Genomic DNA, 68,055 nt, shown 5'->3' on the forward strand with positions numbered 1-68,055 from the left:
TAAAGGAGGTCAGAGGATAGAGGACAGAGTGGATTCTGGGAATGGGAGACAGCCGGACATAGGGTCAGAGATAGGAAATGGTGTCTTCCATGGGGAAGACCACGTAAATCAGGATGGCTAAAATATAGACCCTAGGAGGGAGAACATTGGGTAGTCAGGTCTGAAAGACCGGGAAGAGCATCTTCAGATGCTGAATCTGGTCCTAGAAGCAGTTTTTGAGCAGAAATGGGCCATGCTTGGTTAACCTCAGGCTTCAGGAAAAATATTTTGACAACTGCATGGAGGTCCCTGTGCGAGCTTTTGGTCCTTCGTCTCCACCCTGGCCTCCCTGGCTCCTTTTGAGTCTCAGCTAAATCCCCAGCTTTTGTAAGAAATCTTCCTGATCCCTGTCATAGTGAGACCATTCCCATTTTTTCCTGTATATGTGGCTTGTGCTGTTTAGTTTGTACGTGTCTCTGGGAGCTTCTCGAGAACAGGAACGCTCTGTCACCTTTCCTCGCATTTCCAGGACTTGGGACAGGGCCTGACAGAGCAGAACTGTGAGTTGGGGGCAGTGGGGTAGAGAGGGATTGGCGCAGGAAGAAAGTGCACAGTGACCATCCGATGAGGAGCCTGTGGCAGACCTGAGATAGGCTGGCAGGCACACGAGTGGAAAGTGGAGGAGGAAAATGCCAAGCGCTGGCAGCTGGAGAGGAGGGGAGAGCGGGGCATCCGGGGCCGAGATTGGGAAGAGGGGTGACCCGGGATAGGGGCGTCCTCAACAGAGCGGCAGGAGGAGAGAGCCGTGACTCCCGGCCTGGCTATGAGTTTTGTTTGGGGCGTGTTGACTTGGAAGCGCTTATGAGCCAGCGGGCAACTGGGAATGCACAGCTGAGGGAGGAGAAGTGGGCGTTTGGATCTGGCACTCGTCTGCGGGCAGATGAAAACATAGGAAGCCGAGGAGGGCCCTGAGAGAGAGAATCTGGAGAAAAGGGAGTGGAAGAGAGAGCCTGGAGGCACGTCCGCAGTGAGGGGGGCAGAGCCCCAGCAAAGAGATGGGCACACATGGAGACCCAAGAGACAGCAAGGGAGGCAGTTTATCTGAAGATGAAGAAAGGGGAGGAGGGAGGAGGGATGGGTCATTTGCATTAAATGCCGCATCAAAAGGTCACTTGATTTAATCTTTAAGTGACAGTAGGTGATCTAGGAGAGAGCAGCTGTAGCTGGTGAGGTCTACAGCCATTCCAAGGGATGGGGAAACGAGTGGGAGAACAAGAGAAGGGCCTGGATGCAGACAGTTTGGGGGGAAGTTGACTATAAAAGAAAGGAGAGCTATAGGATGAGAGATGGCTTTAAAGGGGCCAAGTGAAAATGTCTTTCAAGAGTTGTGGAGACCTTGTTATACTGAAGGCTGCTGGGAAAGGGCTAACATGGAAATGGAGGGTGAAAGGGAGCGCCGACTGAAGGGGTCTAACCCCATCAAGCACAGGGATGGAAGCAAAAGTAGGAAAGGCTGTCGGATCATGGGCCATGCAGGCAGAACACTTGCGGGTGCTGGGGAGATCAAGGGTGAGGGCTTCCCCTTTTCCAGGGCCAGCCCACCCCCATGGTCCAAGTTTACCTCTCCTCAGCTCAGAGATCTCAGGGGCTCAGCCGCCCCTCAATCCATTCTGAGGAGCCCCCTCTAAGGACCCAGATCATCGAGCTAAGAGGCATCCTTTGCCCTGAGCCATCTCTCAGGCTCTCTAAGACAGCTTGGGCTCCCTCTTTCTCTGCCTCCCCAGCTCCCTAAGGCTTGATCTGCAGACTGTGACTTCCCTGAGATCAGGGAGACGCAGCATCTGTGCTCAGTCTCAGCTGGAGAAACAGACCCTTGCTGGGTGGCTGCCTCCGTCTGGACCTGGTTCCGAAGCCTCGGCCTCTAGGATGCTGGTGGCAAGTGGGGTCTGGCCCTAGGCGCGCCTCCCGGAGCTTGGTGCTGTCCTTGGTTCTGAAGGCAGGGAAGTCGCACCACAGCCAGCACAGCTCCCACCTCAGTCCCCAAGAAGACATCACTGCGTCCTGACCAGAGGGCACCGCTGCACGCTGCGTTCAAACACCGACTCAGAGGTAGGAGGACTGATTTAATAAATTAAGACATAACATAGGCTGTATGGGGTGGGGGGGCTGCAGTAGGAATTCCGGGGCCTTCCTCATCCCCGGGGAGGGCAGGGCTCAGCCCCTCAGACATTTCCCCATGGCCACATCACATGATTGGATGGCACCTAGAGACCCAGACAGCTGGGTGCCCCGCCCCTCCCCACCAGGCAGCTGGGCACCCTGCCTCTCCCCACCAAGAACCCGGGTACTCGCAGGTCCGGCTCCCGAGTCTTTGGCTCCCGGGGCCCGGGGCCCCCGGGAGAGAGCACCCCAAACCCTGAACCCCAGGAAGCAGGGCTCTTATATCACCCTCATCTCCTGCTCATAGGCCTGGATGGCCCCCACATTCTCATAGAGGATTTCTTCCTGGGCTCTGGAAGTGTCCTCAGCGGCCTGGGACCGCTGCTGAAACCTCAGGAGCGTTTGGTACAGAAAGATGTACTGGCCCTGGGTGTGGGGAGAAGGCTCTCAGGACAGAGGGGACGCTTACCGGAGCCCACCTCCAGCTCGCACCAGCCTGGCTCTGCACCCCCGCCCCCTGCCTGGCCCCAGCCTGACCTCAGTCTGCACCATCAGCGGGCGGCTCCTCCTCATCTTTCTGATGAAGGACTGGACCCCGACGTGCCGGTACTTCTGCAGCTGCCTCAGCAGGACGTCCAGGGCGATGAGGGTCCCCGTGCGCCCCACGCCAGCGCTGGTGGGGACGGAAAACCGGTGACGGGACTTCTCCCGGGATTCCTGGGCATCGGGGGTGGGGGCAGCAAGCCCAGGCTGGGAGAGGGGCTAGCCTGGGGAAGGCACCGAGGGACCAGGTTCTGGGTCAGGGCCAGGGCTGGGGGCTCACCTGCAGTGCACGATGGGAGGCCCTCCCTCCGGGCTCTGCTCCAGCCACTGGCGCAGGAGTGCCTGGAAAGCCAGCAGCGGGTCCGGGGACCGAGGGACGCCGTGGTCTGGCCAGGCTGTGAAGTGGAATTGGCGCACAGACAGGCTTTCTTTCAGGTCCATCTGGAAGAGGGGGCAGGAAGTCAGGGCTGCAAGGGCCCTTCGGTGGTCACTGAGGCTAACTGGGAGGGCCAGAGGGAGCAAGGGCTGGGGGGGCCAAGGCCGCTTGGGTAGGAGGGGGCCAGGGTGAGATGAGAATCTGCCTTCCTGGAGTGCAAACCCACTGCCCTTCCTACGGCCCTGCCCTGGAGGCTGTGAGGAGGTTCTGGGAGAGTCTGGAGTATCGGGGCAATGGGGGGGGGGCAAGCCCAGAGAGGGGGCTAAGCAGGCTGCTGAGAAGGGGGAGAAGTTTGAGGGGGTTGGTTTAGTCTAGAAGGGCCAGTCTGGGATCCCTTGGGAATACCCAAAGCAGCTGGGTGGTGCAGTGGGCAGAGCCCTGGGTCTGGAATTAGGAAGACCTGAGGTCCCTCAGACCTCGGCCACTTCCTGGCTGTGTGACCCTGGGCAAGTCATTTAACCTCTATTTCATTTTCCTCAACTTTAAAGTGGAGATAATAAATGCACTCACTTAACTGGGAGAACCAACTAAGGAAGCACTTAGGACCTGGCACACAGCAGACACTTAATAAATGCTTATGCCCTTCCTCTATCCCAAAGATTTAGAGGGAGAGGGTCGGCAAGCTTCTGGAAGATCCGGCAAGGTCAGCGGAATGGTTCATAAGGGAACCTTCCGTCGGAAACTGGACCCCAGGAAGCGAGTGGTTCGTTTGGGGTGTATCGGGAGTGGCCGCGGGTGGTCACGGAACCCGGAAACTATCAGAAGTCTGGGCCCTGCCGAGGCCATCGGCCCGGAGGTCTGGGGACTAGGAAGTTTTGCGTCCCCTCCAGCGCCCACATTCTGTGGTTCTGTCTCCGGGGGGCCAGAAGGACTCATTTCATGGCTCAGAGGACCTGGGGGTGACAGCTTGGTCTGGCTCTGGCTCCCTGAAAGGTGCTGGAGGTGACGCAGGGAAGCTGAGACTGCTGGGGGGGGGGGCACAGAGTGCAGAGAGGCCCCAGGTCAGGATTCTGGGTGCCCACAAGTCTCCCGGAGGTTGTGCTGGTCAGAGCATTAAATGCTGGGGGACAGGCGGGGGGAGGCAGGACTGGGGTCTCTGGGCCCATACATGAAACAGCTGCAAGTCGCGAATGGTCCAGTGTTCGGCCACGTCTTCCCCTTTCAGGGTGACCTGGAGGCGCCCGTGGTTGCAAGTTTGGGCATCCAGGGGCCAATAGTGTTCACATTTGACCTGGGAGAGAAGATTACCCAGAAGTCAGTATTCTGTGCATCCCAGAGCCAGCCCCGGCTGCACCCAACCCTCATTTACTCATCACTAGCCCAGGGGGGAGCAGTCACCGGGGAGGGGAAACCCCCAAAGCGCATCTAAGGAAGGGCCTGAATTGCAAAAGAGATTTTTTTAAAAAGAAAAAGATCCTATGGGTGCAAAGAGATTTGTAGCCCTTCTCTTCTCAGAGCAAGAAATTGAACATGTGGATGTGCTCAACACTGGGGAATGGCTGAATAAATTGTGGTTTGGGATTGCATAGAATGTTACTGTTCTGTGGGAAATGAGGAGCAGCCAAGTCATTATTAATTTGCAAAATGTACCGTACAACTCTAAGATACCACCACACACCTGCTCGGATCATGATGACAGGAAAACAACGATGATTGTTGGTGATGGGGAAAACTGGGACATTGATGCATTGTTGGTGGAGCTGTGAACGAATCCAACCGTTCTGGAGAGCAATCTGGAATTATTCCCCAAACGTTATTAAACCTCAGCATCCCCTTGATCCAGTGCGAAGCTATTATACTGGATTATATCCCAAAGAGATCATAAAAGAAGGGAAAGGGACCTGTATGTGCACAATGGGTGTTTGTGGCAGCCCTTTTGTAATGGTATAGAAACTGAAACCGAATGGATGTCCGTTGAGAACGCCGAATAAAATTGGTGGTCTATGAATATTATGAATGTCATTGTTCCAAGAAATGACCAACAGGATGATTTCAGAAAGGCCTGGAGAGACTGGTTACACGAACCGGATGCTGAGTGAAACGAGCAGGACCAGACTGTATACTTCTACAATAATATTAGATGATGACCAGTTCTGATGGATCAGTCATCCCTCAGCAACGAGATCAACCAAAATCATTTCCAATGTGAGTACAGTAATGAACTGAACCTAGTTATACCCAGAAAGAACTCGGAGACACTAAAACCATTACATTGAATTCCCCAATCCCTATATTTATGGCAAACCTGCATTTTGTACTTCCTTCAAGCCAATTGGTACAATAATTCAGAGTCTGAATTTTTTCAGGCCAGCAAAATAACGTTTTGGTCATGGTACTTATTTGTAAAATTCGTTATAGTTTTTAATATATTTTAACATCTACTGGTCATCCCTGGACATTTAGAGGGGGTAAGAGGTGAAAAATTGAACAAGAGGTTTGGCAATTGTTAATGCTGTGTTACCCACGATATATCCCAAATAAAAGGTTATTATTAAATAAAAATTAAAAAAAAAAAGGAAAAAGAGATATGACCTATGGAAAATGGAGTTAACAAGTTTCATATAGGAAATGATCTATTTTTCAGACTTCATTAGCACCAGGTTCTTAACCAAGTGAACTAATAAGTTGGAATTTATTTATTTCATAAAACTTTCATTGGGGTCTTTACCATTTTAGGTGTTTCCATATCCTTTTGATCTTCTTTACTTCTGCAGTGAAAAAAGATTAAGATAAGAAGAGGACTCTCCTTTTCAGCTCTTTGCTGTGTTATGAAATTCCTTTGTTTTATTCTTGTTAAAAATAAAAGGGAATATAAAAATCAAAAAAAAAAAAAAAAAAAAAAAGAAATGACCAACAGGATATTTGCAAAGGCTCCTCAGAGAGACGGTATTAATGAACTGATGCTGAGTGAAATGAGCAGGACCAGGGAGATCATTATATACTTCAACAACACACTATATGATGACCAGTTCTGATGGACCTGGCCATCCTCAGCAACGAGATCAACTTTCAAATCATTTCCAATGGAGCAGGTAATTAACTGAACCAGCTACGCCCAGAGAAAGAACTCTGGGAGATGACTAAACCATTAAGCATTGAATCTCAATCCTCTAGTTTATGCCCACTTTGCATTTTGGATTTCTCATGGCTACTCTTGTGGTAAAATACTAGAGTCTGACTTTTTGTGTCAGCAAAGCAACGTTTTTGGTCGCCATGTATATTTATTGTGTGTATCTAATTTATATTTTAATATATTTAACATCTACTGGTCATCCTGCCATCTAGGGAGGGGGTGGGGGAGCAAGAGGTGAAAACATGAACAGAGATTTGGGCAATTAATGTAAAGTTAACCACATATAACCCAAAATAAAAAGGCTATTAAATAAAAATAAAAATTTTAAAGGAAAATGAGGAGTGGATACCAGAAACCCGAAAGTCCTCCATGAGCTCAGTTAAAGGAAATGTGTTGCACAAGGTGCAATGTTCCAGGATGCCCGGCTATGAGTGACTTTGGCTCTCACACTTCTGCAATATTATGGCTGCTAAGTGAATGGCCCTTGGCATATTGGACGAAAGCTCAATAGTGAAGTCAAAGAACCTTCAGAGAGGTCTGAATCCCTGAAGGACGCACACTGTCTCTTTCATGCCCCTTCTCCCCCTTCTCTTTTCCCCAAAGACCCCCAGTTCTGGCTTCTTGAAAGTGAAGGGTTGGAAGAGACGGCCTCTGGTCCCTCCCTGCTCTGAGATTCTGCCACTCTGGGCTCAAAGCTGGGATCCAGATGCTCTCATTGTGTGCCAGGAGACCCTGGGCTCCCTGTGTCACCTGCCACGGCATCAGCCCCAAGAGCCAGCCCCCATCTCACCTGTGGCCACCGGGTGCCCAGGCCGAGCCAGCTGACGTTATTCCTCCTCAGCCTTCAATTTCCGTGAAAGTGTGTACTCAGTGGCAGCATCCAGGCTCCTCCACCACATGCCCGGGTCTGCTACTGGCTTCCCAACAAGGACATTCTCCTTGCTCCAGCTGATCCAGTAGGTGTAGTCTGAGTACTGGGGGCCCTTAGGGACCGCCCACTGCAGGGTGACTGAGCTGTTACTCCGGGCTTTCATGCTCAGGTCTTCGACCTCATTGGGCACTTAATGAGAAGAGAGAAGAAAAGCAGTGGGGAACAGCTTCCCCAGGCTCCACCACAGCTCCAGTCCTCCCTAGGTTGGGTCCCCCCGGACTCGGGCGCCAAAGCAATATTCTCAAAGCCCAAGTGAACCACGTCATGTTCCAGCTCCACACCCCCTGGGCTCCATTACCTTTGGGATCGAAATGCCCCTTCACCTGGCCTTGACCCTGCTCCCACGTTTCCATTATATCATGGCCCTCATTACGGGGTCAACAATTGTCAACAGTCAAACTTATCAAATATTTCATCAGGATTTAATTCTTTATCAAACAAATGTTCATCGCATTAATACGCAAATTTGCTTTCACCTTAATGATGATGAAAGAAGCATGCACTAAAGAATTGCTTTCAAAATAATTTTATGACTTATCAGTAAAATGTTTGGTTTCTGCTTTATGTTCCCATATGTACTGTCTCACATTAAAAATTTCCTAGTAAAAAAAAGCTTATGAGTGGAAAGAGTTTGAGAAGCTCTGCTCTAGAGCAGTGATTTTCCAAGTATTCTCCCAAGGATCCTGGGGGCCTCTTTGAAACAATTTCTTCTGGCGCATCTGGCTGGCCGGCTCTAATTTCCCAAGGATAAACATAAACAACCCATGCAGGAAAACTCTTTGGACAGAACCACAATAATTGTTACTAGACTAAAGGCAATGAGGGCAGTGGTCAGTAGCCTCACACTTTTGAGGATTAATGGGGTCAAAAGAACCTTGAAATAAGTTTCTCTGATAAGAACTTGCTCCTCAAACTGGAGGGAATTGGAATCAAATTTATGTTAAGAGCCCCACTGATACATGGAACAAAACATACGATCTAAAGCTCCAAAGGACTATATGAACTCAGTCGACCTAAGAAAACCACTACTGGTCATGAATACCAAGAAAATTTTACAAAAGGAAAAAGGACCTATATGTACAAAGAGATTTCTAGCCCTTCTCTTCTCATAGCAGGAAATTGGAAATTATGGGGATGCTTAACAATTGGGGAATGGCTGAATAACCTGGGATTGTCATAGAATGTTGTTGTTCTGTGACCCTCTCCAGTAATGACATGAACCAAATCAGTTCCAATAGAGCAGTAATGAACTGGAACCTGAAGCACCCAGTGTAAAAGAATTTGGGAGATGACCAGAACCACATTGAATCTCAACCTCTATTTTTGCCTGTCTGTACTTTGGATTTCCTCTGCTGTAATAATTGTACAATTTCAGAGTCCAATTCTTTTGTACAGCAAAATAATGGTTTGGACATATATGATATATTGTATTTAATTTATACCTCTTAACATATTTCTTAACAACAACCTGTCATCTGGGAGTGGGGGAGGGAGAGGGAAGGAGGGGAAAAAAGTTAAACAAAAGGTTGGCATTGTCACCGTAAAATTACCCATGAGTATAACTTATACATAAAAAGCTATAATAAAAAAATTAATTAAAAAAAGAATGTTATTGTTCTGTGGGAAATGAGGAGCAGGATGTTCTCAGAAAAACCTGAAAGTCCCTCATGAGCTCAAGCAAAGGGAAATGTTCTGTGTACAAAGCAATGTTCCAGGACCAATGAGTGACTTTTGCTATTCTCACACTTGCATTATGAAGCCATGTGTTTGATTAGAATCCACGCTAATTAGTGAAGTCAAAGGAAACTCGTGAAGTCTGAATCCCTGAAGGACGCACATTCTGACCCTTCTTCCCTTCTCTTTTCCCCAAAGCCCCTGAAGCTCCCAGTTTCTCGAAAGTGGAAGGGTTGGAAAAGAGACGGCCTCTTGGTCCCTCCTCTGTTTGAGATTCTTGGCCACTCTGGCCAAAGCTGGGATCCAGATGCTCTCATTGTGTGCCAGGAGACCCTGGGCTCCCTGGGCCACCTGCCACGGCATCAGCCCCAGGAACCAGCCCCCATCTCACCTGTGGCCACTGGAGAGCTCAGGCCGGAGCTGTGTTGACGTTATTCCTCCTCAGCCGTCAGAAACAGCCTCAGTGGCAGCCCAGGCCTCCACCACATGCTCCGTCTGTTGTACTGGCTTCCCCAACAAGGACAGTCTCCTGTCTAGCTGATCCAGTAGGTGTAGTTCGAGCACTGGGGCCTTTAGGACCTCCCAACCGGTAGGGTGACTTTGAGCTGTTACTCTGCTTTCATCCTCAGGCTTCTAATCTCATTGGGCACCCTAATGAGAAGAGAAGAAAGCAGTAAACAGCCCCCAGGCTCCACCATTGTGCCCACAGTCCTCCCCAGGTTGGGTCCCCTGACCTCAAGGCGCCAAAGCAATATTCTCAAAGCCCAAGTGAACCAAGTCATGGTCCAGCTCCACAACCCCCCCCCCAGGGCTCCCCGTTACCTTTGGGATCAGAAATGCCCTTCACCGCCGGCCTTGACTTACCTAATGGTCTAATATGGGTCATGGCCCCACTTGGGGTCAACAATTTGGCAACAGTCAAAATTATCAAATATTTCATCAAGATTCAATTCTTTATATCAAAATAAACAAGCACGTCCATCGCATTAATACGCAAATTTACTTTCAAACTTAAGGATGATGAAAGTATATGGACACTAAAGAATTGTTTTCAAAATAGTTTTCCAAGTATCCTGAGGGTCCTGAAAGTCTAATTCATTATTGGTTCTAATTTCTCACATGATAAACATCTATAAAGAAAACCCACATGCAGGAAAACTCTTTGGACAGAACCAGAATAATTGTTACGAGACCAAAGGTAGTGAGGGCAGGGGTCAGTAGCCTCACACTTTTGAGGACAGACAGGGTGAAAGGAAAGAGAGAATCGAGTGAATGCAGGGCCCATGCAGTGGGGTGTAATGTAAAACTGAGTAAGTTTGGATAAGAAACTGTTCCTCGTAAATTTAGAGGGAATTGAATCACTTATAAAAACTAAGAGCCCCACCACACATGAACAAAAATATGATCCTGAAAGTCTAAAGGGACTGTTTCGAACTCAGTGCTGTTCTTTGACCTAACAAGACCACTACTGGGCGTGAATTGCAAAAGAGATTTTTTAAAAAAGAAAAAGGTCCTATGTACAAAGAGATTTGTAGCCCTTCTCTTCTCAGAGCAAGAAATTGGAAATTATGGGGATGCTCAACATTGGAAAATGGCTGAGTAAAAGCTGGGATTGTCATAGAATCTTATTGTTCTGTGGGAAATGAGGAGCAGGATGCTCTCAGAAAAACCTGAAAGTCCTCCATGGGCTCAAAGGGAAATGTTCTGTGTACAAGGCAATGTTCCAGGATGCCTGGCTCTGAGTGACTTTGCTATTCTCACACTTGCACATTATGGCTACTTGCTAAGTGAATGGCCCTTGGCAGACTGATTAGAACGACAGCTAATTAGTGAAGTCAAAGGAACTCAGGGAGGGCTGAACCCCTGAAGGACGCAAGGCTGGAGCCTTCTCCCCCTTCTCTTTTCCCCAAAGACCCCCGGTTCTGACTTCTTAAAAGCGAAAGGTTGGAAGAGACATCTCTCTGGTCTGTCCCTGCTCTGAGACTCTGCCATTCTGCGCTCAAACCTGAGATCCAGATGCTCTCATTGTGTGCCAGGAGACCCTGGGCTCCCTGTGCCACCTGCCACAGCATCAGCCCCAAGAGCCAGCCCCCATCTCACCTGTGGCCACCGGGCGGCTCAGGCCGGAGATGCTGATGTTATTCCTCTCAGCCTTCACTCTGAAAGTGTACTCAGTGGCAGCATCCAGGCCTTCCACCACATGCTCCGTCTTCGTTGTATTGGCTTCCCCAACAAGGCCATTCTTCTTGCTCCAGCTGATCCAGTAGGTGTAGTCTGAGTACTGGGGGCCCTTAGGGACCCCCCACTGCAGGGTGACTGAGCTGTTACTCCGGGCTTTCATCCTCAGGGCTTCGACCTCATTGGGCACTTAATGAGAAGAGAGAACTAAAAGTGGGTAGGGGAAGGCTTCCCATATCTCCCCACCAAGTACCCAAGAGCAGAGGTGAGATATTGAGTCCCTGGAGTGACCTGGTGGGGAATTTCCCCTGGTGGGGGAAAGGCTACTCCGCAGCAAAGGAGCCTCTGAATTTGAGGTTTCAGACTTCTCCCACTTCCCAGTAGAATCACAAGGACTTGCAACTTTCCTGAAGGCTAAAGATTATCTTGTGAATTTTCTTTTCCTTCTCATATTTTCCCCTTTTGATCTGATTTTCTCGTGCAGAAGATAATTGAATCAATATATTTTTACTATGTTTCACACGCACTGGATTTGTTGCTATCTAAGGCAGGGGGGACAAGGGAGGGACACTTGAAAAACGAGGTTTTACAAGAGTTAATGTTGAAAATTTATCAACACGTATGTTTCAAAAATTAAGCTTTAATAAAATAATAATAACAAAGGAATACCTAGTGAAGCCTAACGAGAAGTAGTGAATGCCAGACCTAGCAAGCTGTCCGGCAATCACTGAGCATTTACTAAGGGCCTGCTCTGGGCCAGACACTACTTTGGGCAGCCTGCTCTGGCCAGCACTACAGCACAGCAAGGAGGGCGAACACCCCTGCCTTCAAGGAGTTTACAATTTGATGGAGGAGACAACACACAAGCAAATATGAACAAAGCAACCTATGTACAGGAAATCGTCAACAGGAGAAAAACTGACAGTAAGAAGGTTGGGGGAAAGTTCTAGTTGTAGCCACAGGATCGGAGTGGTGGGGCCTAGGGAAATGGCCAGGATGGGCTCCAGAGCCCCCCAGAGCCTCTGCTCCTTTCTCCTGCTCCTTCCCCTCTGAAGCTTACAACCCCAAGGTAGGGCAAAAGTCTCACCTGGCTGCATTAAGGTTCTTTCCAGACAGCCTCCACTGACTGTGAACTCATAGAGGGTTCCAGGTTGGAGGTTCCACCGTGTACTGAGTGGGTTGTCGTGCCATTTGTCCCGAGTGAGCTGGCCTCCCAGCCCAGGTGACTATAGCGGGAGAGCTCAATAGGGGGCTCCCAGGTCAGGTGACCGAGACGTTAGTCTGCTTTCACGTGCAAGGCTGGGATGTCAACTGGGCTTGAGTTCATGGAAAAGGAACAGGGTCAGCTAAGGGACACCTCTGCATCCCCCAAAGCCTCACACTCAGCCAGCCTCCCCTCGGCCTCCTCGGGGCCAACGGAAGGCCCTGGGAAGTTGCCCGCCATCACCGCTGCTGGGCGGGACCCCTGCTCCAGCACACCGTGCTACCTGGGGAAGCAATGTCAAGGGTGAGATCAGAGCCTGGTAGGGCAGGGCCATTTCTTCCGCCCTCAAGGACAAAGTTCACCCTGGCTCAGCCGGCCCATTTTCTTGAAGGAGTGGGAGGGAGAAGTTTGGGGGAAACCCTGAGCCAATGCATCAGTGCGATTAATAATATTTGGTCATCGCCGTTGGCCTGGAGGCCAAGAGGGCCCTCAGCCCCAGAGCAAGGCTGCTGCGTAGGGCCCGGGACCTCCAGGACGAAGCAGGCAACTTGCCGGGCCAAAAAAAGAAAAAGGTCCTATGGGTACAAAGAGATTTGTAGCCTTTCTCTTCTCAGAACAGGAAATTGGAAATTATGGGGATGCTCTCAGAAAAACCTGAAAGTCCTCCATGAGCTCAAGCAAAGGGAAATGTTCTGTGTACAAGGCAATGTTCCAGGATGCCCGGCTCTGAGTGACTTTGCTATTCTCACACTTGCACATTATGGCTGCTTCCTAAGTAATAGCCCTTGGCAGACTGATTAGAATGACAGCTAATTAGTGAAGTCAAAGGAAACTGAGAGAGGTCTGAATCCCTGAAGGACGCATGACTGGAGCCTTCTTCCCCTTCTCCCCCTTCTCTTTTCCCCAAAGACCCCCAGTTCTGGCTTCTTGAAAGCAAAGGATTGAAAGAGACGGCTTCTGGTCCCTCCCTGCTCTGAGATTCTGCCACTCTGGGCCCAAAGCTGGGATCCAGATGCTCTCATTGTGTGCCAGGAGACCCTGGGCTCCCTGTGTCACCTGCCACAGCATCAGCCCCAAGGGCCAGCCCCCATCTCACCTGTGGCCACCAGGAAGCTCAGGCCGGAGCTGTTGACATTATTCCTCTCAGGCTTCACTGTGAAATTGTACTCAGTGGCAGCATCGAGGCCTTCAACCACATGCTCCGTCTTTGTTGTATTGGTTTCCCCCACAAGGACATTCTCCTTGCTCCAGCTGATCCAGTAGGTGTAGTCTGAGTACTGGGGGCCCTTAGGGACCTCCCACTGCAGGGTGACTGAGCTGTTACTCTGGGCTTTCATCCTCAGGGCTTCGACCTCATTGGGCACTTAATGAGAAGAGAGAAGAAAAGCAGTGGGGAACAGCTTCCCCAGGCTCCACCACAGCTCCAGTCCCTCCCTAGGTTGGGTCCCCCCCACTCGGGCGCCAAAGCAATATTCTCAAAGCCCAAGTGAACCAAGTCATGGTCCAGCTCCACACCCCCCCCAGGGCTCCCCGTTACCTTTGGGATCAGAAATGCCCTTCACCGCCGGCCTTGACTTACCTTATGGTCTAATATGGGTCATGGCCCCACATGGGGTCAACAATTGTCAACAGTCAAACTTATCAAATATTTCATCAGGATTTAATTCTTTATATCAAAATAAACAAGCACGTCCATCGCATTAATACGCAAATTTGCTTTCACCTTAATGATGATGAAAGTATATGGACACTAAAGAATTGCTTTCAAAATAATTTTTCTTTATGACTTATCAGTAAATGTTTGGTTTCTGCTTTATGTTCCTATATACTGGGTTCACATTAAAAATTTCCTAGTAAAAAAAAAAAGCTTATGAGTGGAAAGAGTTTGAGAAGCTCTGCTCTAGAGCAGTGATTTTCCAAGTATTCTCCCAAGGATCCTGGGGGCCTCTGAAACACTTTAATTCATTATTGGTTCTAATTTCTCATATGATAAACATGTATAAATGTAACCCAGATGCAGGAAAACTCTTTGGACAGAACCACAATAATTGTTACTAGACTAAAGGCAATGAGGGCAGTGGTCAGTAGCCTCACACTTTTGAGGATTAATGGGGTCAAAAGAACCTTGAAATAAGTTTCTCTGATAAGAACTTGCTCCTCAAATTTAGAGGGAATTGAATCAAATTTATAAAAGCTAAGAGCCCTAATTGATACATGAACAAAAGATAAGATCTGTGCCCAAAGGACTAAATGAACTCAGTCCTGTTCTTTGACCACTACTGGGCATGAATTGCAAAAGAGATTTTTTTAAAAAGAAAAAGATCCTATGGGTACAAAGAGATTTGTAGCCCTTCTCTTCTCAGAGCAAGAAATTGGAAATTATGGGGATGCTCAACACTGGGGAATGGCTGAATAAATTGTGGTTTGGGATTGCATAGAATGTTATTGTTCTGTGGGAAATGAGGAGCAGCCAAGTCATTATTAATCAGAGAAATGCAAATTAAGACAACTCTAAGATACCACTACACACCTGTCAGATTGACTAAGATGACAGGAAAAAATAATGATGAATGTTGGAGGGGATGTGGGAAAACTGGGACATTGATGCATTGTTGGTGGAGTTGTGAACGAATCCAACCGTTCTGGAGAGCAATCTGGAATTATTCCCCAAACGTTATTAAACTGTGCATACCCTTTGATCCAGCAGTGTTACTACTGGGCCTATATCCCAAAGAGATCATAAAGAAGGGAAAGGGACCTGTATGTGCACGAATGTTTGTGGCAGCCCTTTTTGTAATGGCCAGAAACTGGAAACAGAGTGGATGCCCATCACGTGGAGAATGGCTGAATAAATTGTGGTCTATGAATATTATGGAATATTACTGTTCTGTAAGAAATGACCAACAGGAGGATTTCAGAAGGGCCTGGACAGACTTACATGAACTGATGCTGAGTGAAATGAGCAGGACCAGGAGATCATTATATACTTCAACAACGACACTGTATGAGGATCAATTCTGATGGACCTGGCCATCCTCAGCAATGAGATGAACCAAATCAGTTCCAATGGAGCAGTAATGAACTGAACCAGCTACGCCCAGAGAAAGAACTCTGGGAGATGACTAAAAACCATTACATTGAATTCCCAATCCCTATATTTATGCCCACCTGCATTTTGGATTTCCTTCATGGGCTAATGGTAAAATATTTCAGCGTCTGATTTTTTTTGTACAGCAAAATAACAGTTTGGTCATGTATACTTATTGTGTATCTAATTTATATTTTAATATATTTAACATCTACTGGTCATCCTGCCATCTGGGGGAGGGGACGGGGGGGTAAGAGGTGAAAAATTGGAACAAGAGGTTTGGCAATTGTTAATGCTGTAAAGTTACCCATGCATATAACCTGTAAATAAAAGGCTATTAAATAAAAATAAAAAAATTTTAAAAAGGAAAATGAGGAGCAGGATGCTCTCAGAAAAACCTGAAAGTCCTCCATGAGCTCAAAGGGAAATGTTCTGTGTACAAGGCAATGTTCCAGGATGCCCGGCTGTGAGTGACTTTGCTATTCTCACACTTGCACAATATGGCTGCTGGCTAAGTGAATGGCCCTTGGCAGATTGACTAGAACGAAAGCTAATTAGTGAAGTCAAAGGAAACTCAGAGAGGTCTGAACCCTGAAAGACGCATGACTGGAGCCTTCTTCCCCTTCTCCCCCTTCTCTTTTCCCCAAAGACCCATGGTTCTGGTTTCTTGAAAGTGAAGGGTTGGAAGAGACGGCCTCTGGTCCCTCCGTGCTCTGAGATTCTGCCACTCTGGGCTCAAAGCTGGGATCCAGATGCTCTCATTGTGTGCCAGGAGACCCTGGGCTCCCTGTGTCACCTGCCACGGCATCAGCCCTAGGAACCAGCCCCCATCTCACCTGTGGCCACCAGGAGGCTCTGGCTAGAGCTGCTGACATTATTCCTCTCAGCCTTCACTATGAAAGTGTACTCAGTGGCAGCTTCCAGGCCTTCCACCACATGCTCCGTCTTCATTGTACTGGCTTCCCCAACAAGGACATTCTCCTTGCTCCAGCTGATCCAGTAGGTGTAGTCTGAGTGGGGGCCCTTAGGGACCCCCCACTGCAGGGTGACTGAGCTGTTACTCCGGGCTTTCATGCTCAGGTCTTCGACCTCATTGGGCACTTAATGAGAAGAGAGAAGAAAAGCAGTGGGGAACAGCTTCCCCAGGCTCCACCACAGCTCCAGTCCCTCCCCAGGCTGGGTCCCCCCCACTCGGGCACCAAAGCAATATTCTCAAAGCCCAAGTGAACCACGTCATGTTCCAGCTCCACAACCCCCCCCCCCGGGGCTCCCCGTTACCTTTGGGATCAGAAATGCCCTTCACCGCCGGCCTTGACTTACCTTATGGTCTAATATGGGTCATGGCCCCACTTGGGGTCAACAATTGTCAACAATAAAAGGTATCAAATATTTCATCAAGATTCAATTCTTTATATCAAAATAAACAAGCACGTCCATCGCATTAATACGCAAATTTACTTTCACCTTAAGGATGATGAAAGTATATGGACACTAAAGAATTGTTTTCAAAATAGTTTTCCAAGTATCCTGAGGGTCCTGAAAGTCTAATTCATTATTGGTTCTAATTTCTCACATGATAAACATCTATAAAGAAAACCCACATGCAGGAAAACTCTTTGGACAGAACCAGAATAATTGTTACGAGACCAAAGGTAGTGAGGGCAGGGGTCAGTAGCCTCACACTTTTGAGGACAGACAGGGTGAAAGGAAAGAGAGAATCGAGTGAATGCAGGGCCCATGCAGTGGGTAACAGTAAATGTAAAAAAATCTTGAGGCAAGTTTCTCTGATAAGAACTTGCTCCTCAAACTTAGAGGGAATTGAATCAAATTTATAAAAATTAAGAGCCCTGACACATGAACAAAAGATACGATCTGTGCCCAAAGGACTAAATGAACTCAGTCCTGTTCTTTCACCTAACAAGACCACTACTGGGCGTGAATTGCAAAAGAGATTTTTTAAAAAAGAAAAAGGTCCTATGGGTACAAAGAGATTTGTAGCCCTTCTCTTCTCAGAACAGGGAATTGGAAATTATGGGGATGCTCTCAGAAAAACCTGAAAGTCCTCCATGAGCTCAAGCAAAGGGAAATGTTCTGTGTACAAGGCAATGTTCCAGGATGCCCGGCTCTGAGTGACTTTGCTATTCTCACACTTGCACATTTCTCAATGCGCGCTTGCTAAGTGAATGGCCCTTGGCAGATTGACTAGAACGAAAGCTAATTAGTGAAGTCAAAGGAAACTGAGAGAGGTCTGAACCCTGAAGGATACATGACTGGAGCCTTCTTCCCCTTCTCCCCCTTCTCTTTTCCCCAAAGACCCCCAGTTGTGGCTTCTTAAAGGTTGGAATGCTCTGGTCCCTCCCTGCTCTGAGATTCTGCCACTCTGGGCTCAAAGCTGGGATCCAGATGCTCTCATTGTGTGCCAGGAGACCCTGGGCTCCCTGGGCCACCCTGCTCTGCTGGCCTTAAGGGCCGCTGTGCCCCCATCTCACCTGTGGCCACCAGGAAATTGTGCCGGAGTTGCTGGACGTTATTCCTCCAGCCTCTCACTGCAAATGTACCTCAGTGGCGCACTCCAGCCCCATGCTCCGCCCTCATTGTGGCCTGGCTTCCCCACAAGTAGCTTGGCCTCCTGCCCAGCTGATCCAGTAGGTGTAGTCTGAGTACTGGGGTCTTGTGGGACCTCCACTGCAGGGCACCTGAGCTGTTGGGCCCAAAGCTTTGCCTCAGGTCTCTAACCTCATTGTGGGCACCACGAGAAGAGAAGAAAAGCAGTGGGGAACAGCTTCCCAGGCTCCACCCAGCTCCAGTCCCTCCCTTTGAAGCTGGGTCCTTGACCTCGGGTGCCAAAGGCTACATTCTCATGAACCACGCCCAAGTGTTCCAGCTCCACACCCCGGGGCTCCCCAATACCTTGGACGAAATGCCCCTTCACCGGCCTGACTACCTATCGTTCTGAGTGCCCCACACATAACGTCAATAGTCAAAACTTATCGTAAATATTTATCTAGATTAAATTTTATATCAACAACAAGCATTCTTTATCGTAATAATATAAATTTGTTTCACCTTACGATATTGAGCATATGTATCACTAAAGACTAAGTTTTGTACACCTTTCTTTAAGGACTTATCACTAAATGTTTGGTTTCTGTTTTATGTTCCTATATACTGGGTTCATACTAAAATTTCAAAAAAAAAAAGTCATGAAAGGAAAGAGTTTATAGCCTGCTCTAGGAAAGATTTCTCCAAGGGCTCTCCGGCGATCCCGGCCTCAAACACCTTTAATTCATTATTGTTCAATTTCTCATGATAAATGTAACCCAGATGCAGAAAACCCTTGACAGAATCACAACAATTAGCACAGGACTAAAGGCAGTCGGAGGGCAGTATTGCAGCCTCACAATTTTGAGGATTAATGGGCTCAAAGAACCTTGAAATGGAAAGCCTGATAAGTAACCTTTGCTCCTTCAAACTTTGTAGGTGGAACGAATCAAATTCCGCCATAAAAGCTAAGAGCCCTAATTGATACATGAACAAAACACATTCGAAAGCTCAAAGGATCATACATGAACTCAGTCGACCTAAGAAAACCACTACTGGTCATGAATACCAAGAAAATTTTACAAAAGGAAAAAGGACCTATATGTACAAAGAGATTTCTAGCCCTTCTCTTCTCATAGCAGGAAATTGGAAATTATGGGGATGCTTAACAATTGGGGAATGGCTGAATAACCTGGGATTGTCATAGAATGTTGTTGTTCTGTGACCCTCTCCAGTAATGACATGAACCAAATCAGTTCCAATAGAGCAGTAATGAACTGAACCAGCTACACCCAGTGAAAGAACTCTGGGAGATGACTGTGAACCACTACATTGAATTTTAATCCTCTATTTTTGTTCTGTCGTATTTTGGTGGATTTCTTCACAGGCTAATTGTACACAATTTCAGAGTCCAATTTTTGTACACAGCAAACACGTTTTATTATTACATATATTATGGTCGTATTTAATTTATACTTTAACATATTTAACATGTATCGGTCAACCTGTCATCTGGGGGAGGGAGGGGAGGGGAAGGAGGGGAAAAGTTGGAACAAAAGGTTTGGCAATTGTCAATGCTGTAAAATTACCCATGAGTATAACTTATACATAAAAAGCTATAATAAAAAAATTAATTAAAAAAAGAATGTTATTGTTCTGTGGGAAATGAGGAGCAGGATGTTCTCAGAAAAACCTGAAAGTCCCTCATGAGCTCAAGCAAAGGGAAATGTTCTGTGTACAAAGCAATGTTCCAGGATGCCCGGCTCTGAGTGACTTTGCTATTCTCACACTTGCACATTATGGCTGCGGCAGTTTGATTAGAACGACAGCTAATTAGTGAAGTCAAAGGAAACTCAGGGAAGTCTGAATCCCTGAAGGACGCATGACTGGACCCTTCTTCCCCTTCTCCCCCTTCTCTTTTCCCCAAAGACCCCCAGTTCTGGCTTCTTGAAAGCAAAGGATTGAAAGAGACGGCTTCTGGTCCCTCCCTGCTCTGAGATTCTGCCACTCTGGGCTCAAAGCTGGGATCCAGATGCTCTCATTGTGTGCCAGGAGACCCTGGGCTCCCTGGGCCACCTGCCACGGCATCAGCCCCAGGAACCAGCCCCCATCTCACCTGTGGCCACCGGGCGGCTCAGGCCGGAGCTGCTGACGTTATTCCTCTCAGCCTTCACTGTGAAATTGTACTCAGTGGCAGCTTCCAGGCCTTCCACCACATGCTCCGTCTTCGTTGTACTGGCTTCCCCAACAAGGACATTCTCCTTGCTCCAGCTGATCCAGTAGGTGTAGTCTGAGTACTGGGGGCCCTTAGGGACCCCCCACTGCAGGGTGACTGAGCTGTTACTGGGGGCTTTCATGCTCAGGTCTTCGACCTCATTGGGCACTTAATGAGAAAAGAGAAGAAAAGCAGTGGGGAACAGCTTCCCCAGGCTCCACTACAGCTCCAGTCCCTCCCCAGGCTGGGTCCCCCCCACTCGGGCGCCAAAGCAATATTCTCAAAGCCCAAATGAACCAAGTCATGGTCCAGCTCCACAACCACCTCCCCAGGGCTCCCCGTTACCTTTGGGATCAGAAATGCCCTTCACCGCCAGCCTTGACTTACCTTATGGTCTAATATGGGTCATGGCCCCACATGGGGTCAACAATTGTCAACAGTAAAAGGTATCAAATATTTCATCAAGATTTAATTTTTTATATCAAATTAAACAAGCACGTCCATCGCATTAATACATAAATTTGCTTTCACCTTAATGATGATGAAAGTATATGTACATTAAACAATTGCTTTCAAAATAATTTTTCTTTATGACTTATCACTAAATGTTTGGTTTCTGTTTTATGTTCCTATATACTGGGTTCACATTTAAAAATTTCCTAATAAAAAAGAGCTTATGACTGGAAAGAGTTTGAGAAGCTCTGCTCTAGAGCAGTGATTTTCCAAGTATTCTCCCAAGGATCCTGGGGGCCTCTGAAACACTTTAATTCATTATTGGTTCTAATTTCTCATATGATAAACATTTATAAATGTAACCCAGATGCAGGAAAACTCTTTGGACAGAACCACAATAATTGTTACTAGACTAAAGGCAATGAGGGCAGTGGTCAGTAGCCTCACACTTTTGAGGATTAATGGGGTCAAAAGAACCTTGAAATAAGTTTCTCTGATAAGAACTTGCTCCTCAAATTTAGAGGGAATTGAATCAAATTTATAAAAGCTAAGAGCCCTAATTGATACATGAACAAAAGATAAGATCTGTGCCCAAAGGACTAAATGAACTCAGTGCTGTTCTTTGACCACTACTGGGCCTGAATTGCAAAAGAGATTTTTTTAAAAAGAAAAAGATCCTATGGGTGCAAAGAGATTTGTAGCCCTTCTCTTCTCAGAGCAAGAAATTGGAAATTATGGGGATGCTCAACACTGGGGAATGGCTGAATAAATTGTGGTTTGGGATTGCATAGAATGTTACTGTTCTGTGGGAAATGAGGAGCAGCCAAGTCATTATTAATTTGCAAAATGTACCGTACAACTCTAAGATACCACCACACACCTGCTCGGATCATGATGACAGGAAAACAACGATGATTGTTGGTGATGGGGAAAACTGGGACATTGATGCATTGTTGGTGGAGCTGTGAACGAATCCAACCGTTCTGGAGAGCAATCTGGAATTATTCCCCAAACGTTATTAAACCTCAGCATCCCCTTGATCCAGTGCGAAGCTATTATACTGGATTATATCCCAAAGAGATCATAAAAGAAGGGAAAGGGACCTGTATGTGCACAATGGGTGTTTGTGGCAGCCCTTTTGTAATGGTATAGAAACTGAAACCGAATGGATGTCCGTTGAGAACGCCGAATAAAATTGGTGGTCTATGAATATTATGAATGTCATTGTTCCAAGAAATGACCAACAGGATGATTTCAGAAAGGCCTGGAGAGACTGGTTACACGAACCGGATGCTGAGTGAAACGAGCAGGACCAGACTGTATACTTCTACAATAATATTAGATGATGACCAGTTCTGATGGATCAGTCATCCCTCAGCAACGAGATCAACCAAAATCATTTCCAATGTGAGTACAGTAATGAACTGAACCTAGTTATACCCAGAAAGAACTCGGAGACACTAAAACCATTACATTGAATTCCCCAATCCCTATATTTATGGCAAACCTGCATTTTGTACTTCCTTCAAGCCAATTGGTACAATAATTCAGAGTCTGAATTTTTTCAGGCCAGCAAAATAACGTTTTGGTCATGGTACTTATTTGTAAAATTCGTTATAGTTTTTAATATATTTTAACATCTACTGGTCATCCCTGGACATTTAGAGGGGGTAAGAGGTGAAAAATTGAACAAGAGGTTTGGCAATTGTTAATGCTGTGTTACCCACGATATATCCCAAATAAAAGGTTATTATTAAATAAAAATTAAAAAAAAAAAGGAAAAAGAGATATGACCTATGGAAAATGGAGTTAACAAGTTTCATATAGGAAATGATCTATTTTTCAGACTTCATTAGCACCAGGTTCTTAACCAAGTGAACTAATAAGTTGGAATTTATTTATTTCATAAAACTTTCATTGGGGTCTTTACCATTTTAGGTGTTTCCATATCCTTTTGATCTTCTTTACTTCTGCAGTGAAAAAAGATTAAGATAAGAAGAGGACTCTCCTTTTCAGCTCTTTGCTGTGTTATGAAATTCCTTTGTTTTATTCTTGTTAAAAATAAAAGGGAATATAAAAATCAAAAAAAAAAAAAAAAAAAAAAAGAAATGACCAACAGGATATTTGCAAAGGCTCCTCAGAGAGACGGTATTAATGAACTGATGCTGAGTGAAATGAGCAGGACCAGGGAGATCATTATATACTTCAACAACACACTATATGATGACCAGTTCTGATGGACCTGGCCATCCTCAGCAACGAGATCAACTTTCAAATCATTTCCAATGGAGCAGGTAATTAACTGAACCAGCTACGCCCAGAGAAAGAACTCTGGGAGATGACTAAACCATTAAGCATTGAATCTCAATCCTCTAGTTTATGCCCACTTTGCATTTTGGATTTCTCATGGCTACTCTTGTGGTAAAATACTAGAGTCTGACTTTTTGTGTCAGCAAAGCAACGTTTTTGGTCGCCATGTATATTTATTGTGTGTATCTAATTTATATTTTAATATATTTAACATCTACTGGTCATCCTGCCATCTAGGGAGGGGGTGGGGGAGCAAGAGGTGAAAACATGAACAGAGATTTGGGCAATTAATGTAAAGTTAACCACATATAACCCAAAATAAAAAGGCTATTAAATAAAAATAAAAATTTTAAAGGAAAATGAGGAGTGGATACCAGAAACCCGAAAGTCCTCCATGAGCTCAGTTAAAGGAAATGTGTTGCACAAGGTGCAATGTTCCAGGATGCCCGGCTATGAGTGACTTTGGCTCTCACACTTCTGCAATATTATGGCTGCTAAGTGAATGGCCCTTGGCATATTGGACGAAAGCTCAATAGTGAAGTCAAAACCTTTCAGAGAGGTCTGAATCCTCGAAGGACGCACACTGTCTCTTTCATGCCCCTTCTCCCCCTTCTCTTTTCCCCAAAGACCCCCAGTTCTGGCTTCTTGAAAGTGAAGGGTTGGAAGAGACGGCCTCTGGTCCCTCCCTGCTCTGAGATTCTGCCACTCTGGGCTCAAAGCTGGGATCCAGATGCTCTCATTGTGTGCCAGGAGACCCTGGGCTCCCTGGGCCACCTGCCACGGCATCAGCCCCAAGAGCCAGCCCCCATCTCACCTGTGGCCACCGGGTGCCCAGGCCGAGCCAGCTGACGTTATTCCTCCTCAGCCTTCAATTTCCGTGAAAGTGTGTACTCAGTGGCAGCATCCAGGCTCCTCCACCACATGCCCGGGTCTGCTACTGGCTTCCCAACAAGGACATTCTTCTTGCTCCATGATCCAGTAGGTGTAGCTCCTGAGTACTGGGGCCCTTAGACCGCCCACTGCAGGGTGACTGAGCTGTTACCCGTCATGCTCAGGTCTTCGAGACCCCACGTAGCACTTAATGAGAAGAGAGAAGAAAAGCAGTGGGGAACAGCTTCCCCAGGCTCCACCATTGCCCAGTCCTCCCTAGGTTGGGTCCCCCCGACTCGGGCGCCAAAGCAATATTCTCAAAGCCTGCGAACCACGTCGTTCCAGCTCCACACCCCCTGGGCTCCATTACCTTTGGGATCGAAATGCCCCTTCACCTGGCCTTGACCCTGCTCCCACGTTTCCATTATATCATGGCCCTCATTACGGGGTCAACAATTGTCAACAGTCAAACTTATCAAATATTTCATCAGGATTTAATTCTTTATCAAACAAATGTTCATCGCATTAATACGCAAATTTGCTTTCACCTTAATGATGATGAAAGAAGCATGCACTAAAGAATTGCTTTCAAAATAATTTTATGACTTATCAGTAAAATGTTTGGTTTCTGCTTTATGTTCCCATATGTACTGTCTCACATTAAAAATTTCCTAGTAAAAAAAAAAGCTTATGAGTGGAAAGAGTTTGAGAAGCTCTGCTCTAGAGCAGTGATTTTCCAAGTATTCTCCCAAGGATCCTGGGGGCCTCTTTGAAACAATTTCTTCTGGCGCATCTGGCTGGCCGGCTCTAATTTCCCAAGGATAAACATAAACAACCCATGCAGGAAAACTCTTTGGACAGAACCACAATAATTGTTACTAGACTAAAGGCAATGAGGGCAGTGGTCAGTAGCCTCACACTTTTGAGGATTAATGGGGTCAAAAGAACCTTGAAATAAGTTTCTCTGATAAGAACTTGCTCCTCAAACTTAGAGGGAATTGAATCAAATTTATAAAAGCTAAGAGCCCTAATTGATACATGAACAAAACATACGATCTGTGCCCAAAGGACTATATGAACTCAGTCGACCTAAGAAAACCACTACTGGTCATGAATACCAAGAAAATTTTACAAAAGGAAAAAGGACCTATATGTACAAAGAGATTTCTAGCCCTTCTCTTCTCATAGCAGGAAATTGGAAATTATGGGGATGCTTAACAATTGGGGAATGGCTGAATAACCTGGGATTGTCATAGAATGTTGTTGTTCTGTGACCCTCTCCAGTAATGACATGAACCAAATCAGTTCCAATAGAGCAGTAATGAACTGGAACCTGAAGCACCCAGTGTAAAAGAATTTGGGAGATGACCAGAACCACATTGAATCTCAACCTCTATTTTTGCCTGTCTGTACTTTGGATTTCCTCTGCTGTAATAATTGTACAATTTCAGAGTCCAATTCTTTTGTACAGCAAAATAATGGTTTGGACATATATGATATATTGTATTTAATTTATACCTCTTAACATATTTCTTAACAACAACCTGTCATCTGGGAGTGGGGGAGGGAGAGGGAAGGAGGGGAAAAAAGTTAAACAAAAGGTTGGCATTGTCACCGTAAAATTACCCATGAGTATAACTTATACATAAAAAGCTATAATAAAAAAATTAATTAAAAAAAGAATGTTATTGTTCTGTGGGAAATGAGGAGCAGGATGTTCTCAGAAAAACCTGAAAGTCCCTCATGAGCTCAAGCAAAGGGAAATGTTCTGTGTACAAAGCAATGTTCCAGGACCAATGAGTGACTTTTGCTATTCTCACACTTGCATTATGAAGCCATGTGTTTGATTAGAATCCACGCTAATTAGTGAAGTCAAAGGAAACTCGTGAAGTCTGAATCCCTGAAGGACGCACATTCTGACCCTTCTTCCCTTCTCTTTTCCCCAAAGCCCCTGAAGCTCCCAGTTTCTCGAAAGTGGAAGGGTTGGAAAAGAGACGGCCTCTTGGTCCCTCCTCTGTTTGAGATTCTGCCACTCTGGGCCCAAAGCTGGGATCCAGATGCTCTCATTGTGTGCCAGGAGACCCTGGGCTCCCTGGGCCACCTGCCACGGCATCAGCCCCAGGAACCAGCCCCCATCTCACCTGTGGCCACCGGGCGGCTCAGGCCGGAGCTGTGTTGACGTTATTCCTCCTCAGCCGTCAGAAACAGCCTCAGTGGCAGCCCAGGCCTCCACCACATGCTCCGTCTGTTGTACTGGCTTCCCCAACAAGGACAGTCTCCTGTCTAGCTGATCCAGTAGGTGTAGTTCGAGCACTGGGGCCTTTAGGACCTCCCAACCGGTAGGGTGACTTTGAGCTGTTACTCTGCTTTCATCCTCAGGCTTCTAATCTCATTGGGCACCCTAATGAGAAGAGAAGAAAGCAGTAAACAGCCCCCAGGCTCCACCATTGTGCCCACAGTCCTCCCCAGGTTGGGTCCCCTGACCTCAAGGCGCCAAAGCAATATTCTCAAAGCCCAAGTGAACCAAGTCATGGTCCAGCTCCACAACCACCTCCCCAGGGCTCCCCGTTACCTTTGGGATCAGAAATGCCCTTCACCGCCGGCCTTGACTTACCTAATGGTCTAATATGGGTCATGGCCCCACTTGGGGTCAACAATTTGGCAACAGTCAAAATTATCAAATATTTCATCAAGATTCAATTCTTTATATCAAAATAAACAAGCACGTCCATCGCATTAATACGCAAATTTACTTTCACCTTAAGGATGATGAAAGTATATGGACACTAAAGAATTGTTTTCAAAATAGTTTTCCAAGTATCCTGAGGGTCCTGAAAGTCTAATTCATTATTGGTTCTAATTTCTCACATGATAAACATCTATAAAGAAAACCCACATGCAGGAAAACTCTTTGGACAGAACCAGAATAATTGTTACGAGACCAAAGGTAGTGAGGGCAGGGGTCAGTAGCCTCACACTTTTGAGGACAGACAGGGTGAAAGGAAAGAGAGAATCGAGTGAATGCAGGGCCCATGCAGTGGGGTGTAATGTAAAACTGAGTAAGTTTGGATAAGAAACTGTTCCTCGTAAATTTAGAGGGAATTGAATCACTTATAAAAACTAAGAGCCCCACCACACATGAACAAAAATATGATCCTGAAAGTCTAAAGGGACTGTTTCGAACTCAGTGCTGTTCTTTGACCTAACAAGACCACTACTGGGCGTGAATTGCAAAAGAGATTTTTTAAAAAAGAAAAAGGTCCTATATGTACAAAGAGATTTGTAGCCCTTCTCTTCTCAGAGCAAGAAATTGGAAATTATGGGGATGCTCAACATTGGAAAATGGCTGAGTAAGCTGGGATTGTCATAGAATCTTATTGTTCTGTGGGAAATGAGGAGCAGGATGCTCTCAGAAAAACCTGAAAGTCCTCCATGGGCTCAAAGGGAAATGTTCTGTGTACAAGGCAATGTTCCAGGATGCCTGGCTCTGAGTGACTTTGCTATTCTCACACTTGCACATTATGGCTACTTGCTAAGTGAATGGCCCTTGGCAGACTGATTAGAACGACAGCTAATTAGTGAAGTCAAAGGAACTCAGGGAGGGCTGAACCCCTGAAGGACGCAAGGCTGGAGCCTTCTCCCCCTTCTCTTTTCCCCAAAGACCCCCGGTTCTGACTTCTTAAAAGCGAAAGGTTGGAAGAGACATCTCTCTGGTCTGTCCCTGCTCTGAGACTCTGCCATTCTGCGCTCAAACCTGAGATCCAGATGCTCTCATTGTGTGCCAGGAGACCCTGGGCTCCCTGTGCCACCTGCCACAGCATCAGCCCCAAGAGCCAGCCCCCATCTCACCTGTGGCCACCGGGCGCTCAGGCCGGAGATGCTGATGTTATTCCTCTCAGCCTTCACTCTGAAAGTGTACTCAGTGGCAGCATCCAGGCCTTCCACCACATGCTCCGTCTTCGTTGTATTGGCTTCCCCAACAAGGACATTCTTCTTGCTCCAGCTGATCCAGTAGGTGTAGTCTGAGTACTGGGGGCCCTTAGGGACCGCCCACTGCAGGGTGACTGAGCTGTTACTCCGGGCTTTCATGCTCAGGGCTTCGACCTCATTGGGCACTTAATGAGAAGAGAGAACTAAAAGTGGGTAGGGGAAGGCTTCCCATATCTCCCCACCAAGTACCCAAGAGCAGAGGTGAGATATTGAGTCCCTGGAGTGACCTGGTGGGGAATTTCCCCTGGTGGGGGAAAGGCTACTCCGCAGCAAAGGAGCCTCTGAATTTGAGGTTTCAGACTTCTCCCACTTCCCAGTAGAATCACAAGGACTTGCAACTTTCCTGAAGGCTAAAGATTATCTTGTGAATTTTCTTTTCCTTCTCATATTTTCCCCTTTTGATCTGATTTTCTCGTGCAGAAGATAATTGAATCAATATATTTTTACTATGTTTCACACGCACTGGATTTGTTGCTATCTAAGGCAGGGGGGACAAGGGAGGGACACTTGAAAAACGAGGTTTTACAAGAGTTAATGTTGAAAATTTATCAACACGTATGTTTCAAAAATTAAGCTTTAATAAAATAATAATAACAAAGGAATACCTAGTGAAGCCTAACGAGAAGTAGTGAATGCCAGACCTAGCAAGCTGTCCGGCAATCACTGAGCATTTACTAAGGGCCTGCTCTGGGCCAGACACTACTTTAAGCTCTGCTCTGGGCCAGGCACTACAGTACAGCAAGCAAGGAGGCGAAATACACTCCCTGCCTTCAAGGAGTTTACAATTTGATGGAGGAGACAACACACAAGCAAATATGAACAAAGCAACCTATGTACAGGAAATCGTCAACAGGGAGAAAAAAACTGACAGTAAGAAGGTTGGGGAAAGCTCCCAGTTAGTTGTAGCCAGGATCGGAGGGCCAGGCCTAGGAAATGGCCAGGATGGGCCCAGAGCCCCCAGAGCCTCTGCTCCTTTTCCTTGCTCCTTCCCTCTCCAGTGCTTACAACCCCAAGGTAGGGCAAAGTCTCACCCGTGGCTGCATTAAGGCTCTTTCCAGAGCTGTTTCCCTCCACTTCGACTGTGAACTCATAGAGGGTTCCAGGTTGGAGGTTCTCCACCGTGTACTGAGTAGCTGTCGTGCCATTTGTCCCGAGGAGCTGGCCCTCCTTAGCCCAGGTGACGATATAGCGGGGAGAGCTCTCATTAGGGGGCTCCCAGGTCAGGGTGACCGAGACGTTGGTCTGCTTTTCTACGTGCAAGGCTGGGATGTCAACCTGGGCTGAGGTTCAGGCGGGAACAGGGTCAGCTAAGGGACACCCCGTGCATCCCCCAAAGCCCTTACACCTGCCAGCCTCCCCGGCCCTCCCTGGGGGCCAACGGAAGGCCTCGGGGAAGTTGTCTGCCACTCACCGCTTGCCAAGGACCCTGCCCAGCACACCAGCACCTGGGGAAGAATACTTCAAGGGTGAGATCAGAGCTCTGGGTAGGGCAGGGCTGGAATTCCCTCTTCTCTCAGCCCCTCCCTCAGACAAAGTTCACCCTGGCTCAGCCGGCCCATTTTCTTGGAAGGAGGGAGGGAGAAGTTTGGGGGAAACCCGAGCCAATGCATCAGTGCGATTAATAATATTTGGCCATCGCCGTTGGCTCGAGGCCAAGAGAAAGAGGGCTCCTCAGCCCCAGAGCAAGGCCAAGGGCAGGGCCCGGGACCTCCAGGACGAAGCAGGCAACTTGCCGGGCCGCCACAAGCTTGTGGGTGGATGGTGTCCAGGAAGTAACAGAAATCGCTTACAGCGGGCGGGCGTCACAGGGGATGTGGGCCCTAGGACTCCTGGGAACCTCCCTCAGTCGCCCACCCTTTAGGCCCAGAGACCAGTCTCAGCGACCTGACCCTCCCCCCCCCTCCCCCGTCCCTCTAGCTCCCGGTCCCTTGACAGCTTAGGCGGCCCCAACCCCCATAAGCCTTTGCCAGCCAGAGACCGGGCTGAAAGCTTCCGGCCCCTTCCTCCCGGCGGGGACACTCACCAGCAGCACGTCCAGCAGATGCCCCGGCCCAGGGGAGAGTCCGCTCATGGCTTGGGATGCGGGAGGGTGGCAGAAGGAGAGAGGAGGGAGAGACGAGAGCGAGCCGGAGAGGGAAAAGCGGAGCTCAGGTGTGGGAGCTCCCGGCTCTCCGCCCTCCCTTGGACTTTCACCCCAACAGCTTCTCCTTTCTCCAGGGTGACACAGGTAACAGCCTGGGGTGGAGGAGGACAGCGAGGACAAGGGGAGGAGGAAGAGAAGTGGGGGGAAGGAGAGATGAGGAGGCGCTGCCCCCTCCTAGCCCTTCACACCCCGCGACGCCTCCCTCGGGCTGGATTCCTCTGGGCCGGCCTGCATTCCTGCCCGCCGCAGCAGAAGCGATGGGGGCTGTCTCTGCACCGGCCCCTCCTTTTTGACAAATAGGGAAGCTGAGGCTGGGGAGGCCAAATCACCAGAACCCAGGTGGGGAGGCCAAAGGGGAAGTTAGCAAGGGCGCTTAAGGGCCCCTTGTCTCCCACCCACCCGCACTTTGTGGGGAATGAAAGGGAGTCCCAGGGGCCCAAGACCTTGACCTGGCCCTTTCCGAATAGACAGACCAAGAATATTAAGCATCCAATGGAGCGCTAGAATATAAATGGAAGCCCACCCACCCATAAAGAGAAAAAGGGGGGAGGGGAGGGTCTCCCCTCCAAGTGCTCCTACGGCGGTCGGGGATGCTGGGAGCCAGGATTCCTCCTCTCCCTGAGCTCAGAGCCAGCCTGACGCTGACTGGCCGCATGGTCCCATCTGCCTCAAAGGAGCTGGGGAAGGAGATGGCAAAGCCCTCAGTGTCTTTGCCAGGAAAGCCCCACATGAGGCCCCCTCCCTCCCCCTTCCTTCCCCTGGGGGCTCACACACCCGACAAGGGAAAGATGCACCAGGGAAAGGAGCTGGTGCCTCCGGGGATGGAGGGGAAGGAAGGTCCCTTCCAGGTCCCAACCCCCCCAGGCTTGGCCCTCTCCCCCTCCCCAAATAACAGACAACCCGGCTTGTTCTCAATGTCAGCTTTATTAAGTGTCTGGGCAGGTGGCGGCGGGTTTGCCGAGGGCCGGACGCCCACCCAGGGAGCCAGGAGGATTGTGGGTCATGTCAGTGGAGGGCTTCGGGAGTAAGAAGAAGGCTAGGGGCTGGGGGGGGGGGGCGTCCAAGGGAAGGTTTTCTTCTTCATCTGGAGAAATGAGCCCGGGAGTCATGTTGGGGGCAGCAGCCCCGGAGCTGATGAAGGCCGCCGGGAGGACCGGGTCCCAGACCGGGTCTGCCAGGCCCCGGGCAGGGGGCAGCCAGGCTGGCCGGCGGCTCCGGGGCTCAGTCCGCCTTGAGGGCCCTGGGCTGCACCGCGGCCAGAGCCAGCAGGGCCTGGGCCGCGTAGTAGGTGACCATGATGACCAGACGGCCCGAGGGCAGGGGCCGGACAAAGGTGTCCCAGGCCAGGACGGCGTCCGAGACGCTGAAGAGCAGGCCTCCGAGGGCCGCGGGGCCCCCCCGGGCCAGCCCCCGCCACAGCACCAGGCCCAGAACGGCCGCGTAGAGGAGCACCGGGAGCCCCAGGCCGGGCGGCAGCCGGGGATGCAGGAGCCCCACGTAGGCGCCGAAGGCGGCGGCCACGGGGCCCAGGAGCAGCGGCCGCAGCGGCCGCCAGCCCAGGGCCCCCAGGTAGCAGAGGTGAGCCCCGGCGAAGGCCACCATACCTGCAAGGCAAGGGCCGGGTTGGGGGCTGGAGGCCAGGGCCAGCCTCACTCCTACCTAGGCTTCTTCCCAGCCGGCCGCGCCCCTCCCGCCCGAGCCTGTCTCCGCTGCTGCAAAATCCCAGCAATTAGGGATTCGAACCCGTGGCCACTTCAAGGCCGCAGCATTAGGCGCCCCTGGGAGCCCTTGGAAGCTGGTCTCTGCTCTTCCCTTGGAGGGCGTTGCCCCCAGTCTCTGGCCCCTTGTGGCCCCTTGCGCCCTGGGTTTCTAGAAGGCCACACGCCCAGTCCCGGCCTCGGTTTACATACTCCTGGGGATAGGGGGCTCATTACCCCCGGGCCGTCAGAGCTGCCGACCCCCTGGCTGGGGGATCGGATCAGCCCCGCCCCCTCTGGGCACTGCAGCCAGCCCTGGGTTAGATGAAGGAGGAAGCGCCGGGGTCCCCGCCCTCACCCCAGGGGCCAAGTGCAGACCCGATGCTCACGGGGGGCTCCGGGACCCTCTCCGTGCAGAGCCTAGGAAGTGGAGGCGGGGCCGCGCCCTGGGAGGGCCCCCACTCGTTCTCCAGCCTCTCCATGGTGGGGGCCGCCCTACATGGCCTCGGACTCCTGCCCCCGCCCCGCCCCACACCCCCCTTGTGCCCCGCTCCCCCTTGCTCCCCTCTCCCCCTTGCTCCCCTCTCCCCCTTGCGCCCCACTCACCAAAGAGGAACCCGCTGGGCCAAATGAGGAGGGCATCCCCCAGCGCCGAGCAGAGGAGGCCCCGGGGGGTGAAGCGCCGGCCGGGCCCCGGGCAGGCGCTGGTGCAGACGAAGGCGGCCAGGCAGAGCACGGGCAGGCACTTGACCAGAGCGCTGGTCCAGCTGGGCTCCTCCGAGGGCAGCCAGAGGAGGAAGTAAAGGGCGCAGGAGGCGAAGAAGGGCCCCAGCCTTAGGCCCAGGAGCAGAGGCTAGAGAGAGGGACAGCCTGTGGGCAGGGGCCCCGGGCCCTCGGCGCCCCCGGCTCCCCCCGCTCCCACCCCTGAGGCCCCCCACAAAGCCCCGGGGACCCTGTCGGCCAGTTCCCGGGCCTCCCCGAGGCCTTCCCCACGTCCACGGGGATCCCCCGAAGGCCCCTGCCCCCCCACCCACAGCCCCGAACTCTAGCTGCTCTCCCAGCCTCCCTAGGAGACCTAGGCCTGGGGCCTCCCGGGCAGGGGGAGGGGGCTGAGGGGGGGGTGTCTCACATCTAGAGTCCTCCCTGATTCCTTCCCGCGAGCCACCATGTTTGCCCAGACACCCCTCGAATTGTGTGACCCGGGCAAAGGGGGAGGGGGGAGAATGGGGGGACCTGGTTACACTTTAACCTGGAACCGTCCCCATGGACTCTGGGCTGATAACGAGGTCGGAGATTCTCCCGCCCTTCCCCCCTCAGGATGGCACTGGGTGGTGCCCGCTGGAAAGGGCCCGGCTCTCCACAGCGAGAGCCAGAGACCCCCGGGGCCCCGACTCACAGCTGAAGGCTCATGCCCCCGGTCACTGACCTGGGGGCCCCGGCTCTGTGGCCCGCTTCCTGGGGACCCAGGACAGCCCTCCAACCTTGGCCTTCTCCCCCCCCCAACATGCAGGCCTGTCCCCACCCGCAGAGGCCCGGAGTCACTGCCCCCCAGAGCCAGGGCCTGGCCAGAGCCCTTCTCGCTTCTCCCACGCCCACAAACACCCCTGACCCCCAATCCGTGCTGCTCTGGCCGTCCCCCCCAAGCTGCTCTCGGCAAGGGCCTGAGCACTGGCCAGCTCCAATGACCACACGGCCCGGTGCTCCCCGAGCCTTCCCAACCCTGGACACCACCCGGCCCTTTCTCCTCCCGGCTTTCCGAGCTTTCAGGGCGCCTCCCTCAGTCTGTCTGTCTCTCTCTGTCTCTCCCCCCCCCCCCCCCGTCTCTTCCTCTGCCGCCCCCTCCCCAGTCTCTCTCCCTCTGCCCCCCACTTTCCCTGTGCCCTGTGGAGCCATCTGCAGCCACTGCCCGCCTCCACGCCGGACCTCGTCCCCTCGGACTCCTGGCAGCCGAGCCATCCCACGGTTGCTGGTGCTCCCTCTGTCCTGGCCCAGAGTCAGGGGGCGGGAGAAGGGCGAGCGTGGGCTACCCCCGATGCTCCCACCAGCAGCCCCCCCTTGGGGGCTGCCTCCCAGGCTGCCCCACGTCTCTGGGACCTGTTGCCAGGACCTGACCTGCCCGGGCCTCGCCCACCCCGCTCTTCCCCGAGGGTTTCAGGCCCTGGGCCCCCTCCTAGCCTGCAGCCTCGCCCTGCTTCTGATGCTCACGGCCCATGTCCCCGCGCGAGCCCCGCTCCGTCCCCTCATTCCCAGTTCCCACGGCTATAGAATACCAGACCCGTTGGCTTCCGAGTCCCCTTGCAGCTCGGGGTTTGACCCCATGACCCCGGAGCTAGCCCCACTGTCCCTTCGCTCTGCTGGCTCCCCGTTGGTCCCCCATGGGCCGGTTCTTAGCCACACCCCTGGGTCTCGCCCCCAGCCACAAGTGGAGCCCCCAGGACCCAAAGCCCTGGAATCCCTCATCCGTCCCCCCATCCCTCCTCCTCCTCTCTGCCTCTGTGCTCCCCCAGGCCCACCTTGCCTCTCTCCCTGGTGCTCAGCCCTCCGCTGACCATCCCCTCCCCTCGGCCCTTCTCTTCCTCCACTCATGACTGGTAGACCTTGACTCAGTCCCTCCTCCTGAGCTGCTGAAGTTGGTGCAAGGAAGTCAGGAAGTCCCTTCCTTACACTTTCACGTTGCTTAGTCTTAACTGGGCCCTCACTGCTTCATGGCAATCCATGGCTCCCTAGTGCCCCTGCACTTCGCTCCTCCGAACCAGTCTCACCTCCTGGCCACCTCAGCACTGCAGAGAAGCTGGCTTTCTTCCCAACCCCGAGGAGGTCATGCCCACGTCGTCCCTGAGCCGGGGATGCCCTCCCACCACCCGGGACCCACGCTGGGCCGGGGCCTGGCTCTCTCCCACCCAGGGCCGCCTCCACTTGCCAGTGCTCCCTCTGAAATGACTCAGCATGGATCGTGTGGCTGGTACCGTGTCCTTGCCAGGGAACCGTAAGGTCCTCAGAGGCAGACACGGTCTCGGTCGGGAGCTGCATTGATTGAATCCTTTTGTTTTTCTCGATGGCCTTTCCGTCCCTCTCTCTGCCGCTCTCCAAAACCTTTTGGCCCATTTGGCCGGGATTTGGGGGTGCCAGGCTGCGGGTGTGCAAGCACAAAAGTGGAGCCTTCGCTCCGGGGGGCATTCGGCTCGGGGGAAATGCGCCCCGGAGAAGGATGGACCCAGCAGGGAAACCGGGAACTCGGGCTGTGGATTTGGCACTAACTGGCGACAGGGCAGGAAGGAGCTAGAGTCACGGTCGGGGCAGAGAGCAGTGTGAGAGCCGGGGAAGTTGAGGCAATGGGGGGAGCATCTCTAGGGGTCCAGCCCAGAAAGGGAGCAGAGGCAGAACTGTAACTCAAGGGGACAGCAAAGGCAACAGAAGACATCTTTAATAATGAGAGAATCGTGAACATGTTTGGAGACCTCAGAGGAGCCTGGTGCTAGCTGTGAGATGGAGAATAAGAAAGGGGGGATGATCAGGGTGGGGATGATCAAAGGGGCAACCTCCAGGAGGAGGCAGAGGGGATTAAGGACCCCAGCAGAGAGAATGGCCTTTGTCAGCAAGGAAGGTTACAGGGGAGGTTACCCCCAAAACCTTCCCAACCCTAAGTCCGGAACTCTGTGGGAACGTTCCTTCCCGACGTGGAGTCCGGAACTCCATCCATCTCTGCAGTCAAACAAACATTCATTGACAAAATCCACCCAGCCCGATCCAAAATGACCTGGACGCTTCGTGTCTGGAACTGGAATGAAATTAGACACTGGAGCCCCAACAAAAGGAGATTTAGCTCGCCATACTTAGCAGGGGAAGGATGCCCAGCAAGGAGACAGCGCCGATCGTGTGGATCTCGACACTAACCAAAATCTCTTCTGACATTACGGAGATAGCAATGGGAGAAGGTCAATGCCTAGAAATCAGCGGGGAGAGGGAGGTAATGAAGCCAAATGCATTCAGACAGAAAATGCCTGGGATGGGATGGAAGAATCAGACTCGGTGTCAAGGCCTGCCTATAACTCAGTGAGCCAGGTCAGGGTCAGGATTCCAGCCGTCCAGCTGGCGTGATGGCAGGCCCAGAAATTGCCCTTTGGAGGAGTTTTGAGATCTCTCTCCTCCCCCTCCCTGTAAGCCAGAGGATGACCTTGTAAACTCTACAAGGTCACGATCTCGGGAATTCCCATGAGCATCCATCAGGACATCCCCGAGACAGCAGAAGTTGCAGATGGCAGGATCCCAATCACGGGCTCAGAGACATTCTAAGCACACTAAAGACACGACACTCCAGAACATTCAGGGTCCATCAAAGACCCCGGGGAATTGCATGTGACCTCTGGGAAGTGGGAAATGGATCTTCAGCAATCCGGAATTGTGAGTTTGTCCGTTGCCACACAGATGACTTGCCACCATTGTATTCTATGTTTGAACCCAATCTGCTTATGGACCTGTGTGGATATGTGGACTTGGAGGGGAATTTTTTTTTTTTTTTTTTTACCAACTATCTCAGCAGTGCTAATTAAAGATGTCTCATAGCTGATGGGAAACACACTGGTGAGGGGTCTATGCTAGAAATCCCAGTGCCTCTCAGATTAATCACGATAAGAGCTGAAATCATCAGCTATTCTCCAGGGCCTTGTCCATTAATGGAAGGTAGAATTGGGGAAGTAAATGCCCTTAGAGGATACAACTCTGAGAAAAGGAGGTTATCTCTCATGAACTTCCTCTTCTCTGCTACTCTATATTGTAAAACACTGTATATTTTTACCCACTCTTTCCTCCTTTAGTCTCTGAAAAGTGACCCTTTCATTTGCCGAGGTTAACTTCCTTCTTTGTGTACTGGATCACGTTACTGCCCATCTCTCCTCCTACTTTGTCCTACTGAGTTTTTTCTCACTTTCAGTCTCTCTTTATCTATAAGCATCTTTCTGGCTTCCAAGAAACAGGCTCAGATCTCTCACAACAGGAAGTCCAAATGAACTAACAACAAAGATATAAAGAGACAGAAAAACTCAAGCCGCAAAAAAAAAAAAAAAAAAAAAAAAAAAAGAAAAGAAAAGAAAAAAGACAAGGCTTTGAAAAATCTGCAAACAAAAACTCAAAGAAAAATACTGATTGGACACAAGCCTAAAAGGAATTGCTGGGCCAGTTAAAACAAGAGCTAAACAAAGAAATGTTGAAAACAAAAGATTTAAAAAAACAAATAAGAGTGGAGGAAGAAAAATGGAAAAGAAATGAAAGCTATATAGGAAAATCATTAATCTTCAGGAAAAGAGAATTAACAGCTTGGGGAAAAAGATAAAAATCTTTCTGAAGAAAAAAACCAGTTGAAAATTAATGCTGGAAAACTAGGCATTAACCCACACTTCATACTGTATATCAAGATAAGGTCAAAATTCATGATCTAGACATAAAGAATAAGATTATAAATAAATTAGAGGAACATAGGATAGTTTACCTCTCAGACCTGTGGGGAGGAAGGAATAGAAGATCAAAGAAGAAATAGAGATCATTATTGATCACAAACTAGAAAATTTTGATTATCAAATTAAAAGGCTTTTGTACAAACAAAACTAATGCAGACAAGATTAGAAGGGAAGCAATAAAACATTTTGACAGTTAAAGGTTCTGATAAAGACCTCATTTCCAAAATATATAAAGAATTGGCTAAAATTTATAAGAAATCAAACCATTCTCCAACTGATAAATGGTCAAAGGATATGAACAATTTTCAGATGAAGAAATTGAAACTATTTCTAGTCATATGAAAAGGTGCTCCAAATCACTATTGATCAGAGAAATGCAAATTAAGACAACTCTGAGACACCACTACATACCTGTCGGATTGATTCAGATGACAGGACAAGATCATGACAAATGTTGGAGGGAATGTGGGAAAACTGGGACACTGATACATTGTCGGTGAAATAGTGAACGGATCTGAGCAGTCTAGAGAGCGATTTGGAACTATGCTCAAAAAGTTATCACAGTGTGCATGCCCTTTGACCCCATAGAGTTACTAATGGGTTTATATCCCAACAAGATCTTAAAGGAGGGAAAGGGACCCACATGTGCAAAAATATTTGTGGCAGTCCTCTTTGTAGTGACAAGAAACTGGAAACTGAATGGATACCCATCAATTGGAGAATGGCTGAATAAATTGTGGTACATGAATGTTATGGAACATTATTGTTCAGTAAGAAATGACCAGCAGGATGAATACGGAGAGGCCTGGAGAGACTGACACGAACTGATGGAGAGGGAAATGAGCAGGACCAGGAGATCACTACACACGGCAACAACAAGATTATACAACAATTAATTCTGAGGGACATGGTTCTCTTCAACAATGAGGTGATTCAGGCCAGTTCCAATTGTTCTGTAAGGAAGAGAGCCATCTACACCCAGAGAGAGGACTGTGGGAACTGAGTGTGGACCACAACATAGCATTTTCATTCTTTCTGTTATAGTTCGCTTGCATTTTTGTTTTCCTTCTCAGGTTTTTTTTTCTTTCTAGATCTGATTTTTCTTGTGCAGCAAGACAACTGTATAAATATGTATACATATGTTATAGTTAACATATACTTTAATATATTTAACATGTATTGGACTACCTACTGTCTAGGGGAAGAGGTGGGGGGAAGGAGGGGAAAAGTGGGAACAGAAGATTTTGCAAGGATCAATGTTGTTTTGGTTCCATGAGACATCAAATAATAAAGTAAAAAGACTGGAAAAGTAGAAGAAAATATGAACTATATAATAGGAAAAACAGCTGATCTAAAAAATTGATTAAGAGTAGATAATGAAATCATGTAGAAATTTTCAAAATTGTCCAACCTGCAAGAAAAAATCATCAAGGAGTCCAAGGCTTCCTCTAATGACATCAACCTCAGATTTCCCTTATTCTCGGGGATATCCCCCTTCCTCCAGGGCCTTAGTTGCTTGATACCCAGACATTATAAGAGGAGCAGAACAAAACTATTAAGTCTGATTGGTGAATAGATGTTGCCCTTGGCCCTCTAGGAGGGTTCACAATACCTTAACAGACCTATTTTAACGTTCCAGGAGGTCCTACCAAAATTGATGAACAGGGGAATGGGGTTGGGTTCACGAGCGGATATTAAAACATCTTCATGGGCTGATGGACCCATAGAAGGGCCGCAATCCAGCAACCAGGATCACTGACCAGACAAGTGCTCATGGGCTCAAATAGAAGGATGACAAGAGATGGAGGGGCAACAAAAATAACTGGGGGACTTTCCTTGTAACTGAGTTGCTTCTGCCACTCTGGGGTGGGTCACCACAATGAGGAAAAACAAGGGCAGGTCTTCTAGTTTGTTTTCTATAATTAAACAAGGGAATTTACAATCTGTAGTCCATAGCTCCTTGTCTTACTATAATCACCACCCTTGCAGCATTATATCAAATCAATTATACCAACTGGAATACAATAGGAGTCCAATTGAATAGGAGTCTAATTAATCACCTATCACAATAATTGTTGGCTGACCTGAAACTCACAAACAAATGAGCAAAAAGAGCCTAGACACCATATCAAGAAATGTTAAAGGAAAACCACTCAGATATTTTAGAACCAGAAGACAAAGCAGAAATTGAAAGAATCTATCTCCTCCTGAAAGAAACTCCAAGATGAAAACTGAAGGGAATATTATAGCCAAAATCCAGAACTCTAAGGTCAAAGAGAAAATGCAAAAAACAAGAAAAGAATTCAAGTGCAATGGGGCCACACTCAGATTCCCACAAGATTTAGCAGCTACTACCATAAAGGAGCAGAGGGCTTGGAATGTGATACTCCAGAAGGCAAAGCATCTAAACTTACAGCCAAGAATAACTGGAAAAAAAGGATACTTAATGAAATAAAAAATTTTCAAGCACTCCTGATGAAAAGAACACAGCTTAATAGAAAATCTGATATTCAAACACATGACCGAAGAGAACCATAAAGAGGTAAATATGAGTAAGAGACCATAAAGGACTTAAAAAACTCTTTACATTATATGGGGAGATGATGCTTGTAACTTCTCAGAATGTTATCATCACCAGGGGTCTTCCAGGGAGTCTTATTAGAGAGCCTGGATATAATTCTATTATATTTGGATGACCTCAAAAGAAGAATGGAAGGGTGGGGAATAGAAATATACTGGGAGAGAAAAGAAGGGAGAAGAGGAATGAAGAAAAGTATCTCACTTAAACTGGACAAGCAAGGAAGAGTTTATACATGGATGGGAACATTGAGGAAGGTGCAATAGTTCAACTTATTATTGTCTGAACTGGTTCAAAGAGGAAGAAATACATAAACATGCACAATTCACTGCAGAAATTTATCTTCCTCAGAAGTAAATATCCTAAACAGTCCCATCTTAGAAAAAGAAATAGAACACGCTATTAACCAACTCCCTAAGAAAAAATCCCCAGGACCAGATGGATTTACATGTGAATTCTACCAAACATTTAAAGAACAATTAACCCCAATGCTATATAAACTATTTGAAAAATTAGGGACTGAAGGAGTCCTACCAAACTCCTTTTACGACACAGACATGGTACTGATACCTAAACCAGGTAGGCTGAAAACAGAGAAAGAAAATTATAGACCAATCTCTCTAATGAATATTGATGCTAAAATCTTAAATAAAATATTAGCAAAAAGATTACAGAAAATCATCCACAGAATAATACACTATGATCAAGTAGGATTTATACCAGGAATGCGGGGCTGGTTCAATATTAGGAAAACTATTAGCATAATTGACTATATCAATAAGCAAACTAACAAAAACCATATGATCATCTCAATAGATGCAGAAAAAGCATTTGATAAAATCCAACATCCATTCCTAATAAAACACTTGAGAGTATAGGAATAAATGGACTTTTTCTTAAAATAGTCAGGAGCATATATTTAAAACCATCAGTAAGCATCATATGCAATGGCGAAAAACTGGAATCTTTCCCAGTAAGATCTGGAGTGAAGTAAGGTTGCCCACTGTCACCATTACTATTCAATATTGTATTAGAAACACTACCCTCGGCAATAAGAGTCGAGAAAGAGATTAAAGGAATCAGAATAGGCAGTGAGGAAACCAAACTATCACTCTTTGCAGATGATATGATGGTATACTTAGAGAACCCCTGAGATTCTACTAAAAGGCTATTAGAAATAATTCATAACTTTGGCAAAGTTGCAGGTTATAAAATAAATCCCCATAAATCCTCAGCATTTTTATACATCACCAACAAAATCCAACAGCAAGAGATACAAAGAGAAATTCCATTCAGAATAACTGTCGACAGCATGAAATATTTGGGAATCTATCTACCAAAGGAAAGTCAGGAATTATATGAGCAAAATTACAAAAATCTTTCCACACAAATAAAGTCAGACTTAAACAATTGGAAAAATATCAAGTGCTCCTGGATAGGTCGAGCAAATATAATAAAGATGACAATACTCCCTAAACTAATCTATTTATTTAGTGCTATACCAATCAGACTTCCAAGAAAATATTTTAATGATCTAGAAAAAATAACAAAAAAATTCATATGGAATAATAAAAGATCAAGAATCTCAAAAGAATTAATGAAAAAAAAATCAAATGAAGGTGGCCTAGCTGTACCTGATCTAAAACTATATTATAAAGCAGCAGTCACCAAAACCATTTGGTATTGGCTAAGAAATAGATTAGTTGATCAGTGGAACAGGTTAGGTTCACAAGACAGAATAGTCAACTATAGCAATTTAGTGTTTGACAAACCCAAAGATCCTCACTTTTGGGATAAGAATTCATTATTTGACAAAAACTGCTGGGATAACTGGAAATTAATATGGCAGAACTTAGGCCTGGACCCACACTTAACACCGTATACCAAGATAAGATCAAAATGGGTCCATGATTTAGACATAAAGAACAAGATTATAAACAAATTGGAGAAACATAGGATAGTTTACCTCTCAGACCTGTGGAAGAGGAAGAAATTTGCGACTAAAGACGAACTAGAGACCATTATTGATCACAAAATAGAAAATTTTGATTACATCAAATTAAAAAGCTTCTGTACAAACAAAACTAATGTAAACAAGATTAGAAGGGAAGCAACAAACTGGGAAAACATCTTCACAGTTAAAGGTTCTGATAAAGGCCTCATTTCCAAAATATATAGAGAACTGACTCTAATTTATAAAAAACCAAGCCATTCTCCAATTGATAAATGGTCAAAGGATATGAACAGACAATTTTCAGATGATGAAACTGAAATCATTACCACTCATATGAAAGAGTGTTCCAAATCATTATTAATCAGAGAAATGCAAATTAAGACAACTCTGAGATACCACTACACACCTGTCAGATTGGCTAAGATGACAGGAAAAAATAATGATGAATGTTGGAGGGGATGTGGGAAAACTGGGACACTGATACATCGTTGGTGGAGCTGTGAACAAATCCAACCATTCTGGAGAGCAATCTGGAATTATGCCCAAAAAGTTATCAAACTGTGCCTACCCTTTGATCCAGCAGTGTTTCTACTGGGCTTATACCCCAAGGAGATACTAAAGAAGGGAAAGGGACCAGTATGTGCCAAAATGTTTGTGGCAGCCGTGTTTGTAGTGGCCAGAAGCTGGAAACTGAGCGGATGCCCATCAATTGGAGAATGGTTGGGTAAATTGTGGTATATGAATGTTATGGAATATTATTGTTCTGTAAGAAACGACCAGCAGGACGAATACAGAGAAGCTTGGAGAGAATTGCATGAACTGATGCTAAGTGAAATGAGCAGAACCAAGAGATCATTATATACGTCAACAACGATACTGTATGAAGATGTAATCTGATGGAAGTGGATTTCTTTGACAAAGAGACCTAATTCAGTTTCAATTGATCAATGATGGACAGAAGCAGCTACACCCAAAGAAAAAAACACTGGGAAATGAATGTAAACTGTTTCATTTTTGTTTTTCTTCCTGGGTTATTTTTACCTTCTGAATCCAATTCTCCCTGTGCAACAAGAAAACTGTTTGGATCTGCACACATACATTGTATCTAGGATATACTAGGACATATTCAACATATATAGGACTGCTTGCCATCTAGGGGAGGGGGTGGAGGGTGGGAGGGAAAAATCGGAACAGAAGTGAGTGCAAGGGATAATGTGGTAAAAAAAATTACCCTGGCATGGATTCTGTCAATAAAAAGTTACTATAAAAAAAATTTATCTTCCTCAACAAAGAAATAGGAAGGAAAGGGATTAAAAGATAGAGGAAGATGGAGAATAAGAGAATGGATTAAGAGAAGCAGAGATCAGAAACAAAATAGACTCTGAAAGAGGAACACAGTAAAGAGAAGAACAGAGAGAGAGAGAGAGGAATATGAGAAATAGTGTGGCAGCAAATTATTTGTGAAAGTGAATGAGATGAACTCAAGTATAAAACAGAAGAGTTTGAAAGCAGGATGGATTAGAAACTAAAATCCAACAACACATTTGTTTTTATTTGTATTGTTTACAGGAAAAATATCTGAAACAAAAAGATACACATAGAGTTAAAATAAGGGTCTGGACCCGAATGTATCATGCTTCAGCTGAAGTAAAAAAGGCAAGGGTGGCAATGATGATCTGAGAAAAAGCAAAAACAAAAATAAACCAATTTAAAAGATAAACAGGGAAACCACACTGCACTAAAAAGTACCATACAAAATGAATTATCATTACAGAATATATATGCAACAAATGGAATAGCACCTAAATTCTTCTTTTTTTCCTATTCTTTTTTTTTTAAAGCCTTTTATTTACAAAACATATGCATGGATAACTTTTCAACATTGACCCTTGCAAAGCCTCCTGTTACAAATTATCCCCTCCTTTCCCTCACCCCCTCCCCTAGATGGCAGGTAGTCAATATATGTTAAATGAGTACCTAAATTCTTAAAGGAAAAATCAAATGAATTACAGGGGCAAATAGTAAAACTATAATAGTGGATTGTCTCAAGTTACCGCTTTCAGATCAAAATGAATCTAATAATAAAACGAATAAGAAAGGAGAGAACAGAACTGTAGAAAAATAGATATGATAGATCTACAGACAATATTGAATGGGAATAACAAGTATGATTATTTCTTAGCTATGCATGGCACTTTTACAAACACTGATCATTTAGGGCATAAAAATCTCAAAATAAATATAGAAAAACAGAATTATTAGATGTATCTTTGTCCAATTATAATATAATAAAGATTGCTTCAAAATAGTCTTTAAAGCATATATTAAAAGTTAATTGGAAAATAAATAATTTAATCCTAAAGAATGGGTTGGTTAAAGAACAAATCATGAAAACAATCAATAGTTTCATTAAAGATAATGGCAACAATAAGACAATGTACCAAAATTTGTAGGGTACTTCAAAGCAATACTTAGGAGAAATTCTATGTCTCTACTTACATCAATAAAAGAAAGAAAAAGCAAATTAATAAATTGAGTTTGGTACAACAACAGCAACAACAAAATAGAAAAGCAACCAATTAAAGACCCCAATTAAACATCAAAATAAAAATCCTGAAAAACAAAGGAGATATTAACAAAATTGAAAGTAAAAATCATTGAATAAAACTAAAGCCCAGTCTAAAAATAAATAAGCAATAGAATAGTTAAACCACTGGCTAACTTGATTTTTAAAAAGAAGGAAATCCAATTATCAGTATCAAAAATGAAAAGGGTGAATTCATAACCAATTAAAATGAAATAAAAGCAATTATTAAGAACAATTTTGCCCAACTATATGCCAGTGAAACTGACAATCAATGAAATAGTTATTAAGATCATATTTATGTTGTAAAAGGAATTTGGTAAGATTTCTTCTTACCTATTTTTTCTTTTTATTACCTTGGTTTTTTTTTTAATTCATTTTTTATTAAACCTTTTTATTTTTCAAAACATATGCATAGACCTTGTGTTCCAAATCCCCCCCCTCCTTCCCTAGATGGCAAGTAGTCCAATATATGTTAAACATGGTAGAAATATATGTTAGATCCAATATATGCATACATATTTATACAATTAACTTGCTGCATAAGAAAAATCAAATCAAACCAGAAAAAAATTGAGAAAGAAAATAAAATGCAAGCAAACAACAACAAAAAGAGTGAAAGTGCTATATTATGAACTACACTCAGTTCCCACAGTCCTCTCTCTGGTTTACCTATTTTTTCAAACAGTTTATGCAGCACTGAAATTTATTTTTCTTTAAATGTATGGTAGAATTCAGTTGTAAATTCATCTGCTCTTATAAATTTTTTCTTAGGGGTTTATTTATAGTTTATTCCATGCCTTTTTAAGATAAAAATTTTAAGAATTCTAGTTTCTCTGTTAATCTGGGGGATTTACAATTTTTATAAATATTAATCCAAAACCAAGAACACTGATTATCTATAAAAGGGATAAGCTAGAAGCCTTCCAAATCAGATCAGAAATGAAGCAAGGATATCCATTACCACCATTACTATTCAAAATTGTACTAGAAATGCTTCCTATAGCAATACTGCAAGAATAAGAAATAGAAGGAATAAGAATAAAGAACGAGGAAATAAAACTATCGCTCTTTATAGATGACATGATGGCTTATTTGGAGAACTCTAGATAGTCAACAAAAAACTGGACAAAACAATTAACAGCTTCAGCAAAGTCATGGTTGCTGTTGTTCAGCCGCTGTGTCAGACTTTTCATGAACTCACTTTGGGGTTTCCTTGGCAAACATACCGGAATGGTCTGCTGCTTCTCCGCCTTGTCATACATATGAGGGTGCCTCAGGAACAGTGTCCAGGATCACACAGCTAGTTAGCAAGAGTAAGTTTTCCTGATTCCAAGCCCAGTGTTCTATTCACTTTGCCACCTAGCAGCCCTTCAGCAAAGTTGCAGGATGTAAAATGAATCCACACAAATCGTTAACATTCATGTATATTTTAAAAAACAAACAAACAAAAAATCCTCAGCTGAAAGAGATAGAAAAAGAAATTCCTTTTAAAATAACTAAAGACACAAATGGGAACTATGTGAACAATTACAAAACACTTCACACAAAGATAAATCTAAATAACTGAAGAAATATTCATTACACAAAAATAATATAGTTAGACCAAGCCAATGTAAAAAATGACATAACTATTTAAATTAATTTTCTTATTCAGTGTCATACCAATCAAACTAACAAATAAATTACTTTTAGAAGCAAAAAAAAAAATCACAACAAAATTCATCTTGAAGAATATCAAGGGAATAAATGGGAGGGAAAACAGGAAGGAAAGTGGCCTAGCAGTACCAAATCTCAAACTATACCACAAAGAGGAATCATGAAAATAATCTGGTACTGGATAAGAAATAGATGGTGCATCAATGGACTAGATCAGATAAACATTATGCAAAAGCACAGTAATCTAATACTTGATAAACTCAAAGATCCAAGCTACTGGGGAAAGAGCTCACTATTTGACAAAAAACTGTTGGGAAAACTCAAAAGCAGTCTGGCAGGAACTACACATAGGCCGGTATCTCACACAATATATGAAAATAAGGTCAAAAGGGGTACGTGATTTATATATAAATAGTAACATCATAAACAAATTAATGGTGTATACAAGAAAATTATCTGCCAGATCTAGAGGAAGAGTTCATGACAAAACAAGAAATACAGATTCATAAGAGATGAAGTGAATGACTGATTTCATGAAAATTAAAGTTTTTTTTTTTTTTTCAGAAACAAAAGCAATGCAACTAAAATTAGAAGAAAAACAAGGAAGTGATCAAAAGATATGAAAAGGCAGTTTTCAGGAAAAGAAATCTATCCTATCAATAGACATATGGGAGGGGGGAATGTTCTAAATCACCAACAATGAAAGAAATGCAAATTAAAATAACCTTGAAAGAAAAATGATAAAACTGGAGAGGATGTGGGGGAAAAGGTACACTAAAGTACTGTTAGTGAATAGAAAGTAATTTAGGGTTCCCTTTTGCTTCTGCTTTTTTTTTTCTCTCATGGTTTTTCTCTTGTTCTGATTTTTCTCTCCCAAGTTGCTTCATGAAGATGTATTTAAGAAAATGACTATCACCTATTTTTGAGCTATTATCTCTTTTAAAATATTTTAATTTAAAGTTAAAAAGGAAAAGAAAAGAAAGCAATTTGGAACTATCTCCTAAAAGCCATAAAATTGCATGCCCTCTGACCCAGTGATACCACTCTGGGTCTATATCTCCAAAGAGCTCTGGCAAAGAAAGAGAAAAAGAGCTCATGTGTACGAAATTATTTAAAGAAGCTCTTTTTTGGAAACCCAGGGAATGCTCATCAACTGAGCAATAGTTAAACAAGTTACGTTTTATGAAGAAATGATGAAGAGAATGATTTCAGAAAAACTTAGGAAGACGTGTACGAACTAATGCAAAGTTAAGTGAGCAGAACTTTATGTGTTTTATACACTACAATTTGTACAATAACGGCAATATTGTAAAAATAATCACCTATGAAAGGGCAGCAGCAAAATGACCAACTACAATTCTGATGAAACATCCTATCCACACCCAGATGGAAGGCAACGTGCACAATGAAGTATATTTTCTTTTCTTTTTTTATTTCTTGGTTTTTCTTGTTTTTTAAAAATATGGCTAACGAATATACTTGCTTTGTATAACTATGCTTATTTAAAATGAGCTTTGTTTTACTTGCCTTCTGGATGAATGAGGGAGGGAAGAGTATAGGGAGAGCATTTAAAACTGAGAATAAAGTAAAAGTGAATTTTTAAAATGTAATAAACGTTTCTATTGCACTTCATACTCCTGCGATCTCTCTTCCAACCTCAACTCAGTGGAAACAGCTGTCAAAGGTTGCCACGATAATTGATTGTCTTTTCTCTTGGCTTCTCCGGGCATCTTTTGGCATTCTTGACATCTTTTCTCTGGAGACTCTCCAGGTTTTCGGGGCACTGATTCTCCTGGTTCTCCTCCTCCCTGACTGACCCTTCCTTCCCAGTCTCCAGTTCCCGTCCCCAAATGTGTCTCCAACCAGAGTCCCAGCGCCCACTGCTATGGGACTGTCCCCTCACTGGGGGAGACCCATCTCTGAGCCTGCACTGGAGCTGGCGGTGAGAGGGAGGAGGATTCTCTCCCTCACTTGGGCCTTTTCTGGTTTCTGGCTTCAGGAGAGAAGTTGCACGAGACCAGCTCCACTCCAGGGTGCTGAAGGAAAATGCAGCCAGGGACTCTGGAGCCTTTGGGGGATTTCCCCCGGGGCAGAGCCAGGACTCTCCCTTGGGAGAACGGTTATCGCTCTTCAATGGGAGAGTCCCTCCATTCTCTGTTGTCGGTACAAAGTCTCCTGTGATTTCTGTTGGGGCATCCGGTTGATTGTTCCTCTGTTTGTTTGCTCTTGTGCTCACTGCTCAGGGCGACCACTGTGAACGCTGCAAAGCTGGGGGTGGACAGAAAGCTGGGGGTCCTCCCGCTTCCCTCCTTCAGCAAACGGTGACCAGAAGTGAGCTTGAACCTGTTGGCCACACAGATACTATTTGAGGGCACTACATTCTAGCTGTTAACCCCTCTCTCCGAGGGGGACAGAGGGACTGAGTTGTGGCTCCCTTGGAGCAGACATGGCCGAGCCCCCCTTCCAGCCCCTCCTGGACATCCCCACGCTCTCCCATGATGTGAAGGTTCCTAGAGGATCTGCTCTTTCCTAGAGTCACACTCAGGGCTGGAAGGTCTTCGAAACTTTCTGTCCCATCTCTTTTTGCCCTCTCTGCTTCGGCCCCAGGTCCTGGCCGGACCAAGCAATCTCCCTTCTCCGGGAAGGCCCGGAATTTGGCCTCCAAGGATGGGGACCCCGGGGGGGGGAACCCAGCCAGTTCCCAGTGGTTGGGACCAAAGCTAAGAAGGGGCCACCCTCCTTTGGCAGGTGGGTGATTATGCAGAGGGTGCTAGGGGTCCCTGAGTAATACTCCTACTCCACAGCAGCAAACAGCAAGGGTTAGAACACCAGGAGCCCTAAATCTAGTCTGAGTATCCCCTCTCTTTGGTTCTCCTCATGACACAAACTCAAGGCCCTTCCCTAGCCTGATCTCGCCCCTGTGGACATTCCCCCAGAACTAAAGGGAGCACCCAGATGAGGAGCACCTCCTGACAAGGGCTCATCCCCTTATTGGAGGAAATCCGGCCTCTCTTCATACAGGGCAAGAGTTCATTACCTTCCCCGGCTGCCACAGCACACTGAGCTGGCCATCCAGTCAGATCCCCAGATCTTCTTCGGTCCCACTTCTGCCTCCCTTGCTTCTTCTGTCTTGTACTTGTTAAGCCTCTTTCTTGAACACAAAAGTAAGACTTTCCATTTATTCCCATTAAATGTCACCTAATTCAGTTTGGCCCAGTTTTCCATCACTATCTTTCTGGACCTTGACTGTCCTGCTTTGAGGCGGGTGGTGCTAGGTCTTAGAGGCAGGAAGACCTGAACTGAAAACCCTCCTCTTCCCCTCTCTGTGCCTCAGTTTCCCTCCTCTAAAAGTGAGACAGTAATAGCCCTTGCCTGCCAAGGTTGTCGTGAGGACCAGATGACATAATATCAGTGAAATGCTCAGCATGGCCAGGCGCACAGTAGGAGCTACATTAAAGCTAACTACTATCCTCACCAATGGCTGTTATTATCAGTGTGACACTGGGCATATCACTTTCTCACTCTGTGCCTCAGTTTCCTCATCCACCAAATAGATAAGAAGGTCGGCCCCCAACTTTTCTAACTCTGAACTTATGGTTCTGAGGCCAGGAAGCAGCTGTCCTTCCCAGATTCATATCCAGCCATCAAGGATGCCTTTGTCCAAGTCATTTGTCCCGTGGGGGATTCTCCCTGCCTTTCTTCTCTTCATTCATTACGTATGACACCCAGAAGCCATAATGACTCACAAGGGAGGCAAGCCCTGGCACCTGGAAGGGACCGGACCGCCCAGTGTGGCGGGCTCCTTCTCCTCCCTCCCTCTGCAAAGCCAAGGCCATGGTCCAGGATGGGGCAACGGCACCACCAGGACCCGAATGGAGGTTTGGAGGCTGGTAAGCTGAGGGGAACCCCTCCCCCCAGAAGGCAGAAGGCATCCCCAGTCATAAGCATCCTCTCTAGGAGCTGACTCAGCCGGGGAGGGGGGAAGCTTCGGGGAACTTCAAGGAATCCTTTTACATCTCATCCTGTTACTAAAATTCTCCGCGTTCACTTGACTTCTCTGTGGGTGCCGTGAAAGGCCGAGCTGAAAAAGGGAACTCCTTGGGTGGGCTGGGGGCTCCAAGAGCCTTGTAACAGATTTCATGTTTTCCTCCTTGGCCATTCCTCACATCAGTGCCCACCCTACAGTGGAACCCGGGTAGCAGGAGGGCAGGGGTGGCCGGATCTGGCCTGGGCACACAGCCTTGCTTCCGACCCTGCCACCGAGGGTTGAGCCCCGCAGAAGGTCCGACTGATCTTATTGAACAGACTGAGCAGGGTCACTCGGTGCTGCTCTCCAAGCTCTGGCCAGATTGTCGGTAATTGAGTAACAGAGGAAGGACTCCCACAGGTGTTCCCTGTGGGGGCTTGTCCGGGATGCTTTTTGTTGATGTCTGTGAGTTTCTGAGTAAAAGGATATTTCCCTTTCAGCATTTTTTTTTTTTTTTTTATGGCTGAGAATGTTTATTTTTTCTGAAAATGCTTTTTTCCAGATTCACAATTTTGTGCTTCTTTCATTTCATGGAAATTGTTTCTCACGAGCCCGGATTTTGCTTGTTTCCTCCTTCCTCCCTGCAGATTGGCCACTTTATTCCATAGGATGCTCGGAGCTTACAAATAGCCTTGTTATCAATAACCCGACGCATCCAGCCTCACCCGTCTCCCGCACTCCGGACCTAAATCTTCGGTTCCCTCCCAGATGTCTCTACCTGCATGTCCAACGGGCATCCACAACTCACCATGGCTAAAAGGAGACTCTCCTCCCCTCCTGAAGCCATCCCTCTCTGTATCTTCCCTTTTTCTCCAATTACTCAACATCACCACCTCCGAATTAGGCGTGAGGCTCTCCCTCACCTCCCAAAGCCAGCCAGTTGCCAAGTTTTATCCATCTGGTTTTTAAAAAATCAATTAACTTCAAAACTGCAAACCCTAATAGGGGCTGTCCACGTGGCACCTGCACCCCCTTTCTCTCTGGGACTCAGGGAAGCCCACCTCCCCCACTCCCCAGCCCCCGCAGGCATCATGGGAGCCGGGAGAGGCTCCTCTTACTCCTCACTCCGGTGCCGAGCCCCAAGCGACAGGCTTCCTGTTTGCCTTTGTCCGGCCCTTCCCCGGGCCCAGCACCGTGCAAGCTCTGAGGACATGCAGAGAACCACCAGTCCTGGCTTTGGGAGCTCACACCTCACATTAAAAGCTCAGGCCTGGAGTCAGGGGGGCCGGAATTTACCTTTCCGGGGAGTCTGAGGTGTCATTCCTAAGGTGGGAGGCAAGTCTTGGCCCGGCCGCCCCCCTCCCCCTCTCCCAAAACCGTCTAGGGCATCTCTAGCGATGGCCAAGAACTCTGAGGAACCTCGGGAGGGATCCTGCCCCCCGAGCCCTGGGAAGTAAAGAAAACATCTCAAGCAAAGGCCAGAGGGGCCAGAGAGGAGCTGTGGGGGCTGTGGGGGCCGTGGGGTCACTGGGCCAGAGAGGGGCTGTGGGGGCCGTGGGGGCTGGGGGGTCACTGGGCCAGAGAGGGGCCGTGGGGGGTTGTGGGGTCACCGTCCGGGACCAGGGAGGGGCCGTGGGGTCACTATCCCAGGTGTGAGACAGGACATGGGGCCATGGGGTCACCGTCCCGGGCCAGGGAGGGCAGAGGCCTCTGGGGCCAGTTGAGGGATGGTCAGAGACACCCAGAGGAGGGACGGGGAAGCCAATCACCAGTGGCCGCCGGCAGACGTGGGGGGTGGGGGGGACGGTCAGCGGTAACAGGGGCTGAGAGCGGGGGAGCCCTCCCAGGCCACTGCTCGCGGCTCCGCCCGGGCCACAATGTGCCTCTGGGCCACATGAAGGGCGGCAGAAGCTCCGGGTCCTTTGCCAAGTCCTTCAGGCTCTTAGTCCGCTTCAATCAGCCCTACGATGGCAATGACCTTTGCCCCTTGACTTGGAGATGGGGTCAAGACACCTTCCCAGCTGCCGCCCAAGCTCTGGGGTCCCCTTCCGAGCCCCAGCAGCCCGGAGGCTCCTGCTCAGAGCCCGCCCCGGACTGAGGGGGGGGGGGGCGGAGGGCGGGAGGTAAAAAGGCAAAGCTTCGCTGGGAGGGGCGCGGGGGAGGGGGGGAAGGGCTGTACGGATCCGGTGGGCGCCGTCAAAGGAGGACAAGGTGATTTCAGAGGAGCCAGAGCCAAGGGGGCGGGCCCGGGCGGCCCCATGGGCAAAGCCCCCTCGGAGAAACAACCTCAGGAAGGAGGCCCGGTGGGTCTTCTCCGGACCGGGGCGGCCACCCCCCTCCCGTCGGACCGCCCCCTCCCCCCCCAGATCCAAGTCTTCAGCAGCTCCGCCGGCGAGGGGGGCGAGCATGCTCCTAACCTGGGGGGGAGGGGATGGGGGACCTCCTAACCCTTGCGCCTTCAGGGGACCCAGAGACCTCTGCGCTCACATCTGCTCCCGGACCTCGCTCCCCCACCCCAGTGCCCGGGCCTTCCTCCGCTGGGGTATCAGCCCCGGAGGCAGAGGGGCCGTCTGTGGATCTCCAGCCTTAGCGCTGGGCTCAGCACACAGTAAGTGCTCAATTAATGCGCACCGCCCGAGAACTCAAGGGACCCTCGCAGCTTCCACTTGACTTTTGATTCGCACAGAATGCCCCCCAAAAGGGGCGTTTCCGAACACAGGATAGAGAAGCGCTACAGGATCCCCCCAATCTGTCCCGTACAGCGGGGGTCTCACCCGTCTGTGGTGCAGGACCCTCCCCCACCCCACCCCACCTTCCCGGAGGCCCGTCCGGGCCCCTCCCCCCTCTGAAGTTCCCACCCCCATCAGGGCTAAAGTTCAAAGTCCTGCTCAGCATTCAGAGCCTTTCATGACACTCACACACACACACATCAGGGTCCGCTTACACGAACTCACAACCACACATACAACCACATATATTCCCACATACGACACGCAATCACACTCCCATAACACACACACACACACAAGGACCTCCTGCCCTCCCAGTAGTTTCCAAGCCTCCTCTCCAGCTGCCCCCCACCTTCTCCTGCCTCCCCCCCTCCCACAGTCCCCCTTTTGCAGGAAGCCCCACTGGAGCCAGCCCTGGCCCCCGCCCCACCCCGACTTGCTTCTGAGCGTTTTCTTTCCCTCGGGTGGCCCCACACGGGGCAGACCCACCGCCCGCTCCCACTCGCCATCAGCACCCAGGGCAGGGGCCGCCCCCTCCATGGCCCCTCCACTGTGGAGTCTTCCCCAGGGACTCCCCAACTTGCACCCAACGGCCTCCACAGAACCGAGCCCAAGCCCATTTGGATCTTTATTCAGGTCAGAATACGCAAAGAGCCTCGCCTCAGCGCGCAGGCCGGGCGAGGAGGAACAAGGCCACGTGGCGGCCGGGGCCGGAGCCCCAGCAGCTTGGAGCATACGCTTATACCGGGGTCCTCGGGGCAGGAAGCAACCTCGCCCCCCAAAACGGAGGGCTGGGAGAGGCGAGGGCTCCCCTGTCCCACAAGGCAAGGCACAGTCTTCCCTCCAGGGCCACCTTCGAGCTGCCCCTGGAGCGGTGGTGGGCACGGAACCCCTGCTGGGTTTCTGGAGGGGCTCCCCCAGCTTCCTCACCCCCCTTCTCAGCCACTGCTGCGACTCCCAGATCTCGGGGAGAGAAAAGGCGTCTCCACGGGGTTGGGGGAGGGCCCGGCAGAGCGAGGCGCCGCTCCCTGCGTTCCATGCCCGCCGGGGGCACGTTCGATGCCCACCAGGGGCACGGCCGCGCCTCTCTCGCTGGCCTTCTCTCCTCAGGAATCCGGGGAGATGGGAGGGCAGAGGATGGGAAGGGAGCTCCCAGACCCCCGTCCTGGGAAGGAAGGGAACCGGCTGACACACAAGGGAAGGGGTGGCAGGGGTGGCAATCCCCACACCACAGATTATCTGGCAAAAGAAGGAAAAAAAAGATGAGGGGGAGGGTCCTGTCCTGCTCCGGCCATCTGCCCTCCCCCCTACTCCCACCTCTGGGACTTACTTGGTGTCTGCAGGGGGAGGGGGACCCCCCGGAGCGGGACCGCTGGGAGGCAATGGCGGCTCCCCACTGGGAAGAGAAGAGGCCTGGCTGAGCTCCTTCCCCCCCCTTCTTCCTCTCCTGCCCTTTCCCGGGCCCCCAGGGGAGCCTAGAGGCCCCGGGGGGCCAGCCCGCAGCCCCTCCCCGCCACAGCCGCCTCACCTGTCCTGGCCGGAGGCTCTCAGAGGGTCTCGTGTGTCCCTGAGGGTGGCTGCAGGCCGGCTGGGAGCTGTGGGGAGAGGGGGGCTTCAGGATCTTCAGGGCACCGAGGGCCCAGCCTAGGAACTCAAGGGGGTCCCTGAGGGCCTGCAGACGGCCTCCCCCCCACCCCAGTAAGCAATGGAGACCCAGTCACCTTGGCGGGGGCAGCGCACGCCCTTGGCATCCGTCGGTTCCCGAGGGGCTCTTGCGGCAGCCAGGGGTGGGGGGCCCCTCACCCTGTAAGGGATGGGACAGAAGCCCCCCCTGAGCACAGAGCTCCGAGGGGCGGGGCCAGTGCCCCAAGCGCAGGGGCTCCCACCCTGCCGTGGGGCCTCACCTGTCCGGGGCTGCGCTGACGTGCTGTGCGTCAGGGGAGCCGGGGGGGCCGGGGCGCGAGTCCAAGGAGGCCCTGAGAGGAGCAGAGGGGACCCGCTTCCTGGGCGCTGCAGGCACAAAGGGATCCCCAAGGGCAGGTTACAGGGGGACGTCCAGGACCCAGACACCCCCCGACTCAGCGCCCTCCCCTGTGCCCTGGCGCCCCACAGGCAGGCAGAGAGCCCCAATACCCCGGGGGGGCGGCCCAGGGGATTCTGGGTGGGGAAAGGCAAAAGCTGGAGGACTGAGGCCCCCCATGGTCCCATTGGCTTCCTCCTCTTCCTCCTCCTCCTCCTCCTCCTCTTCATCCTCCTCCTCGCTGTCCGTGCTGCCACCACTCCTGAAGCCAAAGAAGAGCCCAGCAATGACTGTCTGCACCCAGACTCTCGGGGTCAGCCCCCAGGACGGGCAGCTCCCGGGGCCTGCCCTCACTCACCGCACAGTCCGGCCCCGCTGGCTGTCCTGCCAGATGGCTTCCTCCCCGTCCGAGTCCCCCGACCCCAGGCCTTCCTCCTCCTCCTCCTCCTCCTCCTCCTCAAACTGATGCAGCCGCTCCTTGCAGCAGAGCTCGAACAGGCTGGCGTTGGGCTGGGGGCGGCGGGCACAGCTGGGTCTCCCTGGCTCCGCCCCAGGGTAAAGACCCCCGTTTCCTGCCCTCACCCAACTTCTGGAGGCCCCAAGGGACGCCCGGGTGCGCAGGAGGAGAGATATGGGGAGGGGGGTGCTGGGAGAAGGGAGCCGAGGCCCCCAAGAGGGGAGGGTCTGCCCATCCTTCCCCCGTCTCAGGGTCCCCGACCCTCCAGGGAGGGCCGACACTCACGCTCTCGTCGTCTGCACTGAGGGAGAAGGTGATGCTGGCGGTCTTGTCAAAGGGGGCACTGAGGAGAGACCAGAATGGGGTTCAAGAGACTCCATTTCCCCAAGCATACCTGAGGCCTAAAAGGAGCCCAAGGTAGAAGGGAGCACCCATCCCGAAAGCCCCCAGAGGTGGGGGACAAGGAGAGAGCCAACAAGCAGGGAGGAGGGTCAGGCAACAGAAGTGGCTTCCTCCGGGGGGCCCTGGCCCCAGCCCCGGCCCTGGGTGGCTCCTCAGCCCCCCCATCCTTCGTCCTCAGTCCAACCCCCACAAGGGGTCCAGCAAATGGGGGCTCCCTCATCAGGTGTTCCTTGCTGCCCAAATACCCGACAACTCCTGGAGGGGCTCCTTCCTAGGATACCCCGTAGCAGTAGGAGACGGGAGACCCTCAAGAGACACTCACTTCACATTCTCCTCCTGCTCCCCAAATTCTTCGTCGTTGAAACCAAAATGCTCCACGAAGGCCGAGGTCATCTGCTGCATCTGGAAATCCATGAAGGCCTGCGGGCGACAAGACCCTGTTTATGTGGGGGCCCCACCCCCACCCCTCCTCCTCCTCCCAGGCCCCCCAGCTGGCCAGGGGCACACCTGCTGCAGCACGGCCTCCTGGGGGAAGGCGAAACCCTTCAGGCGCTCCTCCTCCTCGTCGCTGGAGCAGTGCAAGTTGTGGGTGCTGACCTGCGCGTGGGAGGGCGACAAAAGGGGAGCGGTCGGGGGCTCGGTCGAAGCCCCCGGGCGGGGACGGGGCCCCCCAGCCGCAGCCTCACCAGGTCCACCGCGTTCTTCTGGTTGGTCTCCGACAGGGGCCCCGACACGAACTTCTCCCACACCTGCTGCTGCTCCCCCAGTAGCTCTGCTCCGCGGAGGGGGAGACAGGACATGTGACACGGCCCTCGGCAGGGCCCGCCCCCACCCCGCGGACGGCACCTCACCTGGGAGCAGCTGGCCCACCAGCGCGGCGTTGGGGCCCTTCTCGGCGCTCCGCACCACGGCGTTGGCGATGCGCGTCAGGTGGCCCATGTATCCCTTCCTCCGGCCTCCCTCCGACCTGGGGAGGGACGGCCCCTCAGCTCAGCCCCGCCCCGAGAGCCCGGACGCGCCGACCCACCCCCAGCCTGGAGCTGGCCCACTCACTGCTCGCGGTCGTTCTCTTCCCAGGCGCCCAAGATCCTCTCCACCAGCCGGCACTTCTGGAGCAGCTACGGGTGGGGGGAGGGGGGCACAGCGAGGGCCCGTCACTCCCGGGAGGGCCAGGATGTGGGCGGACCCCCTCCCCCCAGCACAGGGCCTGGGTATACAAGCCAGAGGGGGAGGGGCAAGGGAGGCACTGAACGCCAGGAAAGGCCGCCGCAAAAACCTCCCTTGTGGAAAAGCTGCAGGTCGGGACCAGTGGGCGCCCACGCCGCGGTCCCAGCCAGGGCCTCCCCCGGAGACCCGGGGCCGCTCACCCCCTCCCTGGGCCCCCACCAGCTCCCCCGGAGACCCGGGGCCGCCATGGCTGCGCGCCCGGGCCGGAGGCACTCACGTGTCTGACGGCGGGGTTGGGACCCGGGGCCTCGGGCCCGTCCTCGCCCCCGGCCGGCGCCGTGCCCAGCACGCTGCTCACCCACGTCTCCACTTGCGAGTGCAGGAAGTTGTTGAAGACGTAGGTGAAGAAGAGGTCCTGGGGGGAGGGGCGGGTGTGGGGCGGGGCGGGCAGCCTGCGCCCCGCCCCGGCCCCGCCCCGCGGTCCCGCCCCCTCACCAGCATGGCGTTCAGCGTGTCCATGCCCAGCAGCTCCCCGGTCAGGGCCGCGTTGTTGGCGCTCAGGGCACTGGCCAAGAGCTTCACCACGTGCAGCCGCGTGTTGCCCAGCGGGGGCTGCAGGCTCCCCCAGGTGGTGCGCAGGGTCTCCTGCTAAAGGCGGGGAGACGGGAGGACCCTTGGGCCGGGGCCGCGGCTCCCCGGCTGGCGCCCCCCTCCCCCCGCCCCGGGTCCTGCGCGTCAGGTGGCGGGCCGGAGGCCCCGAGGCTCGCGGCGCTGGCTCCCGTCCGGGTAAGCACTGAGGTCCCTTCCAACTCTGAAATTCTGTGATTCTAATCATAGATCATAGAATGTTAGAGCCAGAGAGGACCTTGCAGAGAGTCGGACTCGGCCCCACCTGCGGGGAGGAAGGAGCGCCCCGGCCGCCGCGCCGCCCTCCCCGCCCCCCGCCCGGACCCCGGCCCGTGGCTCACTGTGGGGGGCTCCAGCAGCAGCCGGTGGAAGTGGGCGAGCCACTGCCTCAGGGCCCTCAGCGTCCCCAGGTTGGCCTGGCCGCGCGGGGGGCTCTCGGGGCCCCCGGGGGGCGCCAGCTCCAGCTGACCGTCCGCGCCGAAGCCGCCCGCGTCCGCCCTGCGGGGGGGGGGGGAGGGGGGGGCAAGGAGAGAGCCCGTGAGCCCCCGCCGAGGCCCTAGGGGGCGCCGGCCCCGCCCCGCCCCCGCCCCGCCCCCACCTGGGCCTGCGAGGTTCCAGCAGGGTCAGGATGACCTGGATGCCGCTGACGATCACGGACTCGTTCTGGTCGCTCCCGAACATGTTGCCGAGGAGCCGCTCGATGGTCTCCTGCCTGCGTGGGGGCAGGGAGGCGCTGAGGGCTGGCGGGAAGGCCGGGGCCAGCAGGGAGAGGGGGAGCCCCCCGGCCCCCGGCCACTCACTTCTCCAGCGTGGCCAGCAGCCGCTCGGGCTCGGCGGGGTCGCGGGTGGGAAGCATCTGCTCGCGGCTCAGGCGCACGATGTCGCACAAAGACTGCGCCGCGTTGGAGTGTTGCTGGGAGCGAGAGGGGGCCGGGTGAGGCCCCGCCCCGCCCCGCCCCCAGCTGCCCTGCCCCGCCCCCAGCTGCCCCGCCCCGCAGGACACTCACGCCCTCATCCCGGTCCGGGTGGATCATGTCGATCAGACGCTCCACGATCTTCTCCTGGTTCAGCCACTTGGAAAGAGCAGAGCCCGGTGACCCGGTGACCCCCCCCCCCCCAAGGCCGCTTCCCAACATTAAACCGCAGTCAAAGGAAGCTGGGGCCCCAGCCCCGCCGACCATCTCCCGCAGAAGCCGCCTTATACCAGACAAGCTGGGGGCCGGACTCCCGGCCACTACAGAATCTGGATCCTCCTCCTGGTCTCAAACCTGGCCTCTACCACTTGTGTGTGACCTCTGAACTCTGAGTCCTAACCTTCCTTACTAAAAGCACCTTGATCCCATAACCCCATGGTCCTTCTCCCTTCCAATGATGAGAATGGAAGAAGGGGAACGGGGGATGGGGTGGGACGAGTTGAGCAAAAGCTTCCTGGAGCTGGTGGTCTGACTGGCCGGAGCCCGAGAGCAGCCACAGGATGCAGAGGCTGGAGCCGCTCTCATGAGAGGAGCTCCAGAGGGCAGCGAGAGAGCCTCGAACTACACTGACCAGGCCCGATGGGCCCCAATGACCTCAGGGAGGCCCTGGAAGCCAAAAGGATGTGGCCGGGAAGGGCCAAAGCTGTGGGTCAAGCACAGAACCCGGGGCCAAAGCAACCCCTGCCCCAGCAGGGCCCAGTCACGTGGGGAAGCCCCTCTACTCAAAACTCCTGGGAGGCGAGTAAGGCCCCAAGGCCGAAGAAGAGAACGGGGGCCTGTGGCTGGCCAGAGCGTGAAGGGCGCTCCCGTGCAGCCACAAGGCTCAGGGGCTTCCTTGGCCTGAGGCTGGCCCAGATCTGGGCAACAGCCTTCAGCGGAACAAGTGGGGGTCCCCGCAGACCTTCACAGCCCACGACAATGACAGCAGTCAACTAAGGCCTACAGAAAAGTTCCAAGGGTCCCACTTGGATGGGAAAAGCTTGACAAATGCTTCAGGGGAAGACAATCTGGGGGGCCAAGGGGGCTCCTCAGTGCCCCAAGCCACCGACCCGAGGAGAGCCTCTGAGTCACAGGATCGCTAAGGGAAGGAGGCAGTGCTGGGCCTCCAGCATGGGAAGGCTTCCCAAGCCCTCCCACCCTGCCCAGCACACTCCAGGGAAGAGCCACCCCCAACTACAACTTCGATAGAGTCCCAAGCCGCCTGTGGCTCGCAGAGCTGGAGGGGAGACCAGGGGCTCCACTACAGGTGGGGGGGGGTGGGGCTGCTGACCTGTGTGGAGCAGGGATGTCCTGAATGCTAAGGAAAGAGGGCAGGGGAATAAAGGGGAAGGGAGAGGGGGAGGGGAGAAGAGGAAAAGAGGGGGCAGCTCACATTAAAGACCTCCTGCCTCAGCGGTGGCTGCTCCACACAGGTCAGCAGCCTCAGCAGCAGGTCCATGATAGCTGAGGTCCCGATGTGATGGAGTAACAGGGAGACAAAGTCAGCCTTCTTCCGCAGAAAGGACACGATCTGAAAAGAAGCAGAGAGTGGACGGGGAAGACCATCAGCTCCCCCGCTGCTGGGTCGGTCTCCCTCCGCCTGCCGCCTCCAGAGACCCTGTCTGCTGCCTCTAAGAGCCCCCTCCCTGAGTCACTGGCACGGCCCCCGCACCCCGCCTGCCTGGGTCCCCGGGCCCAGAACCCACCGCCCCTCGTTCTAGGAAAGCCAGGTTCAGGGGCAAGCCCTCCGGGGACCAACCTGGTCTGTCTTTCGGTTAATCAGGATCCCCATGACTTTGCTAAAGAAACTGGCCAGCAGGGGGTTCAGGGGGTCCCTGTTCTGGAGGAAGCCATAGAGGCGGCCCAGAAGAGCCTCATCTTCCCCAAGGGCATCGTTGATCTGGGGGACGTCCGAGGTCAGGATCTCACAGGACACGCTGGGGTACCTGGAGGAAGGAGGGGACATCACTAGCCACCTCCCAAAGGACCCGACCAGAGTGCGAGCCCCTTTGGACTTCGGCCGTCAACTTCCTAAGGCTCTCGAGCGAATCCCGGACGAATTAAGGCGAGTAAGCGTGACCCCCCCTCCTCCCCACCGTGGGGGCTCCTCCTCCAACACAAGGGTAGGTTCTCAGGAACAGCACAGACAGGAACGGGCAGCAAATACGAGAGCAGAGTGGGAGAAGGGCCAGCCCTCGCACCCAGGCCCTGCCTCCGGGGCCTGGGGGAGGGTGGGCAGGGCCCGCTCACTTGTAGCGCAGCCGCTCGTCGCCCAGGGCCGGGGGCTCCTGGGTGACCCAGTCCACGAGGGCCTGCAGGTGGGCCGGCCTCAGCAGGAAGTCCAGCAGCTTGGGGTGCAGCACCTTGCACTCCTGCAGCACGTCCTCCTCGTCCAGGAGCTCGGGCAGGGCCAGGTCCTCCCTCTGCAGCAGCGTGTCGATGTGCGAGCTGGTGTGCAGGTCAAACTTCCAGAACATGGCGCCCTGCGGAGAGGGGCCCACAGGGCTTGGAGCAGGCGCCCCGCCGAGGGCCGGAGTCTCCGGAGGGGGAAGCTCGCTCACCACGCCCCGCCTCCAGGCCCCGGGGGCTCCCTCTGAGCCAGCACAAAGGGGAACTTTCACAAAGCAGGCCCCGCACAGGGGGGTCTCCTGAAAACACTGGCGGGGAAGGAGGGGCTTAAGCTACAGGGCCCAGAGAACCCCAGCCCGCCCGGCCGGAAAGGCCCCGCCCCCGCTCCCGGACCCTGGAAGCTCTCAGGCCCTTCCACTGGGGCTGCTCAGGAGGTCTGAGTTAGGCCCCGGGGTTTTCTGCGTGTGGAACTGAGAATGCCCCGGGTTCAAATCCCGATCCCCAGCAAACAGCCCGGGTTTCCGGGCATCCGCCTCCAATCCCCGACCCGCCGTCAGAGAAAGGAGGGGCTTCCCATCAGGCCGCTGGCACCAGAAATGCCCGTCACTGCGGATGAGGCCCCCCCCAGCCAGCTCAGCGGGGACAAAAGGAGCCTGCGGGCCGGGGCGGCCTGGGGCCAAGCCCGGAGACTCTCCTCCCCCTCCGGCCGGAAGCTGCCCCGCTGCAGACACCCCAGAGATGGGGCCGGACTCCGGCCGAGCGGGTGCGGGGGGGGGGGGGGGCGCTTCTCAGCTACAGCCCGGCCCTTTGCCCTCGCGGTATCAGCCCCTGGTCCCGCTCGCTAACGCGCCCCCAAAGGGGTGCCCCGGTGCAGCCTCAAACTCCGCCCCACCCTCAGGGCCGGACGAGCGGGCGGCGGCTCCCCCCGGGACTGACCCCTCCCTTCCGTAGCTTCCAGGGCCCACAATGGGACCTCTGCCCCACGCAGTGATCCTCACGGGAGGGGCTGTACCTCGCCCCGCCCCCGGCACAGATCCTCGAGGGGGAGGGGGGCAAACGGGTCCCACAGGGGGAGGGGACCCGAGGGTCCGAATCCCCCAGACTCCCCCGCCGTCCCCGGGGATCAGATGGAAGTTTCTCGATCGGATCTCCTGCCGGGGGGGGGCCCCTGCCCGGGCCAGCCCCGCGGGGCCTCAATCTCCCCCCTCCGCGCAAGGGAGGGGCGGGGGGTCACTGACCTGGGCGCGCGAGCGGCGGCTGCTTCAGCCTCGGGCACATCGGGGCGCGCGCCGCGAGGAGGGGGCGGGGTGGGGCGGGGTTGCGGGCGCGCGCTCCCCGGCCCGCGCAGGCGCTCTAAACGGCCGCGCGTGGGGGGGCCGCGCAGCGGGGGAGGGGACCCGTGGCGGTTTTTCTCTCCCCCTCCTCCTTTTCTTCCTCTCGCGGGTGCGGGAGCCTCAGGGCCGGGGCCGAGTCAGGGCGAGCCGAGACTGCGGCGGCTGCTCCGCTCTCGCTCCTGCGTCCACTTCGACCGCCCCTACGTCCGCGTCTGCGGCCTCTGCAGGGAAAGCTCGAGCACAGAGCTGAGACGGCAGCAAAATGGCTGGCGCGCAGGCGCGCCAGAGGAACCGCAGAGAGGGCGGGAGCTGGCGCGCAGGCGCCCTGGAGCTAGGCAGGGGGAGGGGATCTCACGCAGACGCTCTAAAAAAGCTCCGCGGCCCGGGGGAATAGACTCAGGCGCAGGCGCAGAGTGGGGGGGAGGGAAGAAAGAATAGCTGCGGAGCCCCGCGCTGCATTAAAAAACCCTGAGGGTAACGCCCCTCTGCTCCGGTCCCTCCCGCTCCCGCCCCCCCCCCCCCCCCCCCCCCCCCCCCCCCCGGGAGGCCGCAAGCAAGGCGGGCCGAGTCTGCTCCTCTTCCTTCGAGGTTTCGTGCCGTTTGTGTGCTCTGGATCCCAGCAGCGTCCGCCTGCCCGCCGACCCACCCGCCCGTCTGCTGCAGTCCGCCCGCTCCTCCTCCTCAACCCCCCCCCCCACTCCCACAATCCCCCGTGGCGAGGACCAGAGAGCTTAGCGCAATGCGGCGCAGCCCACCCCTCGCAGCCCACAGACCCCGTGCGCATGCGCGCCCAGCAGGCGTTCTCCAGCCGCTCAGCAACTGGACTTGCGCGCCGCAAAGGCGGGGCCCCCCCCACCGCCCCGGGGTGTTAGGGGGGAGGGCGGTTTAAAACACCGAGCTCCATCGCTGCGCAGGCGCCCTACAGCCACGTCCCCCTCCCTCCCTCCGACACCCCCACCTTCTGGGGAAGCGGAAGGCGTGCGTCAGGTTCCCACGCCCGGGGCGCTCTCCCAATCTGCCGTCCGGCCCCGCCTTCCCCTCCTGCTCCTGCTCCTATAAGACTGCCGGAATGATCCCCCCTGTTCCTCACCCCGGGGGGCGCACCCCCGGGCCCCGCACGGCCCGCACACAGAGGCGACACTCGGGCACAGGGGAAACACCTTTATTGCCAAAGCAGAGCCCGGAAGGGGGTGGGCACGCACAGCAAGGGGGGGAGCAGGGGGTCCGCAGGGGGCTTCTCGACGCCCCGGGCCGGCGCCCAGGCCGCCTCGGCCCCCGCCGCGGGCTCGGCCGGCAGGCTGCGGGAGAGGAGTGGCGGCCGGGCCGGGGCTCCAGCGCTGGGGGTCCCTCCCCGGCGTTCAGCGGTCCATGCTGTCGTCCGTGGGGGACGAGAAGCAGACCTGGAGCAGCTTTTCACAGAATTCCAGCTCCTCCTGGCAGGAAGGGGGGGAAGGCCTGAGGGGCGCCGGGGGCCTGAGCACCCCCTCCTCCCTGAGTGGCCCAGGGGGCCCTCTGTACCTCCCAGGGAGTCCTTGTACACTGGGGGGGGGCGGGCACCATAATCACCCCAGGGGCCCTTCTACACTTGGGGGGGGTCTCTACACCCCCCCACAGGGGCCCTTATAAACTTCCCAGGTAGAGCCCTCTACACTCCTGGGGGGGGGGGGCTCTACAACCCCCCACAGGGGCCCTTCTATACTGGGGGGGTTAAGGGGGGGGTCCTCCACTCCCAGGGGCCTTGTACACTCCCCAGGGGGAGCCCTCTTCCACCCCCCAAAGTCTCATGCAGCACCTTGCCTTGGCTCCCCACCTGAGGCCGGGGCACCTCGGCTGGGAGGCCCCTTAGGGCAGAAGTTCCTGAGCCTCTAAGCTAGAACCCTAGGGCTGCATGCTAGGTCCGGCCCCTCCCCCAGGAGACCAGCCCAGAGCCTGGCAGGGCCAGCTGGGCCCCGGGGTCTCCCAGGAGCAGCCCCCGGTACCTGGTACTCCTCATGCTGCTGCAGCAGCTGACACCGATGGCGCAGAAGCTCCTCGAGCCCCAGTTCAGGCTCCCGACATTCCCGGATCCCTTGGGGAAAATCTGTCACCAGCCTGGGGAGGGGGAGGCAAGGAAGTCACCCCCGCTTCCTGCCATGGGTCGGCCCCCTCAGCCCTGGGGAGTCCTGCCGGACCCCCGGCCCAGGCCCCCCCCACCCCGGCCCCAGACCCTGCCCGAGACTCCTCTCACCCACAAAGCGCCCCCAGCACGTGCTCGTGGAAGGGGCTGTGCTCTGTGCGAATCAGAGCCACCAACTGCTGGACCATCCCCATGGAGCACAGGGTGCCTAAGGACGGAGGGGAGGCGGTCAAAGCCAGGCGTTCCCAGCCTGCCCCGGGCTGGCGGGCAGGTGCCCCTAGAGCGGCCCCCGAGCCCACCCGCCCGCCCTCCGCCAGGGGCCCCGCCTGGCAGTCCACCCGCCCCCCCACGGCTCCCCACCACAAGCCGCCTGGTCCTGCTTTGGCTTCCCGCCTCCCCCGCACCTCCCCCTTTGCCTCCCCCAGCCCCCCGCCCGCCCCCCACCTTTGTGCTCAGGATGGCCCACCAGCAGGTTCTGCAGGAGGAAGGCCGACTTCACCTTCAGCTTCACCACATCCCTCTGCATGGCCCGCATGAGCACCGAAAAGCCGTCCAGGCGAAGGAACTGGAGCAGGCCGGCCTCCTGCTCCCGGACCAGGCCTGGGGGTGGCAACAAAAGGTCAGGAGCTCCCAGTGCCCCGGGGGCGCCGGCGCCCAGAGCAGGGCCTGCCGAAACACCCGCTTCCTCAGTCCGGAAGCGCTGGGAAGCACCTACTGTGTGCTGGGCACTGGGCAGAGGCCGGGGAGCGCAGCGGGGGCCCGGCTGGGTCCCTGAGGAGGGGTGGGGAGAGCCGGGAGGCGGCTCGGAAGGCCAAGCCCCCCGTTAGGTCACAGAGACCACAAGGTGCTCATGAGGGGTGCCATGGTCATCCCGCCAGTGGCTGGATGGGGAATGGGGTGGGAGGCAGGTAAATAGACCTCCTGGGCGCGCCCAGAGACACCAGCCTAGAGCTGGGGGGCTGCCCCAGGGGCCTGTCAGAAAGGCAGGGGGCGGGGGGGGGGGGCACGCATAGGCTGGGCCCCTGGGGAGGTGGGGCACCCTCTCTTGGACAGATGGACAGTTCCTGCTCAAGGAAAATCCACGTTACCCAAGTGTGACTTTCTTCTGAGAGAAATCCCTGTCCCAAACACCCAGAGGTGGGGGTCCCATCTCGAGGCTGGGCCCTGCCTGTTCCACCCCCCTGGCCAGGCATTTCCCAACCTCCCACCCCCCTCCAAGTGGGGAGGGGAGGAGACGGAGTATCTGCCCCCCAAGGCCGGCCCTCCTTCTCTGTCCCCAGCCCCCTCCTCCAGGGGCTTCACAGGTGGCTCATGGGGCTCAGTGCCTGCTCAGCCCAAGGACTCTGAAAGGCCGCTGGCCGTGGGGACAGGCAGAGGCTGGGCACAGACACGAGATCCTCGGGGTCTCAGGAGTTGGTAGGGAGGGCGGCGGTCAGGGAGAGAGCACCCAAGGACAGAGAAGAGGCCGCTGGCCGGGGCTACTGGGAGGTCAGAGGCCGGACCGTTGAGCCGCTGGCGAAAGCATGGTCACAAAGGGCGGGGGATCTGAGCTCTGGGGCAGCACCCAGGGGCGTCCGGGGCGGCGGGTCTCCCCTCCCCCAAAGGCCCTCTTGGGTCCTTCCCAGCGCACTCACAGGAAATGGCGTAGAGGGCCTTCACTCGCACCGTGTCGCAGGGGTCCCGGTCGAGCAGGCGCAGGAGCTTCCGTAGGGCACCCAGGCCCAGCACCTGTTCCTGGATGGCAGCCACGTTCTGGCTGCACGTGCCAATGAGGTGGGCCGCCCTCCACCGAAGGCCTTCTGCCCCTGCCTCCAGGTAGCGGCCCACTAGCAGGTGCATCCCAGACAGCTGGCAGAAGTCTGGACCGAGCCAAGAGAAAAGAAGGGTGGGGGGTTAGCCCCGCCTGCTGGGGGTCTCCAATCCCAGCTCGGTTTTCTGGGTCTGTTATAGCTCTTCTCCGCTTCGCTCCTTTGGCCACGGCTCCGGTGAGGGACGTTGACGTCTCCGGGGACGCACAGGGCCAGGACGGGGTCCTCTGCCACTAGCCTCTGTGGGAGGCCCTGCCCAGACCGTCACCCGGGCTGCCAGAAGCTGGCGTTTGTCACGGCCGTGCGGCCAGTCAGGTAGCGCCGAGGTCCCCCGCTGCAGCCTTTAGAAGGCCTATAGAAAATCTCCCAGGAGCCTGCTGCAGTGGGGTCGGGCCCCCGCCCCGGGCTGGGGCATCCTTCTCCTGTTGGCCGCCCTATCCCATCCGTCCCCGGGGTGAGCCTCGTGAATCTCTCCAACCGGACCGAGGCAGGGAGCCCGGAGAGCCCCAGGCTGCCTGACCCCCCACCCGAGAGCAGTCTCTGGGAATCCCCAGCCTTCGGGCGCAGCCCAGCTCCCACAGAGGACCAAATCGGCCTCAGGGCGGGCAGAACACCCGCGGGCACCGGACCCATCCCCACCTGCTCACACATGGGCTAGGAAGGAGGGCAGCAGGGTCACCTGCAGCGTTGTCCATGTTCTCGCACAGGTCCGCCAGCAGCTCCAGAGCCCCCTCGCGCTCCTGCTGGTCAGCCATCAGCTCGGCCTCCCCCGCGGCCGAGGGCGTCGGGAGCCCCAGAGCATGAAGACAGCTTTTCATCTGTTCCACCTCTTCCCGGGGGCCGCGGAACGCTGCCGACATGGCCTCCTGCAGCCACTGACGCCGCTGGGGGGGACAAGGTGGGAGTCAGGGGGCTTCCTCCTGCGGCTCCCAGCCCCCCTCCCCGGCGTCCCATCCCCAGGCTCCCCTCTCCTGGGCCGGCCCCCAAGGCTCACCTCCTCCGTCATGGGCTCGGGCGGGGGCTCGGGGTCGGCGGGGCAAGCTGTCACTGCCATGTGCAGGAGGCCTTGGAGGCTGTGGGGGTGCCCGGGATTCCCTATGGAAGCCGACGTGCTGGCCTGCTCAGGGGCCGGAGGCAGGGCCAGGGGGAGGCGGTTACCTCCGGAGCCCGGGTCCGCCATCGGGGATGCTGGCGTGGGGGTGTGGCTGGGGAGATGTCCCGGAAGGAGCTGATCCGTGTCGTGGGAGATCTGCAAAGAGGAGGGCACGGGGGGGGGGGGGAAGACGGGCTGTGGAAGGGCTGGGCTCCGGGACGCCATGCTCCCGCCCCGGGGTGGGGGCCTGCCCCAGCCCCTACCTGGCTTCAAGGGGCAAAGCTTTCTCCCTTCTGCGGGCCCCTCCCCCGTCTCCATGGTAACACATCCCCTCTCACCCCACCCTCGCCTCCACCCACAGGGAGCCATTCCTTCTTTCTAAAACCCGGCCCTTCCCACCCATGACAGTCCCCGCCGCAGCTCATCCTTCTCCCGTCTCCATGGTGACCCGGCCCTGCCCCGTCTCCAGCGCAGGCTTTCGCACCATTCCCGAGCTTCTCGGGAAGCCCCCATCCCTCCAACGGCCCCCTCCTCTTTTTAGGCCAAACCAGGACTCCTCCCTCCTTAGCAACAAGCACCGCCTTCCATAGCAACCGCGCCTCTGCCCCTCGCTCCGAGACACTCGCCCTCCGGAATCCCCGCGGGTCTCTGCAGCGGGCCTCGTCCCCTCGGCCTCCCCCAGGGCGTGCCCCCCCCCTCACCTCCCAGACCTCCGACCCGCCCCCCCCCCACCTCCAGCAATAGGCCCCATCTTTCCGGAAAACGTCAGGCCTCCCCGAAACCCCTTTCGCCTCAGCGCCCCGACTTCCGGCGGGGCCAAGACGCCGAGGGGCCCAGCAGGAGAGAACCTTTGCGCCCCCTTTCTCTCCCCCCTCCCCCCCGGCCCCCCGCCCTCTCCAGGATCCGGGACCCCCCCTCCGAACCCAAACCCTGTCCCCGCCGACCCCTTCCGGACTAGCCTTCCCTCAGGGCCCGCCCCTCGGCCTGCCTCGGTCCAATCCCTCACCCTCGGGCCTGCCGCCTCACTGCGCAGTCGCAGAATGTCCTTTTTCTCGCCGCCGGCGCCTCTGTCACTGGGGTTCGGGACTTGATTCTCCCCCTTCCCTCGGCCCCGGGATGGAAGGGGCAGCCCAAGGTTCCCCTTCCTCCCCAAGGCCTCTCGGGAAAACCTCCCGTGTCTGCCCTGGGGTGCGCACGTCCCGGGGTGCATTCGCCCAGCGACGGCCCTCTGGCAACTCACCGGCCCCTAAGCGAAGCAGCTGGAGCACCTGGCCGCCATCTGCCCAGCCTTGCTTCCCTCCCCCCCTCCTTCACCCTTTC

General features: G+C 52.3%; 4 protein-coding genes across 10 annotated transcripts in view; all 4 read right to left on the reverse strand.

Moving 5' to 3' along the window:
- Positions 1-460: 460 nt before the first annotated feature.
- On the reverse strand, positions 461-29,716 carry PTPRH (protein tyrosine phosphatase receptor type H). The gene is made up of 14 exons (XM_031961797.1): positions 29,669-29,716; positions 29,057-29,090; positions 28,677-28,934; positions 27,505-27,770; positions 25,852-25,984; positions 19,924-20,190; positions 16,103-16,366; positions 13,275-13,541; positions 10,897-11,163; positions 7,059-7,251; positions 4,227-4,374; positions 2,963-3,123; positions 2,677-2,812; positions 461-2,565 (listed from the first exon to the last, which is right to left on the reverse strand). The coding sequence occupies exons 1-14, from the start codon at positions 29,714-29,716 to the stop codon at positions 2,419-2,421; spliced, it is 2,589 nt and encodes an 862-aa protein (XP_031817657.1). The 3' UTR covers positions 461-2,418.
- Positions 29,717-30,699: 983 nt separating this feature from the next.
- Positions 30,700-32,713, reverse strand: TMEM86B (transmembrane protein 86B). Its single transcript, XM_031957309.1, has 3 exons — positions 32,615-32,713; positions 32,092-32,338; positions 30,700-31,392 (listed from the first exon to the last, which is right to left on the reverse strand). The coding sequence occupies exons 1-3, from the start codon at positions 32,651-32,653 to the stop codon at positions 31,010-31,012; spliced, it is 669 nt and encodes a 222-aa protein (XP_031813169.1). The 5' UTR covers positions 32,654-32,713; the 3' UTR covers positions 30,700-31,009.
- A 20,311-nt stretch (positions 32,714-53,024) lies between these two features.
- Positions 53,025-62,220, reverse strand: PPP6R1 (protein phosphatase 6 regulatory subunit 1). Of its 3 annotated transcripts, none has more exons than XM_031963510.1 (23): positions 61,623-62,220; positions 60,286-60,518; positions 59,795-59,981; positions 59,429-59,566; positions 58,090-58,155; positions 57,883-57,995; positions 57,681-57,794; positions 57,424-57,580; positions 56,951-57,100; positions 56,733-56,870; positions 56,342-56,406; positions 56,140-56,255; positions 55,975-56,060; positions 55,796-55,885; positions 55,611-55,708; positions 55,172-55,229; positions 54,788-54,939; positions 54,543-54,691; positions 54,314-54,419; positions 54,131-54,213; positions 53,938-54,004; positions 53,740-53,805; positions 53,025-53,648 (listed from the first exon to the last, which is right to left on the reverse strand). In XM_031963510.1, the coding sequence occupies exons 2-23, from the start codon at positions 60,510-60,512 to the stop codon at positions 53,645-53,647; spliced, it is 2,430 nt and encodes an 809-aa protein (XP_031819370.1). In that variant the 5' UTR covers positions 60,513-60,518; positions 61,623-62,220; the 3' UTR covers positions 53,025-53,644. The 3 variants fall into 3 exon arrangements, with proteins under 3 accessions (XP_031819370.1, XP_031819368.1, XP_031819369.1); XM_031963508.1 differs by having other exon boundaries at positions 56,951-57,103; XM_031963509.1 differs by lacking the exon at positions 61,623-62,220 and adding an exon at positions 61,397-61,616 and having other exon boundaries at positions 56,951-57,103.
- A 763-nt stretch (positions 62,221-62,983) lies between these two features.
- The window catches only part of HSPBP1 (HSPA (Hsp70) binding protein 1), a 5,463-nt gene continuing 391 nt past the window's right edge, over positions 62,984-68,055 (reverse strand). Inside the window, exons 1-8 of one of the 5 annotated variants that reach the window (XM_031963515.1) lie at positions 67,976-68,055; positions 66,637-66,891; positions 66,322-66,526; positions 65,469-65,693; positions 64,279-64,434; positions 63,946-64,042; positions 63,698-63,809; positions 62,984-63,151 (exon numbers count right to left, since the gene is read on the reverse strand). The exon at positions 67,976-68,055 is cut by the window's right edge and continues 157 nt beyond it. In XM_031963515.1, the coding sequence (XP_031819375.1) occupies positions 63,077-63,151; positions 63,698-63,809; positions 63,946-64,042; positions 64,279-64,434; positions 65,469-65,693; positions 66,322-66,526; positions 66,637-66,822 (1,056 nt within the window). In that variant the 5' untranslated portion in view covers positions 66,823-66,891; positions 67,976-68,055 and the 3' untranslated portion in view covers positions 62,984-63,076. Of the gene's footprint in view, positions 63,152-63,697; positions 63,810-63,945; positions 64,043-64,278; positions 64,435-65,468; positions 65,694-66,321; positions 66,527-66,636; positions 66,892-66,998; positions 67,109-67,134; positions 67,203-67,741; positions 67,828-67,975 lie in introns of those variants that run through there. The other 4 variants (XM_031963512.1, XM_031963513.1, XM_031963514.1 and 1 more) reach the window with 4 other exon arrangements.

The sequence above is a fragment of the Sarcophilus harrisii genome, chromosome 3, assembly GCF_902635505.1.
Source record: "Sarcophilus harrisii chromosome 3, mSarHar1.11, whole genome shotgun sequence".
NCBI lineage: Eukaryota > Metazoa > Chordata > Mammalia > Dasyuromorphia > Dasyuridae > Sarcophilus > Sarcophilus harrisii.

Excerpts from the sequence above, each read along its gene's own strand:
- PTPRH (XM_031961797.1), bottom strand. The coding sequence starts at position 29,716 with ATGAGCGGACTCTCCCCTGGGCCGGGGCATCTGCTGGACGTGCTGCTG. Across the intron at positions 29,091-29,668 it reads ATCTGCTGGACGTGCTGCTG|GTGCTGGTGTGCTGGGCAGG; the intron begins GTGAGTGTCCCC and ends ATTCTTCCCCAG. Across the intron at positions 25,985-27,504 it reads TGAGCGCCCGGTGGCCACAG|GTCCTAAAGGCCCCAGTGCT; the intron begins GTGAGATGGGGG and ends ACCGGTTGGGAG.
- TMEM86B (XM_031957309.1), bottom strand. The coding sequence starts at position 32,653 with ATGGTGGCTCGCGGGAAGGAATCAGGGAGGACTCTAGAT. Across the intron at positions 32,339-32,614 it reads AATCAGGGAGGACTCTAGAT|CCTCTGCTCCTGGGCCTAAG; the intron begins GTGAGACACCCC and ends CCCTCTCTCTAG. Across the intron at positions 31,393-32,091 it reads GCCCAGCGGGTTCCTCTTTG|GTATGGTGGCCTTCGCCGGG; the intron begins GTGAGTGGGGCG and ends CTTGCCTTGCAG.
- PPP6R1 (XM_031963508.1), bottom strand. The coding sequence starts at position 60,512 with ATGTTCTGGAAGTTTGACCTGCACACCAGCTCGCACATCGACACGCTG. Across the intron at positions 58,156-59,428 it reads TGAGGCAGGAGGTCTTTAAT|TGGCTGAACCAGGAGAAGAT; the intron begins GTGAGCTGCCCC and ends GCTCTTTCCAAG. Across the intron at positions 55,709-55,795 it reads AGGAGGCCGTGCTGCAGCAG|GCCTTCATGGATTTCCAGAT; the intron begins GTGTGCCCCTGG and ends TGTCGCCCGCAG.